The 53,343-nt window shown below is 38.5% G+C and overlaps 1 protein-coding gene across 1 annotated transcript; it reads right to left on the bottom strand.

The window, feature by feature from the left end:
* Positions 1 to 9,825: 9,825 nt before the first annotated feature.
* cntn3b (contactin 3b) lies at positions 9,826 to 48,206 on the bottom strand. Its single transcript, XM_026306926.1, has 22 exons — positions 48,122 to 48,206; positions 44,690 to 44,825; positions 35,383 to 35,558; positions 31,503 to 31,601; positions 29,319 to 29,522; positions 28,399 to 28,501; positions 27,895 to 28,079; positions 27,349 to 27,485; positions 25,439 to 25,568; positions 24,657 to 24,807; positions 22,180 to 22,307; positions 19,749 to 19,924; positions 17,640 to 17,757; positions 16,678 to 16,836; positions 16,434 to 16,583; positions 14,858 to 14,928; positions 14,230 to 14,464; positions 13,701 to 13,810; positions 11,743 to 11,929; positions 10,704 to 10,816; positions 10,441 to 10,606; positions 9,826 to 9,917 (listed from the first exon to the last, which is right to left on the bottom strand). Exons 1-22 carry the CDS (start codon positions 48,204 to 48,206, stop codon positions 9,826 to 9,828), a joined length of 3,111 nt encoding a protein of 1,036 aa, XP_026162711.1.
* Between the last annotated feature and the right edge of the window lie 5,137 nt (positions 48,207 to 53,343).

Genomic DNA, 53,343 nt, shown 5'->3' with positions numbered 1-53,343 from the left:
ACTTGAACTAAATAAAACTCTCATTTTTGTGTTTTGGGTTTTGACTTCAGCTGTATGTGACTGATCTCCCCTTTTTTTTCTTTGTTTGAACCAAAGCTTTTTGCCCTAACCTGATAATATAGTGAACTGCAAAAGCAATTATAAATATATACTGTGTTCTTCTTTTACAGATTATGTAAAATTGGTACAGTTCCCCTTTAAGACAAGAGGATCATGCTGTAAATTTTGTAATTCAAAAGCTGTTCCCATTCTGAGAATGAACTTTCACTCACAAGATCCAACATAATGAAATGGAGTCTACTACTTCTAAAATTAAAATTGAGGTCAAATGTTAATTTGTGCCTTTCCTTCAACTAACTGCACCTTTAAGACTCAGAGAAGAATCTTTCAGAGTCTTTTAGGTCACTGAACTCCCAAGGCCTTGTTTGGTCACATTCTGAGCTTGAAAACCCAAATTTATCTGATCTAGGTCACCCTTTGAAAGTACAGCACTGTTAGCATTCAGAGGCATATGCTAACCATGTTTATCTAATTTGTTATTCCTTGACTTTGTAGTGAGAGATGCCATGCTCCCTATTCACTCAGTTATATTCACAGCTCGGAGCAGCCCAGCAGCCACAGTTCAATGCTTCTGGCCACAGAACAGCACCACAAGGGCAAATGAGGGTTAAGTGAATATATGAAGGGCAGCTCAATAGTAGTCGTTTCCCTGCTCAGATTTTCCCCGCTGCTCTGGGATTTGAAGTGGAACCCTTGTAGTTAGAAACCTGCTTGTCCAACCTGATTCTCACTGCTGGAAAAAAGCAGAGAAAAACCTGTATTGACAACAAGCTGTTCATGTAAATCAGTATTGATTCTTAAACACAGAATATGTTAAAACACTTGTTACACTTTAACAGTAAGTTCTTTCCTGCATTAATAGGTTACTGTACACAGTCATCCTAAATGTCCCTCCTTTGCACCAACGTGACCCTGTAGGCTTCTGTAGGACCTGCCAGCAGTTCACCCACAGAAACCACCAGCGCATAGCCACTGTCTCCTGGCCCTTCACGCCTCACCGGCTGTATCCTGGACGGGGCCCTGGCTTTATCCTCTAAAGCTCAGAGAGGTCTTGGAGCTGGCTGAGGTGGTTTGGCTGGAGCCTCCTGTGATTTAGAGCTCATGTGTGAGGTTCTCTTAACAGAGTGGAAGCACAGACCTCATCCCAGTTTGTGTCCTTTGTACGATTATCTTTTTTTTTAGTTTTAGTTTTTTAATTTTTTCATCTAAGACCTTTCATATTGTGTAGTTACTCTCAAATATCAGATATAGCCACTTCTCAAATTTTAATTGGTATCCAGATTTGAACTCAATTTAACTCAGTTAACATCCATCCATTGTCTACAGCTCAACCTGGAACATCCACTGCCGTGATGCCCATGTTTACTAAAGGCAATTATTACCAAGTTTATCAAATCTGTTTCCACACTCCTCAACAGATTAATCATTCTGGTGCAAACAATATTAATTCCATGGTGTAGTAGTATATTGGTCCACCATTTTCAGTGAGGTGAAACTTTTTTCTCGAAACCAAACAAACCTGCTTGCTTTAGGCAATGTATCACCACGTTTAACATACACGTTTCCCTTCTGTTATCCAGATTGATTTATTTCTCTTAGGGCAAAAGCATGTTCACATTTTCCTTGCATTGCACAGTGACCTTGCCACATACTCTTGCTTTTCTCTAAAGAGGAGTACACACATAAATAATAGCAATTGTTCAACCCTACCTGTTTTAAACGTGCTTAAACAGGTTGGTTACTATTTTGGACCATGTTGTCTGGGGCAGTCACGTTACACGATGGAGGCTGTCATGTCTTCTGTGTCTCAGGAATCAGATGGTCTTCTCTTTGATCAAAATAAAAAAACTTCAGAATACACACAAGGGTTAGTATGCAGTTCAGACACTTCCTCCAGGTTTATTGCGTAAGGCACTTGATTTGGGTCAGATAAAGGAAAAACAACCTTGCGCTCGCTGTGATTACTGGCAGTAGCCTACAGCAAAATTTGTCATGAGGAATAATATTTGAAATGATTCATAATTTATAATTGGAGGACTGAGAATTTCAAGTGGCTACAAACATTTAGGTTGATTTACCTGAAATCAAGGCAAGACAATGATAGTTCAAATCTAACAAAGCCTAAACACTGAATTATATGTAATTTTGTTGGGATGAAACTGGTCATTTTTTTAGCAACATTTTTAGCAATCACATTTTACTCAATGTAAAAATGCACATATGATGTCATATAAAATGTAGTATTCCATTAAAAAAAAAATTGTAACATGTCCCAGCTGTTTTGGTTGTTGGACTATTAAATGGCTAGTGTCTTCTTATGCACAGGAGTTTGCTTCAATAAGGGCAAACTGCATCTACCAGTAGGCCAGAAGGTGCATATCATTAGCACATACTAATAATTAGGCAACTTCAAGTGGTTGTAGTTATAACAGGAGCAACAGCCACCATCAGTAATGTTGCATAACGAAAAGCAAAGCCCATGTAGGGAGGTGGGCAGTGTGGATAGGTGGGCAACAAAACTCAGGGCTTTGTGATAGTTGTTTGTTTCCTGCAACAAACTAAAAGTGACAGATACTGTACCAAGACAAAGCATATATGTTTACTTGTTTGTGCTTTAGTGGTTATGCTTTGAATTTTGTTTGTGTTTTTAGATTTGCAGTGCATTTCTGTAATGTCTGGGATTTTGTATGTGCTTTGTCCCTCGGGGTCAGCATAGGTAGGTATTACTTTATTAAGATATAATGTTAACTCAAACCACCATCTTTCTCTAAACCGAGTAGTTTTTTTGCAAAAATCCTGGCACCCTCCACATTTATTATTGTAACTACGATGATGAAGGGTTAGTGGATGTTAACAGCCTCCTTAGCTGACTAGGCAGTTGAGTAGGGCCCTACTAATGTCCATTGAATGAACAGTCAATTCTGAGGACTGGATTCTAAATATTCTTGTCAGTGGGGGTGAAAAGCACCTGAAAGGTCACAGGATGACATATAAGAGCTCTTTGCACATAAATCCATGTAGGTCCACTCAGAATGAATGCATATAGAAGATCTACCTCTTGAGCAATAGCAAAAAAATTGTATTTAAATGATTAGAGGTTATTTTATGATAATTTCATTTTCTTCAGGTGTGTGCAAATTAAAGATTGCCACTAAAAGCTTTGCTCTGCTGGTGTCTGTGCAGTTTCCAGAGTGATGGATGGAGTTCACCTCTGATCGCTCCTTCTCATATTGTTCTCTGGCCACACAGGGCAGATAGCCCCTCATTAATAAACCTCAGTGATTAATTTCTAAAGCTCCCTTATGTCTACCTCTCCTTGTCATCTGTATAAAAAAAAAAAATAAAAAAGTGCTCTCCCAATTAGTGAACACTGATGGAAGCATCTATAATGCCCAGGGACAAAGCTAAGGAGCAGTGCAGCTGAAAAGAAATCTATGAATACTCATTGAGGCAGAACCCTTCATCAGTACTTCAAGTTTAGTGGATGTTACTGGAAGATACAGTACATGTCATTTTTTCAGAAGTTTAGATTTTTATGGTGTTTTAACTGAACAAAATATTATGTGACATCATTGAATATTATAACAGCGGCTGTATACATGATTATTTCTATAAAGATCTGCATGTTCAAACTTGGCATTATGTGATAAAACAGACATTTCCTTCCTTAAATAATGCACATCGTCACTCACCTGCTTAATATTTGGTGCAGTGAGAGGCTTGTGATAAAAATGGCCCAATCTCAAGACAAAGGTTCAATGCTATTGGGATTGGAATGTGTAAGGATGGTGCCCTTAAATTACTAAATTTTGCAGCAAATTCCATGTAGCACTGCTGTTTTGTAGTCTTGAATGCCTTTTTTTTTAATAATTTAATGTTATAAGTGTGTATTAAATTATGACCTTAAGTGGATTACAGTGACAGGTTATATGTGTATATAATGGGGACCTAGTATGGGGTATTATGAAAGTAGTTCAACATTTAAGACAATAATGTGCTGAATAATAATATGTTTAGTATGTTCTGTTTCTAAGAGTTAGATGAGAAATTGGCATCACTCTCATATCTCTAAATATTAGATGTTTCCCATTTCTAGAGTAGTATGTGAATATGGATTTGTATTATTTAACTCTTTTCAAGCAGTTAAAGATTTTTAGAGGTTGTATCAAAACATGATGACATTGACATTTTTTTTCACTGAGAAATCATTCTATTTCATTGAAATAAAGCAGAGGTTATATGTGACAAAGGTTGGTCTTGGGTTTTCTATGAAAAATGACATATTTCTGGGGAAAATAAACTCGAAAATTACATACAAATGAAAATAGTTGTCTTTGTGTCAGTTAATTGCATTTTTTGTCTAATTTTGTAATCTTTGGCTTCATATTCTGTGCAAAAAGTTCAGAGGAGCTATTCTCCCTCTCTTGATCTATACCTCAACTGTAATAAATGGGTTCTGCACTTTTCATATGTTCTGTACATTATGATTACAGTTTCTATTTAATTTTGTATTCATTTCACTTGAGAGTGTGTAACTTGAAAATTAATTTAAAATATGTAGAGCCCCTACTGTTGTCCTCTCTATGTAAAAAAAAAAAATCCCCAAACTGAAGAAAATATCACTTTGGAAAAGAAGACTAGATCACAAGAGCATGAACTGTGGTGCAGTAAAGAAAAGCTTTTATACATTTCTTACAGCAGGATGTTTAGTGGTGCTTCTCGCATAATAGATTGCATCTTTTCATAGATACTGTCAAAACCAAACAACAAGAAAAGCAAGGCCTGAAAGCGAGTAACATTTTCTGGCACATAAGAATGTGTTCAAATTATACTGCTTTGGTATTAGTTAAGGGCGACCACTGGTCAGACATAAAGCAACAATTTTTCTTCACAGATACTGCGTCTGTGCAGCTAATGATGGGTAAAATGTACAGCATAGAAGGCAGTGCAGAACTGTGCTTTGATGAATCGGGTGATTATATTCTGAAACACTCCTTTGCTCTACAAGCTGCGGTGCTGTAAAATAATCCTGTTTAGATCTTACAGACTAAAAAAAACTACTTGCCGCTGATGTGTGACTCTCACAAGCAGAGGCTTTCTGCAGTTCATAGCTTAAATGATGGAAGGAGGTACCTTTCATTTAGTTCAATGAAGCATTGCCATGATGTTCATATTTATTAATATATTTAGTACATGCATTACCACATCAGAATTCACTTGATATCTGTCAAGTCCAGGCAATTAATGAATTATTAACATCAGAGTTTATAGATTAAGTACTCTAGTATTTTAAAATGTAGTACTTAAAATGGGCCATATAATTGATATTATTAAATTAATTTATAGATTTTACCTGTAGAAAAACCTGCATGTTGTCATGTTGATACTCCAGATTTCTTAATTGATTTCTGTGTATGATGGAATGATTATAAATGCAGATGACTCAAGTACAGACCCAAAAACAGGCAGGTAGGCTGGCAGATAAAGCTTAACTGTTTCTGAAAAATGAGGGAAAAACAAGGCTTCCTTAGTCCAGGCAAACAGGACAAAGTAGAGAAAACCAGAAGCTGAGTCCAACTGACTCATAAACCCAGAGCAATAGACAAGAGGCATGCAAGAGACAGAGTCCAAAACTAGCCGAATTAGTACATAGAAAAATCTAAAACAGGCAAACCCAGGGTAAACATAGGGTAAGGATAGGTTAAGAGAAGTTAATCAGGGAAAGGGAGGCAGGTATGGTGGGTGTGGCAGTCAGGACTGAACAATAAGGAAATGGGAGAGAGTCAAAGGGTATATCCGGACGTACCTGGAGACTGGATTGGGACAGGTAACAGGGCCAGAAAAACAAAGTATTACTGCCCTATGAACTTGTCTGGTCGCTTCAGACTCAGACTTGGGCGAGAGTGGGCAATTCTGGTCCTCGAGGCTCATTGTGGTATTGTGTGTAACATTGTGCTTTCTGTTTTGCTGTTATGTTTAGCAAAATATTGTGCTTTTAATAGTAGTGCCACTAAGTTTAATATTTAAGATTTGTCCTAAGTATTTGAGACCTGTCCAGGGTGTACCCCTGCTTTCACCCAAAGCAAGCTGGGATAAGCTCCAGCAGATTCCCATAATAACAAGGTATAGATAATGGATGGATGGATGGATGGATGGATTTGTCTTAGGTAAGAGCTTAATGTTATTTACTAATGCAGAACTGCAATAAGCAAAATGAACAGACCACTGGTTGGAATAAACATTTTTATTAAGCTATACTTTTAGAAAAAACTCCAACACAAATTCACAAACAATTATTAACATGCACAATTTTAGTATACAAGACAAAACAGTTACTTTTCAATATGAAAATGCCACTCTACATGTCAGTATCTCACAGAGATCATTGATTAATACACCAGTATTAAGGTCAGAGAACACATATATAAAAGGAATAAGGTTGTCTTTGATGGCCATGTTTAAAAAATATAGGCAAGCTATTTACACTGCACAAGTTACACTCCTTTCTAGCAACAATAACAACCAATCAAATCAAACCAACTTTGTGGATTTAAATAGACAGCCTATGTTCTGTGCTCAACCATTTAACAATTCTGGTGATCACTTCCTTCACTTTCATTAGATTGTACTTTTGTAGTATTTATTAAAGCACAAGCCCAGAAACAATAGTCTTGTTTTCTAATGAGCACTAGCAGAGGTAAGAAACATTGGGCTGAACTACAACTATGTAAATAACGGAAAAGCTCTATGAAACTGCCACATAATTAAGCACTGTAAATGAATAATCTATTATTCTGCAATTTGCCAATGAGTTTATCCTATTTGGATATTAAACAAAATATTAACACCACAAGTATTTGCACACAGAAGCTCTTTTCGGGCCTGGTCACACCAGAAGCGGCACATTGAAATTCATCTGCACGTCTTTGCAAAACAGACGTTGCTAGAGGCATGATGGGCTAATTTGTGAACTTCTGTTGAGCTAATAGCTAAATATGCTAGACATCTGCGAACATGCTAGTTCTAGTCACTCACAATAGCTCTCCAAGCTTATTTTCTCTGCACTGTATTTTGCATTTACTGGTATTTTGTTCTCCAGATTCATTCGAGAAAAAAAATAAAAACACTCAAGGTAGCTATCCTGCAAACTGTCAGTTAGAAAATAAATTAGCTTGCTTGATTATGAGTCATTATGTTCACAGTTTATTCAGGAAATGTATTTGTACCAGCAAAAACCGGTCTTATAACATGCCTCTTTTTATACTTCGACAGAGAAAGGTGGTAAGGATAGATGGAGCAACACAGTTAGAAAGGGCCCAACATTTTATATTCGCTGCCTCTCTGTTCTCTCAAGGTAAGACAGGTCATGAAAGCCTGCTATTGGTCAATCTACAATTTGACAGTGAAATTTCATTGTTTTTAACTCTGGTGTGACTGGGCGTTTATGTGGTTGGAAAAAAATGATACAGTGGTTCTACTGCTGGAGCACAGTGGGCCATCAGTGGTCTTGCTCGACATGTAACTCAAAAGACTCAACCAGGCAATCAATTTCAGATCACTGCTCCAATTCAAAGTCACAATCTACCACTACACTACAAAGTACTTATAAAATTTAGAACAAATACATTAAGATTTCTGATAAAACCAAGTCAAAACACAGCAAAAAAGAACACCCTTGCAGGTGTCTAATAGGGTGTGAAGTAGCGAAGGGCATCTAAAACATCATAGACTGTAACACAACAGAATGAGAGCAATAAGAATGCGGCCATCAGTCAATCAAACAGCTGAATTGTGACAGCTGTAATAATTGGGCAGGAAAATCAATACCCCATTGACTGGTTTGCAGCAGTCTAATCAACGAACACAGAGGTTTATGAAACCAGTCAAGGAGCAGATAGGACAGCCTGATTATGTCGGCTGTTCGGACTTTTTATGAGGCCTCTGGGGTCTGCACACCTGTTCAGACAGCTAAGTGAGGACATCCAGTCACCTTGCATCAATTCCTTGTGCTTTCATTTGACTTTGGGGTGGGGGGGTGGGGGGGGGGGATGCAGTGTACAGAGTGCAATATACAGATGATGGCAGCCTCCGACCGTTCACAGCCCCTTGTTCAGCAAAGGCACAGTAATGCGTAGCAGTTCAGTTGACTGTATCCTTCCACATCCACACGAACACTGTCAGGACCCCAGTAATCACACCTCAGCTCCTACTTGGGTGGCTTTTGACAGACTCATCCACATGATAAAAAGGCGTGAAAAGTAGCTCCTTCAGCACAGTTGCAATGTTCTTTTGTTACTGTTCTGTCTAGTATGTGTCCAATAGGCAGTGATGGGGATCGGGATGGGGCTAAAATGACAGCTATGCCTTTTGCTCCATTTCCAGTCAGGGTTCTTCCACTGTGGTACTGACATCAATTATTCTGATGCCTTAATAGCTCATAAATTATGCTGCGGATGAAGTCATACATTTATAACACCACATACTATAAATACTGTGACCAAAATTTCCACCATATATCTCAGTCCATTGTGGCTTTCCTAAAGCTTCCAACCCTATTTGTCCTAGGCGCTTTAGTGTTCATTGGTGTCCCAATGAAAATTTAATCAACATCCCTTTCCAATAATGGGCTCCCTTTACAATTGGAGTCTCCTGTCCTTTGTAACTAATTTCTATAGGAGAAAAGCAAATGATGCCCCTTTTGCAACATGAATCTTTCGCCTAAGCTATTTAAAAAAAAGGAAAAAAGGGAAAAGAAAGAGAAATAAACTCAAAGTGAGCTCGAGTGAAGGCACTGTTATCCTGTAGTCCATTGTGCACTGGGCCAGCTGGTCATCTGGTGGGTAGATGGTGCATGTTCTGTGATATGATATACGTATCTAGAACACAGGTCATCTAAATGTAGAGGAGGAACAGTACACATGGGATCTGCTTGACATAGTAACACCACACAGCTCTATTCTCTGCATTGCCAGCTTTTTTGCTATACCAAGAATGCAGAGTTTGATAGGCATTTATTATTTACAGGAGCATGAGATAGAGAGCAAAATGCCAAGATCTATCAGAGTACTTTAGAGTAGCCCAAAGAAAAGGAGCCAGTGGCTCTCAAATAGACTTGATGTTTTTTCAGTATGTAGAGATAAGTGGTTTCGAGGCACAGTTGATCAATTTGCTATGCATCTTTCCTATATTTGACAAAGCCTGATAAAACTTGGAATGGTTTTTTTTTTTTTTTTTTGGCAAAAGCTACAAAAAATAAAAGAATAAGTGTGACTATTACTTAGGTTATGTTATATAGGTTTGTTTTAACCTATAAAATACATCCAATGAATATAGGATAATAATTTTGCTGAGAAGATAAATTCATGTGAGTACAAAACATTGTTCATATAGGATTAAAGAAACAATAAAGCAAGCACCTACTTTGGTATGGATTGTAAGTGTAAAATGGGCTTAAGGCATTAGTATCTGTAAAGATACTAAGAAGAAGAGTCATGTAGAACTTGAAAATGAAACCTACAGCATCATGGCACTGGAAGAAATACCCAAAGATATCATGCACGCAAATCATCATGTCTCTATCTGATGGTCCTTTAAAAGCATTGGCGTGGTCCCTATAAGTTTGGTGCAATCCAGTCCTTTCCAGTGTTTGTCAGTCCTGCCACTGAAGCCAAAGCTTTGTGTCAGTCCAGTGGAGGGTTAACATAGGAGAGACCAACTGAAGGGACAGAGGGGGAGGGAGGGCGCTCTGTAGGCTCTGATTAGACATCACCAGACGAAGCAGAGCAGTGCACTGATGAGGACTGCAAAAACATACAATGGACTGAGGCGGCTCGCTCCTGAGCCCCGCGCTCCCATGCCTGCAACCAAAACCAGCAGAACAGCTTGTGAACAACTAGAAATACTCTTCTGATCAAAAGAAGAAAACCTGCACTCTGCTACGCTGTCCTCTAAATTTCTGACAAATCATCATAAATCAAAAACCAACTGTGATATTTTTTTACTAGATACATTATTATTGGCTTTCAACAGGACAGTATATTTAAGTACCTTGAGAAGATAAAGTTCATGTCACATCAAAGAAGAGAGAAGAAAACTGAGCAATTTTGCACAGCAACAGGACGGGAGCACAGAACTGCTTTATATGCTGCAGCGCTGTGCACCCAGTCAACAAGGAATAATAACCCAATGGCAGAGATGGATGACACCGCGCACGCATTTCTAAAAAGGTCGCTTTTCTCGCACTCGAAATAAGTCTATTACACATGGTTGGAAAAGGATGTGATGAAGCCAAATTAAATGTTCTCTCTGAATTATTGAATTCACACTAAAGCTGGTCGAAAAGGTAGTGATATGTAGAAGGAAAGAGAACCGTAAACTCACTTAATTGGTGGATGTGGATGGGTTCACTGCCCACACCTTCACCGCCCTCACTCATGGCCTTAATCTGAATGAGATAGTTATCACTGGCTGAGAGGCTGAGCTCCACAGTGGTTTTGTTGGTCAGGATGGTGTTGATGTCATTGTAACGATGTCTCTTCAGCAGCACCTGAGGCAGGAGATGGTGACAGAGAATAATGAGCATGTTGCAAAATTGCTGTTAATTCTAAAGATAAATCAGAGCTTTGCAGTGCACTGGGACCTACCAAATATCCAGTGACCTTTGACTCTGCTTCCATGGCCACAACAGGATCCCAGTGCAAAGTCAGTGTGGAGCCAATCATGGTCCATTGTATATTGAGTGGAGAACGATCTGGAGCTGAAAACACATTCAGGGGTAAATTTATCATATATGATATGCATAACTGTTTCTTACGTCTGAAACTCAACAGTCTGAAATTGTATCAGTCTGAATAACGTATTGAGGCTGCTGCAAAGAACACCCACTAATTATAAGAGAACACACTATAACTTACAAAAACATATGCAAATGAAGAAAACCAATTTAAGCGCATATGTACACCATTTAGAAACAAGCATGGCAAAGTGAGAAACCCACACACCCCCATACAGAAACTATGGTGGCCCTGAGAGCTGCACTGCAACTTAAAAAAAAAAAAAAACACATGCTAATAGACAAAAGACAAGCAAATTAAGAAAAGAAATTCAGAAATTAGATAACACAAGTGCAGCATTTAGGAAAGAAACAGTGATAAAAGAGAAAACAACAATATACAAAAATAGAAATGTGATGCAAAAAATACCACAAACAGCTATGGAAATACAACTATACTTCTAAATGTCCTTCACTTCTTAGCACCCCCTGGAATAATTGCAGACAATTGTCGTGTCTGCAAGCTGGCACGTATTTTGCAGGTATTTGGTTGTGCTTTCTCTGTATTCAGCATTTTTTTCTAAATGCTGCGCCTGTGTTGTCAAATTGATGAAGTTGTTTTTTTTAATCTAAATGCACCTGCGTTGTTAATTTGGTCAAAATGCATGCATCTCAGGACCACCATAGAATTCTTCCAAATAAAACTTGACAGTATATTTCATATACTGATATATCCCTGAATTTCAAGAATCAAGCTTTGTGCAGCACCGTTGTCTAGTTTAGCTTCAACATCACTTGTCCATTTTAAATGTCTAAATTGACACTGCAATCTTGGTTTCACTGAACCAACTGATCAATCTTTTTATTTATTTATTTATTTATTTATTTTTATTTTTTATTTTTTCACTCACGTGGTTTCTTTGTGGTGGTGTTGATGGCTGCTGACTGCGGCCCGGGGCCAGCTGTATTAAAAGCAGCCACAGAGAGGTAGTACACTGTGTTTGCGTTCAGCCCCGTGATGTTAACCAGTGTGTAGTTTCCAGATATGCGCACTTTACCAACAGTGTCAGGCTTGGTGTCATCTTCCCAGTACACAACCTGTCAGAGAGAAAAATAAAATTCATGATCACAGGCACAAACAGCCTGATTCTAGCGGTGCGTTTTGCTGCACTATTGAAATTCATATTCTGTCATGAAATCTAAAATGCTGTTTGTATTACAGAAAGGGAGGGGGGGGGGGGATGTTGATGAATATTAAAATTTTCACCAGTGGAGTCTCAATTACTGTTGCACATTTGGTCAAATAAACAAGTCATAAATGACCCATAAAGAAAAATTCATGATTACTGCCTATTTTGTTCATTAAAACAACTTCAGCTCTTACTATCTAGGAAACTAGATATTAAAAGTAAAGTAATTATGGATACATCTTTCAAATATCAAAGCTTTATTTGTACTACCAAATCACTTTCTACAGCAAAGCACAATTCTGGACTTTGTGAAACAAAATGTGGTGTTTGTTTTCTTTCAGGCTATTAGCCGCCAATAAGGAGAAATGTGAAGAAATACATAATGAAGCAAACAGGCTTTACCACTTCTTCAATATTCATATATCTGCTATTAAGTAACATATGAGTTAAGTCAACAAATAATTCAACTGAAATGTGAAGTCTGCCCTCAAGGATACACCTACTATTTCATCAGCCATAAAGTACTGTTTTTCAAATTTTTATCAATTAAAGTTATGATAAACTCCAGAATTCAGTTTTCAGTAATGCAATCTTTTGAACAGGAATAAGTGATTACATTAACTACAATAAATAATAGGCCAAGCTTCATATAACGATTACAAATGTTGGTACCACTATACATCACTGGAACAATGATATGTTCTTTCTGAAAGGTGTTGAAATTGAAAACTCTTTTATCATGTATGCATGTGGCATTAAATGGTCTGAACAAATGGATCTGTACCCCATAGACGTAGTCACTCTGGACACAAACATAACTTCTCAGTGTTAGAGAACTGTGTCTCAGCCACAGCACCATGGCTCATTCAATAGGACAATGACCAAAAACATCCAAAAGCACCACGAATGGATGAGAAACCATCAGAGTATTCTAAAGTGGTCTGCTAATGAAGTGGTCCTGATTCAGCTGAAACTCACTCAGACCAGTAGCAGGAGCAGTTCATTCAACAAGAGTTAAATAGCTAAAGCATGCGCTTGATTGTAGTAACTTACTTAGAAACAATGTGCTGCAAAATTTTTTTGCCCATTTGTTATGTTTTTTAAAAATATATGTATATAAAAAAGCAACACGTTAGTGATTACTTTTGCCACTTTCAACTTATTTTATTTTGTGTGTGTGTGTGCGTTTTTTTAAAGGGCAGGGCACTAATATTTCTAGCCATGTTGCATGTGCAGTCTACAACTCTGGATCTGTTGGTGGCTTATTGTGATTCAGCCAGTTAAATCCACTTCAGGGCCGCGCTTGGAGAAATGAGCCCTGTTCTGAAAGGACAATGTGGCCAGTGCTATGGCAACTGGGGAGCTTTGTGCCCAGGGCCAGAGGTGACAGATTGAATAGGGCATGAGTGATGAGGGATTTTATTTTTCTCTTGTGGGTTTGCTACTGATGTGCCAAAGTGTTGAGGTCATTTCATGATATTATTACTTTAAAAACAAAAGCTCTGCAGATACATGAGGAAATATGGTAGAATAGAGTTAAAAAGAGAAACAATTATTTAAAGAACAATGAAAGGATAGTTATGATAAACAAGATGATAAACAAGCGACAGAGAAAAGCTCAATTATCATCTTACTTGAAAAAAAAAAAGAAAATAATTTTGCAGTGAGTCAGAACATACCTCATATCCAAGCACTCTTTCAGGGATGGCAGGGAGAGCTTCCCAGATCACTTCAATTTGCACCGCAGACACACTTCTAGCCTTAACCTTCTTAGGAGCCACACTGGGGACTGCAGAAATAGAGCGCTGGTGAGAATCCCAGAGTCTCATCAACCATCACACACCCTAATAGCAATAAGAGCAAAGGCACAGAATAGACTTGTAGTTTGACTGAAAAGCTATTTCCCCTGCTCTCTTTTAATGGGATCTGTGACTGACATAGGGAAAGACTATCTGCCCAGCAAATTCAATTAACATGATACCTCCCTGACAGCACGGTGTGGTAAGTGCCTGCTAGGATTTCCTGTAATCTACCAGCACGATAACTAATATCAAGTTGACATTCCCAGCTTGAGAAGGGAAGGAAATAACAGCCCTGGAAAAAAAACTTATTTCATCATTACTATTCAAGGTCACAGTTGTAAGGAGAGCGATTATAGCTTATTTAAGCATCACTCTCTGCTGCCCGGCTGTGAAATCCACACTGTACCTTCCTCTGCTGAATACACTGAGGCAATAGAGCTGAAGGGCCCCTCCCCTCGATTGTTGTATGCCCCCACTTTCACATCAAAAGGTGAGAAGGGTGGGATGGTGTCGTTGCGGAAGATGTAACGTGCAACGCCCGGTGTGGAGATAACCGCCCGCGTCCATGTGACTGTGCCCACGGGCCTGAAGGCAATGATATAGCCAAAGCCCTCTCCATTCTGCAGTTCTTCAGACACAGGCTGGGAGCGAAACACAAAACTATAGTGATATTAAAACACATACAGACAAAGAAACAGACAGGCCCATCTCTGTGCTGCACTTCCAGTTGGACTTCTGCAATTAATCACAGCCCCTTTTCTTTGCCTTTACTGTCCAGAACACTCTATATTCACCTTTTTACCTCATCTTTTCCTCTTGCATGACTATGTAATTACGACTAAAGTGCAAACCTCTTTTAAGGGAGTGCTCTCTGTACCTGCTTTTGCAGGGAGGAATGGCACTTGGAGGCTAAGCTGGAGGAGAGGTGTCTTGCTCTAATGTGGGTCATAAAATTGCTACATTCAATTCTGCACAATTAAGCAAAACCATTACTTGGCGATGGAGAGAACACTAAAATGTGACAGATGACTTACCTCCCATGTTATCACTAATTCAGACCTTGTGCCGCCTCCACCTCCAACATCAGTGGGAGCTGTATCAGGAACTGAGAGGTAAAGCCCAGAGGGGAGCAATTAGAACACAGTTTACAAAGCTCAATGACAAGCCTCAACTGTACTTGTAGCTTTATGACAAGGCTGCCTGCTGTAGATACTGTCTTCTATTTTACACTCCACAAATCCTTCACTGTGTGCAAAACACAAACATTTCAGAGAATAGTGAATTACTGATATTGCCCAAATGTCAACGCGCATAAACTGCAAGCCAAGACTTGTAACATTTTGCAAATGACATTTGCTGTTTGTATACCGCAGTGTGATGGCAAAGCCGATAGTGTAGGTGGAGGAGTACTCATGCACATCTTTTAAGTATTCTTTAGGAAATGGAGCATCGTATTTAATGTGTCATATCAACTAATGGGTGATGAAGCTTTCATGTCTGCTACCCATGTATGATTGTCTGTTATGGTTGAATGCCAGCAAAGGAGATCCTGCTATTTACTAGGAATCCTCACTGAAAACTGCTCTCATTTCCTTGGAAAAATACCAGCAGGAACACTAGACTTTTAGCAAGTGTGTGTGAAGCTGTGTGTTGGTGCATTGAAGGCTATGTACTAAAACCAAAAGTGCATACTCGCTGATGCTATTATATTACTGTGAGAGCTATACTCTGACCTTGAAATGCCATTATTAGGGTAATATAACTCGTAAATAATATTCTGAATCATGCCGTTGTTTCGGGCTCTGTCTCATGCTGTCATGCTTCCCAAAGAAATATGATGCAGAGTAAGAGTAAGCAACATAGTCCACTCAGATGAAAACTATAGCTGTTCAAGGTATATATAGTTATACATAATCTACATTATATACAATTAGTTATACGCTACGTTCACACAGAATATCTGAATATCAGGCTTTACTCCAAACGTAGCATCAACATAGGCCTATTAGCATTCAAAAAGCCTAAATGTCACAATTTTGTTTCTGCTGTAAAACAAATACAGTATGTGTACATCTTCAAATTGAGAAAGATCCTGTACACATTCTGCACACAAATTGAAAAGCCCTGGTATAGTTGTATTCGTCACATAAATTTAATGACAGTATCTATCTAATGGTGATTTTACTTTTAACCATGTGAATGACAGGTAAAGCCTTCCAAAATGGTTCCAAGTTTATAGACTGAAATGATTTGTAACATAGCAGATGTCCTCAGGATGAGTCATGAGCTCCATCAGGAGGGCTGTCATGGCATTTAAAATCTTCAGCAGAGCAATTCAGTAATTGGCATTCATTTTTTCCACCTCAAAGACAGTGTAAAGAACTGTTGCTCTACTGACACACAAACTAATTATTATAAATGATAAACATCATAAATTACAGTGAACATCATTTTTATAATGAGTTATTATTACAGTTTGGGTAAGATCTAATTCAGTTTAAGCTGAGAGATCCAAGAAAACCTAGGAAGTCATTTTAAAATCACAAAATAATTCCTCCACCTTATTGTCTGTAGATTTGGTGTGTGTAGTGATGTGTTAGTTTCACATACTGGCATCCTCTGTCCTGGTCTTGGACGAGGCTGGGCTAGGTTCTCCCAGGCCCACTGTATTGCGGGCCACCACCCTGAACTCATACTCCACCCAGGCATTTAGACCCACCACTGTGGCTGTCAGCATGTTACCATTGACAACCTCTGGCACTGAAATGTGGAAATTAGACCTTTAGAAAATCAGGCTGCCACACAACAGAATTCAAATTAAATGCTAAATAAGCAGAGGAGTGTTTGAGGCTACCTGTGTCAACAGCCTGCCAGCCCACAGTAAACGGAGTCCGGGCCTGGATGATGTAGCCGGTGATGGGGCTGCCGTTGTCCCTTCCAGGAGTCCAGGAAAGCTGTGCCGTGCTGTCTGTGATCTCCTCTACTGTTACTTTGTCTGGAGGACCTGGTGGACCTAAATCAATCAGACAACAAGAAGAGTGAGCCTGAGGTGAAGATCTATTGCAAGAAACCTCCCCTCATCAAACTCAAAGTCTTCTCAACCTTGTTACATGTCAAACGTATCACACTTCTTTTAATTACAGGCTTGGCGTGTGCATGCAGGTGGAAACGCGATGGGATCATTTATAAAAAAAGGTGTGGGGAGGGGTGAGGGACACCAGTGAGGAGAATAAAAGAAGTCTGCACAGAGAGGAAAAGAAAGCAAAAAGTGTCTGCGACTGTTATATACTCTGGCCTTACCATGTTGCTGCTGTTTGGTCTGCTGCTTCATTATTCAAATGCTTTCCATGATATTTTGCTGATGTGTAAATGAGCCAATTATAGTCATTTTCTGTGATAAACATTGCCTTCTCAAAGCACCTGGGACAGCTATTACAGTTTGTTAAGGGCATGAATACCAATGTAAATCACCAGAGATAAGCCTGCACATTGAGCCAGATACACTGAGCACATATCAACAAAGTTGCCTCAGCGGGCCCAGAGTCACACATGGCAGTGAGTATGTGCAAGTGTGTGCCATTTTTTTAAATTTCAGCAACACATTTATAATGTAAACAGAAGCTGACATAACTGACTTGGCTTTCATTTTAGTTTTTCTGCACCATATACTTACAGAAAGCTTTAGGGATTTTTAAACATTTCTCTCTGTCAGATTTCTTTCTCCTTAGATGCTGTTTTATTTAACAGTAAACACACAAAGGTATTCATACACTGAGGGGGCAAAAACAAACTCTTGAATTCAATTGGTTTTCTTACCTTTAACAACCAGGATGGCAGAGGTGGAAAGGCTCTCCACATCAGTGTCAATAACACAGACATACTTCCCTCCATGGTTGAGCTGAATGTTACGAATCATCAAATCCCCTGATATACTCTAAAAAGGAGAAAATTACTGTTGAAAAAATAAGGCAGGTAAGGGGATGTAGTTGCATTTTACTCAGCTTTCGACTCTGGGACGTTTTAACATTTATAATGCTTTGCACAACTGCATCATCTCCAGACCACTGATTTTTGCATCTCTCTTCAAACACCAACAACAGACATGGCAGATGTACTTTGCAGAGACAATGCTGCTGGCTGTCCTTCAGGCACTACTCAAACAACCCCTCCCCCCCCTACCCCTACATGTACCAGCTACACACAGGACAAACTAAACAAACATTGTACCGTTAATTATTCTGTAATTACATTAGCTCAAGTAAGATATGAGTATAACTCCCAGTGTAAAGAGCAAATATTACACAAGCTGCATGCATGTGTTGGACACTGACATCACAGCAAATATTGTTAACGTTCTCAGCTGTGTAAGGACAGCTCTATTACTTTATTTGAAGGATAGAAATAATTAAATAATAGTACAAAAACAAAAATATAGAATATCATTATCATTAATGACATACAGTAGGTAGGGTAAAAAGTAAATTTTAGTGTTATAACAACACGCTTCGTCCAGGCACTATCACTGTGTTCTTATTTAGCGTGTGCATGGGTATCTGACTCCTGAAAGTCACCTCTTGAAGTGGCCTGTCACAAAGCATGTCAGCCTGTGAAAAGGAGTGTGTCGTTTTAGAAATGAGTCCCCTGGGGGTGAGCCAGGTAAGACCTGCTGCAGTCATACCAGATTTCATCACCCCCAGTTGCCGGACCTCCACTCTGCAGCAGCTGGGCATGAACGCCCCTGCACCTCCACCTTTCTGAAGCACCTGACAAAGCAGAACCGAGCTGAATGGCACTTCTGTGCAGCCACAGGCTAAAGAGACTACCTCCTTATTTTTCTCTTCCCCTTTCTTTCATTTTCTCTCCTTTTGCCTGACAGTTTTTTTTTTTTACAAGCCGTTCACCATGTCTGAGTTTCTCTCCAATGTCAGCTGCCACCTGGCTGACCTGGAAGCATGAGATTGAGAGCAAGGCATCCCGCCTGAGCGGGAAGGAAGTGATGAAGCAGATTTGCTTTAATTATGTTAATTAATTCATCAGAAGCTGTTGAGCAGGGAGCCGGTAATCTCTGTGGACAGGGAAGACTATATCTCATTATATGGCTACAGTTCAATGTCATTAGTAATTGTCATTTGCAGATATAGAGATAAGAATTTTGCATGTCCACAACACAGTGAGGTCAGTCAAACACCAAGAATACCAAACATGTGAATGCCAGTGAGTGCCAACTTTGAATGATAAATGGCATTGCGAATAGTAAAAAGACTGTGTAAATTGTAATTGAGGAGTTGACTTTGCCCTTCATCAAAAGGAACAAATATTCAACAAATAATCACCACTTATTATTTCAAGGCATGAGGATTTCAGCTGAGCATTTACTGGTGCCATGTCTGCCCTTGGTGAATGCCAGCCAGCTCATTACTTAATTTTGGGGCTTGAGATTCATAAATAGGTATGCAAATTCAATTATGGAAGAGGGAGATGATAAAATTTTCCCCTTTGAGGTGTAGGAATTAGAAGTTAAAGGGATGAAGAGTATAGAGACTCTATTAATGAAGACCCTCTGTATGACTGAAATTCCATTTCACCAATATATTTTTAGAAGTGTAACACATGGCAGCCCACACAGCGAAAGTAAACGGTAAGGATCGTGATCATTGACCTGATAGTGCCATTCACTGAAGGTTTTAACAGCACATGAGTGAAAGCATGATTTTAATACATATCTCTCTTTTTGATATTCTGTCCACTACCATAGGGAAACTTTTCAAATGGATGAGACTTGGCATACATTTCTCTGCTTGGGCATTATTGGTGTCTAAAAAGCCCTCAGCAGGGCAATGGAGCATACCCTTGCATATCACACAGTATGTCCCAATAATCCCAGAATAGCCAGAAAGTGAGAGTTTAATGTTTGAGATGACTCACCCCACCCACTCTTTCAAAATGATCACTGTCTCTCTGGAAGTCGATGAGCTGGCCGTTGAATGCCCAAGAGAAAGAGACATCCAGAGCTGGATCGCGGGCAATCTGGCAGGGTAACACAATGCTCTCGCCAACAATAATCTCCATGTTAGTAGGCCTCATGGTGATTCTGGTGGGATCTGGCCAGACAACAGATGACAGTGCATGCATGTTAATATTTCTGCCACAAGAACCTCTAACACCACTGTGACCCCTACAACTGCCATCTCTCTCCGATTCATATCTAAATCAAGTCACAATCATTACATTACCCATGTTACCGTTTGAGCTTTTTCTGATTTTAATTAGCACTTAAATTCCAAGCCTGTCCATTAGCAACATTTAATCACATCTCTGGTTCACACTTTTGTTCTGGGATCAATTTGTAATAAAAAAAGTTTGAAACAGGATTAGAGATGGGAATACATTCCCGTTGGTGACTTGGGTTGAGAAGAGGCCTTCAAGTATGTAGAGCAAAGGTCACAGGAATTAAATTCTATGACATTAAATGGTTCAGCTGTGTATGAGAAGAGCAAAAGCTAATGAGAAAAGTAAGTCAGGTGGCTACACACACAACATATTAAACTGGGGAATCACAAAAATTATGGGTGTCCTTGCAGTAATAAAAGCTGACACCTAAATCAAAGATAATGGACAATACTGATATTTTGTATAACGCATCAGACTTATTGACAAACAATAAACCTGGATTGTTAAAATAAAAGAATCCACACAATATAACTATAACACCCACCAAATTAGGCCATTATCAAGCCTTAAGGCCTTTATACACCACAGGCAAGTAATTATTTCAAGTGTCAATATTAATAACCTGCCAATAGACCATGTCACATCAATGATGGAATTACACTGAGTGAAAAGTGGCATTTGTTAATTTCACCCCCAGGTCAATTTTACAGTGTGACCAATCACAATGCAGAGTGTTGGAATGTCAAATGCATACTGGTGTGCCTGCGAGGTAAATGTATTGATTTATTTATCGAAGTTATGTCCAGATAATATTTTACCTCAGACACACAGCTAGGCTCTGTCTTTCAAATGCGATGTCAGCAGCACCAAAAACTCCTCACATTATCCTAGGGACATCACGAAGTAAGTCAGAAAGCTTCAACTCCTGCACCAAGCGATTAAACTCTCAATTTTTTTTTTTTTTTTTTTTTTTTTTATTCTTTCACTTGACAAAATCAGCACATGGTCGTTGCTGTATGACATTTTTGTAGTACAACTTTTAATAACCTGTGGTCACATATTTGTGACACATTTGATTGGAATATCTGTGGCGCCTTTCATCTGCTCCAAAATCTTCACTTGTCGTTCCTGGTGGATAAAGACTTTTATAGTGTCAAAAAATGATTGACCTTAACTTTTAACGAACTGAAAGTAAATTGAACATTTGCCAATCCTTTTCCTCGCAAACCCCACATGGCTACCTAATGAGCACGACAGTAGTAACCTAGTGTGTAACCACAGTTACTACATCGTTAACCAACCACAAAAACTACTGCATTTTGTGCAGTTACAAGGTATATTACAGAAGGTCTGTTCACGACCTATATGTGCCCCATAGTATGAGGTATACATAGGTCAACCAGTTTGACCCCACAAGAAGTCAGAACCCACTTGAACCCATATGGGTAAATACACGTGTCCATTGTGGAAACCACAGACAAATCCACCTGGGACCCATATTTGCAGCCCAAACGTAACCCTTATGGGGGCCACATGGATGTGCTGGCTGGAAGCTGTTACATAATTCTTGTTGTTACACTTTGTTTTTGTAAGCTACAGCAGGGATGGGTTCTGAGAAATGATTCAATTTTGGATTTTTGTTCCTTGCTGGTAAAATTATTAAACTTCCTGGCTGATCCCTTTATGAATTTGTCATTACTAATGATACCAAAATGTTGTTGTAAACATGGATGACAAATCTCATATTTGCAGAAAGGTACTTATGAAAAGGCGGAAGGACAAATCCTTTTGTTTAAAATTTTATGTAGGCCACCACCCAACCCTCTCTTATGTTTGAAAGGGCCAATGATCAGCTGGTTACTAGTGGTAGTTTCATATATAGTGAACTGACATGAGAGAGGTACAGTAGCAACGTTCTCATGCAACTCTTAGCAAATAAGCAAATAGTATATTTCCAGACATCTTGATCATTTCCTTTAAGACCTTGTGCCATTTCTTTTGTCTGTTTTGGGGGTTTTTTTTGTTGGAAATCGAGGTATTTTGTTTTTAAAACATTACTACCAACCTTGAGAGGCAACTAGACAACCACCCTGACAATGGAAATTTTTTCAGGCATATTAACAAATGGCTAGTTATTGGTGATTTGCTGTTTAGGAAGTTGTTGATGGAGGAGGAGAGGACTCACCAGTGATAAGCAGCTTTCCAGTTGTAGTTGCTGTCCCAAACTGGTTCTTAGCGATGCATGTGTAGCTGCCTGCATCCTGTCTGGTTACATTGGTGATCTTCAATGTTCCATTGGGAAGCAGAGAAATCCTGAAAGAGGCATAATAGATTTTTACTGTCTGGAGAATGTCCAGTTAGACTGACAGCTTTGTACCACTTTGTTTTAGTCATCATCTTGTTATTTTTATTAGATTTCATGTAGTGAGTGTACTGCATGGTGTCTTCGCTAAAATTGTGCTCTCGTCAAAATGAAAAAAGCCCTCTGAAAAAGCTTTTTGACCCTGCTACTTTAACCCTCTCCACTAAAGCCAAGAAAAAAGAATCCTTTGAGGTGGGTTAGCAGCAGGCAGGATGACCCATCACCCTGACTCAGTGGTAATCTAAACTCATGGACACATTGCTAAATGAAGAAATATTTTACAAACAGCACATCACTGAAACACTCAATGAATAAATAAGATATGCTTTACAGGCTTTATGCTGCTAAGGTCAGACAGGAACCCTGATCATACTGTGAGGTCACTAACTAGCTGGATATTTAATAACGGCTATAATAGTGCTTGCAAGTACCCCGGAGAATTCATTAAAAAAAAAATCATCATAAGAAATAAACACATATAAATGGTAAAGGTTAAATATTCCCTTTCATTCTTTTAGCTAAATTAAGTTAAACTGAATAATAAAAAACATGAGAAAATGTATTGTCTTCAAATGTAATAATATTTTACTCATAGCATCTGTTGACAGCAAATTTTGCCAAACTGAGCGAAACAACAAGATTTTTTTTAAAAAAGCAGCCATGCTACTGCAGCTGCAGTACACGCGACACATGCATGGTAATGCTAAATGCTGTTTGAGTTATACATCAGTATCTCTAAGTTTTGCTACTGCAACATTAGCTGACATCGAAAGTTTTTTAATCCTGTTTTATTTGTCAAACAGACACATTAACCTGAGATGGTACCTAGCAATGCAAATATTTTGGATTTTTTTTTCTGCTCGGGTGTTGGTCTTAGATGTCTGCTTCATATTTAATGGAATTAAGTTTTTGTGATACTCAACAAATTGACATGGAAGAATTTTTAATAGCAAAGTGTGTTTCCAGAAACAATGCCTGGCTCACACTCCACACTGTACTGTTTTATTGGAACTATTTTCTAGCAAAAGAAAATAGCCAAGATAAAAACTGCAGACAGTTTGTTCTGTAGCTTATCAAAAATAACAAGGGACAGTGGGATGGAGGTTTATATATCAGATACCGATATCTCTAAATTAGACTAAAGATACATACGCGACTAGACACAAGGGGTAAATGTGAAAAAAATATTTTTCATAATCTGGATCAGGCTAACTTTAAGTGATGGGATATTAAGTGACATTTAGTGTAAACACACAATTCATTTTAAGAGCATGGTCCCAATTTATAGTGTGAGAAAACATTTTCCATCAGGTTCCTACATCCATCCAGTGTTATACGCCTTTAAAGCCTATGTAGACTTGACATACTGTGTGCTAAATGGACTGTGTCAGTCAAATTTGACCAATTTACTGCAGCTATAGCTGCAGCTCCCTATGTGGAGCCAACTAAGGCACCTCGGTGCTTTTTTGACAAGAAGCTTTGCTCATATTGTTATCTTGGCAGTAATTCAATCAGCACAAAGTTAAGCATTTCTTCACTGTGTGAAAGTGCTTGTGTTTGAGCACTCTGTCCTGTTGTATGTGCGCGCATTCCGAGTTTCCGAGTACTGTGTGTGCTCTGACTTTCAGTGAGGTGCAGTCACCGCCGAAGCATTTCTTCTCCTTCCAGTCAGGATGATGACAACATATTGCAGGATTCGGATTGAGCATCTCCACCTTTAATCATTTCTTTGGTATTGTGTGAATCTATTCACTAGCTGGTGTAAGATAATATCAGACAGAAGGACAACAAATTAAGCATCTCTTTATACCACTTGAAGTGCTGCTCAACGTTTGGTCTGTGTGTCTAGTCTAGTTGAGATGTCTCTACTGAAGGCTTTTTTTCTTTGCAGCTTCTTTCACGAATCAAAATCTCTCTATATGCCATTAAAGGGTAGAACATTTTACCTCAAACAATAATTTTCAGGTACAGCAGCTTCAGTTTAACTTATTCCCTCTAAAAGCAGATAGTTTTCCCTTCAGCAGAGACTCCATTTGATAATCTTTTACCTTCTTGAATATTTAATAAATGCAGTAGATACGAGCAACTAGCATTATCATCCCTCAAGCTATTGCACATGAGGGTGCGCGCAGTATATCAGCCATGTGCAATTTTCCTGGTGGGTGACCTGCTCTTATTGTCCTCATTAGCCTTTCCTTCTATGCGCCTGCACAAATGCCAAATGCACTATTCAAACAAGTCAGTTTGCAGTGAATGTGAATGAAAGCTGTTAGGAATATGCACTTGGACTTTTATCCTACCTTTCATTTCTCTGCAGGATTTCATTCCCTTTCTTCCAGAGGCTAATTGCTGGGGGCGAGGCCTCAGGCTTGCATTCAAGAGTGACTTCGCTGCCTGACCGTGCTTTTAGCAAGGCCCTTAACGGACTTTTGGAGAAACTGGGCGGTGAAGCTGTGTGGGGGAGGGGCAAAGAAAGTGTGTGAGATTAAAAAATATAAGCAATGAGATTTTTTGTAGATCAGCCATGCTGTATTGAGATCAACTTTCTTTCAGATTTCTAATGACAGCAGCTTAAGTGAATGCCCCTTGGACTCAGGGCTATGGATCCACCTCCCACTCCACCCTTCAACTACACACAACATCCATGTTTATAATGTCTTCAACCAGCAGCGGTTGCAGCCATTATCTACAACCATTGTCACATTTTATCAGCCATCATTGGGGCCTCCAAGTGTCATCACATGTACTGTATCAAGACAGAATTGAATTTCTCATCAAGTCAGTCAGATGCAAGTCATGAAAGCATTGCAAATAAATCAATATCCATCTACATGAGAAAGCATTCACAATGCCACAAAGCAATACGTTTGTAGTATCCAAATCAATATGATGAAACGCCTGAAAGTAAAATGAGACACTCCATCAGATTCATATTTTTTCTGGCAGAGCCCATAGTGACATCAAATGAGTTTGCAGGTTGATTACTGAGAAGAGCTATAGCAGGCTGCTGATTTTTATCTTAGATGATCAAACGCACAAACAGATAAGCAGGATAAAAGTAGAGGGAGGGAGTCAATCTTACCTAACACCATTAGTTGGGCACTGGAATGAATAATGCCATGTTTGTTTTCAGCCACACACTGATACATCCCAGAATCTGACAGGTTTAACACAGCTATAGAAAGGGCCCCATTTTCGATTTGTACTCGACCCTGTGGAAAGAGAAACAGTTCTGCATATCCATTGCAAGGCCAGTCAATTATGTCCAAAGGCACAGCAGCAATTACTGCTGCACCATGAAGTGAGAACAGCAGGGGGGGGGGGGGACACAAAAAAACAAAACAAAGGTCCTTGTGGCATTCTACATATGTTAAACTTGAAATAGGGGGAAAAGATGAGGAGGCAGTGCTGAAAACTGCTAACATGCATCTCAGAAACACAGAAAAGAAGCAGTGTTGACAGTAGCACCACCAGCATATTAAAAAGTCATTTATTTTCTGTGGTTGTTCATTTGGAAAAATTATATTGGCAGTTTGTATGATGACTTAGAATAATTTTTAACTCAATGAGCTAGTCAGAGATCCTCAATGCTGCAGGGGAATTGGCTTACAGTGCATTCTTTACTCTAATAATGCCAGTTTGGACAGAATATATTAGTGTCGTACAAAGTCACCTTGTGACATAAACATTCCAAACATTTGCAGTGAGTCAAATATTATTTCTAGAGATAATTTTATTTTTGCACTTTCTTGCTTTGGCACTTTACTGATTTTACACAGAGAGAGTCTATTTATTAATAACAAGGAACAAAACAAGTTAAGTTCAGATATTAATCCCCAAATGGAAATATGCTACTAATCGCATTGTGGGAAATGTAGTAACACGCTTTTTGGAGCTTCACCCATTCTAATGACTTAAAGTGTGCTCAAATAGAATGTGAGGTGAGTATTTGTCTTGTGTCATTCACACGAATTTCATGAATGTATAAGACACAAAACATTATGGGTCAAAACTTTTGTCCCATACAGCCACCGTACCTAGCGAGTAAGAAAGCACCAGTTGTGAATACAGGAATGTGCCTGCGTATTTGTGTTTAGCTCAGACTCTGACAGATCTCAGAAAAGCAATAAAACTCTAGTTCCTCCTATTACTCCCACCAAGTTGAAAGGCCACCAAGCTCTGACTCTTCCCGTTAACTCAAGAACCTCTGGCAAAAGGTGCAAATAGAAGCTGACGTTAGGACTTCTTCCCTTGCAAAAAGTGATTCAAAAATTAATACAAGAAGGGAGATGACTAAAATGCAGAAGAATCAAAATTATGTAAACCAGGTGTAAAAGCAAAGGCCTTTGGATTGGATGCTACTGGATGCTACGTTACTGAGATAATATACCCAGATAAAGATACATAACAAGTCAGGATATCTCAGCCTCTTTTTAAAATCTGTCTGCTGTGAATAATAGTTACTGTCAGCAGCAAGTGGAAAATTAGGCTGATTCCAGCAATCAAAAGCCAGTTCTGATGCAGAACATTCATTCATCAAGAACAAGGTTAGTTCATAATTAATCCTTTAAATTGTTTCATTTTTGGAGTCAGATTAGCTAATGTCACCTGAGTGAAACGAGGCACATTAGGGGCAAAGTGAAAGCTGTGAAAAAGAATTGCAAGGTATATTCAACATTTAGCAAAAAAAAAAAAAAAAAAAAGTGCAACTGAGTGAGAAATTAAAGAGCACAGACAATACAGGAGCTTTTCAATGTTTGATTTGGTTCTCGGAAGAGTGGTGTCTAACAAGTCACTTCAGAATGTTTCACAGTTTGAGCTGGCTTGAGGTCTCCTGACTGTGAAAGTCATATAGTAGCATATGATTCACAGCATTTTCATAATCATGAAACCATTTTTAGCCCCCATTCATTATGTTTCAGATTTTTCTTTTAAAGATCACAGTGTGTCACCAGTCTGCATTACAATGAGAAATCCCCCAGATCTCCATACCTCAGCCATTACTTGCTCGCCATTCTTCAGCCAGCTGAAGGACGGTTTAGGTTTTCCACTGGCCTTACATTCCCAGAAGAGGTTTTCCTCAATGGACAGAGCTGTGTCCGTCATTGTCTGGAGCCAGTGAGGTTTAGCTTGAAATAAATGAGAGGATTACGTTTTCAAACATGTTTTAATTATAAAAGCAATGGATTATTGAAGAGTGGTGTAACAAATCATAAAGCCATTACAACAGCCCTGCATTAAATCATCCAAGTTTTAACTTGGATTATAAATATAATAAATATAATGAAAAATACAGGTTGGTAAGTAGATTTGAATATTGACTGAAAGTGAATTTATTCCCTTTATACTTGCCTTCTAATTTCATGGTGACAATATGCCTCACAGATTACAGACAAATAGGTTTTCTGTCAAACAAATAAGATTCAATCTGCTGGTCACCTGCATGTTTCCTGAAAATGTGGTTATCTGTTGCAGACACACATTCATTCTCATATCTCCTTGCATACACTGTCATTCAATTTGGAATGGTTCACTAACCATGGAATGAAATACGACCCCGCACAGCATTTTTGCCTCGTCGATTCTCCGCTATACATTCGTACGTCCCTGCGTCTTCCTGCTGGAAATTAGAGATTTCAAGGACGGCGTTTGAATTTTTCATTTTGACTTTGCTGGGGAAAGGGACACCGCTAGTTCTCCTCCAGCTTATTTCTGGGACAGGGCTACAAAAGAAGAACAAAAAGTTCCCATGATGACAACTGTCAGTTGCTGTGATCAAAGTGTGATTAGGCCCAGAAGAACTGTACTTGAAGCAAAAGCCTTGTAAATTGCTGTTCCCTATATATCAGACTATGATTTCTCAGCGTTCAATTGCTCTTAAAAGAACTTTGATTTCTGCTCTTTTCTTGCTTTTCTATGGACTGATGAAAATGTGAGGATCAGTAATGCTATGCTTGTGCATCTTTAAATCTTCAGTAGCACTAATTCATGCATGAATGATCTTAAAGCTTATATCACACACACACAATAAGACTGACTTACTTTCCCAGAGCAAAGCATTCCAGTTTCACTGCTGATTCCTTTGCAGCTGGAACTGAGTCAGGGAAATGAACTTCTATTTTGGGTTCATATTCGCCCATTACTCCTACAGAAGGGAGACAATAGATGACAAGCTTTTTTCATGAATGATTAACAGTGCACATTGCCCAAACACTGGATCAAAGGCAGAGCAGTAACACAGTGGGATAGCTAACACAAAAGTCTTTATGCATATGGAGCAAAAGTGACCACTGGAGGGCTGGTAAAGACAGAAAAAAATCAGAGATGGCTTATAAAAGATTCAGAGAACACATCAAGGAAAAGTCTTGCTCAGTAGAGATTTATCACCTGTGGCAGTATGACTTCATTTACGACTTTATTTATATTCACATCATGGAATGGGTCAAAGACTTCTCTGCAGATGTACTAGTATGCCCTTTAGTATTACCAATTACAATTTCAATGTCTGGCAGCAAGAGCTGATCTAGGGTCATGTGCATGTTTTCAGATTAAAGGTCACTAAAGACTTTGTAAATCTATAATAACTCTGAGTATCTTATACACAATGTGGAAAACATGCAGAATATTGACTTGCATTTCATTCAGCACATTGATCATCTTAATTTCGGCAATAATTTGTGAAATTTTCATGCATAGAAGTATCTGATTGATATGACACAGCAGCAATTCAAACTATAACTCAGCTCACTGAATTTTGGCATTTATTTTTGTTATTTATTTTATTAATATTCACAAACACAACCCAAAAGTTGTTGTTAAGATTGGATCGTAACTGATGTCTGAGTATATGAAAAACAAAACAGACTACCAGACTAACATTTATTTATATGACCGGTGATTAATGATATAAAGTAAAGTTATTTAAGTGAGAGTCAGAGGACAACATTTTTTAAGGCATTTACCATCATTTCTTAGCACGAGTGGCGTAGGAGAGCTTAGCACTTTCTCCCTTGTGATGGTGTTATTCACCACACAGGTGTAGTTTCCTACATCTGTGGGCTCCACTTTGGCAATGTACAGACTTCCAGTCTCTTGAGAGATGAATCGACGATTGTCTTGTTGGACAAAGTAAGGGTATTCATTGAAGATCCACGTAAATGTCAGCTCTAGAACAGAAAGAGAAAATGAGAATTAATGCAGCTCTAGTTCACTAACTGTCATGCCTCAGTTAGAGCATGACTAGTTGCACACATATCAGATACATCAACCTCTATAACTGGAACGGCTGAACTAAAAAAAATATACCCCACTGTGGCCTAAAAATGTTAGCATGTCATTTTTCTTTCCTTATCTCAGTTTCCTTTGGAAGACATACCAAGACATGGCAAATGTAATAGTTGTCAGTGCAGAAAGAACAGGAAACCTAAGGTAAGGGAGCGAAACAAAATCCATTACAGCGCATCAGTGGCCCTCCCTTGACACATGGCCTCCATTCCCCGGGTCCATGGGTAACTTAGTTCATGGTAGAAATAAATGAATGGACAGATGAAGTGAGGGATGGACTGATGTATGGAGGTAGGAATATGTTGTGATGTCCCTTTGCAAACAGCAGGTCTACCATGAGAAAGTAGAGAACCACTGTGGTGAATTACTGTCGTGTGTCCTGTGCAATTTATACACCCCTTCGAAGGTGAAGAGCTCAGAGTCAAAATGTGTGCTTGAATGGGCTTGAGCGTCCAAGCTGGGCAGCGATGCACATACAAAGCTCCTTCTGATTAGGGAAGCAGGAGCCACATAGTTCAGAGTCAGCATGACCTCCATTTTCACTATGTGGCTGTAATAAGCAGTGATAGAATTTTGCTAAGCACAAGGACATTTATGCAATGCAATAAAACTTACATGGCAGAAAAATAAACAATGAATAAACAATAAATAAACGTCTTCGTCGCTGTACAAAGGTCACACAATAACATTTTTTTTTTTTTTTTTGCCAATATCCTATTGAATTTACATGAGAGTTGTAGTAATAAATATGGTAGTGGAGGAAAAAGGCATTTGGTACTGTATGCCTTATAAATGCTAAAGTTCAGTGGAGTTCAAGGTTATTTAAGTAGAGCATCACTTTTAGAATTCAGGGGTGAAAAAGAAAAAAAAAGGAGAGAAAGAGGAGGCACCAAAGAGGGAGCAACAGGGCGAGAAAGGAAGAAAGGGACAGCAGTCTCACACTGCTTTACTTTCATTCACTTCAAAAAATGGGAGAAAACACAATAGCGGTACGGTCACAGCAGCCAACCGTGCATAAGCCTGTGTCGAAGAGGAAAGCTGTCAGACTGTATTTCACACAGACTACTCGGACCGATTATCCCGTAGACCAGCTGCACAATGCACTGTGCTACAAACTGTTCCCTTGTGAAGAAAATTGGTTGTTCCAATGTGCAAGTTACTGTATCAAGAGTGAGACAAGCTAGGCAGCAGCCATTGTCCATGTTCTCAGTTTTCTCACTTTTCTCCAGAGTAGTGGCACTGAGCAGTCTTCGTCTGTATCTCATATCTGTCGCCTATCATTTACAGAATACATTTAATTGCCTTTTCTGAAAATATGGAAGGAAACTATGCACCAAATAGCCCAGCACATAACCTGCTGCAAAAGTACGCTTATGGCTTTTACATTTCTACATTCCTGTTGGTTAAATAACCAAGATAGTGCATGTTAGAGATCTTTAGAAGTGAAGGTGTGTAGATATCATCACTTATGGATAGAACCAGGCTAGCTGTTTCCCTGTGTTTTCAATAGTAAGTTAACTGGCAGCTGGCAGTTTTTTTGCCAGCAAGGAAGAAAATAAGCATATTTCCCCGAAATAGCTAACGATATTCCTATAAGAGCTATTTAAGAAACACTCGGCTTTAGTTAGAGAAAATGTCAGAATAAGGAAAAACACACCCAAAAAGGGATTAGGGATTAGTAGTTGTCTGTATAAACAACATACAGGGTTGATTATTAAGAGTATGTACATATAAATGGGTGTAAAACAGATTAGGTTAGGAGAATTCTGTTATCAAAGACTGCAGTGTGAAGTGAATGAAAGTAATTACTTTGAGTCATGTTTAAATAAGAAATGACAGAGGCATGGCATTTGGGAACTTACCTCCTGAATGCGCAGGAGGTCCACATAACAGAACCACTCCTTGGCCTTCACGTACGTTGACAGCACTCCTCGCTGTTTGGATTTTGAACTTATCAAGATCTAACAAGTCAAAAGAGATCAAAATAGAATTAGACTGCACTCCACAAAAACAATTTTAATATAGTGGATTGATATATAGGATTGAACTGACTGGCTAAAAGTATGTTTTTAATATAATCTGTATTCTCATAAGTTTTTTTTGAAAAGCATACTTTTGAAAATAGGCGACAAACCTTCCCAAGCTCCCTTCACTGATTCACTGAGGCATGTGTTTGAGGTTACATTTTGAGCAGTAGGAATTTAATAGGGCATCATTGATTGCCCTGGGACACTTCCCTACAGCCTCTAACACTTTCGAATGTATCTGGGATGCTGATGAAATGGCTGGACCTGACTTGGTGACGTTTACATTGCAACATTACACTTTAGCACAAGGAAGAGATTAGGCTGAAATGTAATAAAATGAGCTGGGAAAGGTGGTGGTTGTGGAGGAGCGCACTCCGCACAGACTGAACAAACACGGGGGAGCGTGCATGACAAATGACAGTTTGCAGTGCCAGCAGCAATAAGTAACATCATTATTAAATGTGGTGTAATCTTGCACTTAAAAGCATTAGCTTCCCCATCAATACTCTCAGCACAATCTATCCTGTGCAAATAAATGAGCAGTTCCTGGCAGACAAAACCTAAACCTGGGATGATAAACCACCCCTGGCTTCACGACTGATGGAGGGAAGCTGCTGCAGTCCGCTATGTACTCTGTCTGCACCCCCTGGCTAACAGCCTAGGGTAAACCTTCCAAACACAAACAAAAGAAAGTCAGTGTGACCGATAAGGGAAATTAGGAGAAGGAAGATTATGGAGAGAAGTGGGACAGAGTGTTGGTAAGATTAATGAGCAGCTCTCTGATGACCGCAGTGAAATCAAACAGAGCCAAGTCACGGCAGGACACTGAGGAGGCCAGAGGAGAATGACTTGAAATACAGAGGTGACAACCTTCTCTTCTCGCTAGGTAGCTTTAGTAAATACAGAGTCTATCTCATGAATTCTGAGGAGCAAGATTCACATACTCACCTGATTGAAAAGCCAGGCATAACAGCAGCCGGTTATAACAGCATTACTTATGGAATCAGTGGGAGGTGAATCAGAGAGTTACTAATAATTACTAAGCGGACAAGGAAAGCATGATCCCTTCACCCATTTTGCAGAAAATGGCACAGAGAGGGGTAGACATGTAGCTAGACTCAGCGCTGGAAGGGATACACTTCTTTACGCTGGTCCCTGAGCAGAAGAATAATAGGCTTCACTGTCTGTAGTGAACTGACCACACATTGTAACTCTGAGAACTAGAGGCCAAACTCACTGTAGCTGCAGTGATTCCTTTGTAAGCAGAATCAGTCTCTGCCTTATAAGAATAGCCAGCCTAGAGATTACAAACAGTGACATTCCCTGTTATATATTTGGTCCCTCAGAGTAAAGATACTTGTGCTTGCTCTATTGACATCTTAACACAATAAATGATTGCTATTGAAAACAAAAATTCTGGTTTATTGAAACTTATTTTTGTACCTTTGGTCAGTTTCTATTATTTCTATCACCAAGAAGTTGCTGAGAATTGGAAATAAGTTGTCATAACTGCAAGTGAAACAGGCCAAGTCATGGGTGCAATGATAGTAGTCAGATGACTTTTTGGTTAACTGAGGGATGAGGTGCAAGTAGTAAATATAACATCAATATATTAACATTTTGAAAATGAAGATTGATTAATTCATTTAGAGCTGTGTAACTGGCCATCTAACAAATGTAAGTTGGATTTTTGTACACCTCTGTTTTAGTCTCCAACAATAGAAAATACTTGCTTTTTGGATCCAAAACACTTCACTACATTCACCACAACACCTGCCTGATGCAGCTGGAACTATTGTTGATGAGAGCAGTGAGACTGAACAAAACATTAAAGGTATAGGCTGTAAAACTAAAACTGAAAAACACTAAAATGCTCTATAGAGCCAAAAGGAACTGCAGAGTAGGGTGACTCATAAATTTCTCTTTCACTATACGGAGTCGTTTGACCCATAATGAAAAGAATGATGAGTGCAACTTTAAACCACTTTAACTGGAGACAGAATGGTGTGAGCGCCAGCTCAGTTTTGTTGAACCAGCAAGTCAGTCTATAAACTACGTGAACGTATTAAAAAAGTTGGATACAGACTGACAGCATGGTCTAGTTTTTCTCATTTTCCTATGTGGTACTGCACTATAAAATTGCCCATGGTACAAAAGCATTTTTATCCATAAATTGACATTTTATAAGTCTGAAAAAAATCTATATATATTTATAGGACGGCTCCAGCTGCATACAAATATTAGACCACAAAAGTTTCATATTTAAAAAATCCTTCCATAAAGTAATTTTCATGCATACAATGTCATTCCAGCATCTGGGGGCAGAGTGAACAAAGCCAGGGAAAGAAACATTGGTGTGCATTTGATGTGGGTTAAACATCCCTGAAGCTAACCAGGAAATTAAAAAAACCTTTTTTGGATTATGTGCTGGGTGAGCAATTTTCAATCAGTTGAATGGGGTCCATTTTGGAGCCTATGCAGCATTTTGTTCTAATACAACATCCATAATAAAATTTGATGTTTCCAACTGACAGTTTTGGCATAATTCTGTGTTGGTTTCTTTTCCAGTGCAAACTGTGGTTGAGAGTGAATGCTTTCTCAGAGAACCAGACATCCTGACTGTTTGTCACATACCTTGGTCCATCTGACTTCTGTCACCACATTGTCAGATTTTAGTCGAAATAAGACAGAAATTATAATTATAATAACAATAAAACTGTAAATTTCTTAAAGGCTGTATAGAAAAGGTTAATCTATCATTTACTTAGTATATACAGTAGTGTAAATGAATGTTGTAAAACAACTACACCTACACCTTTACATTTTGCAGTTGTTTTTCCTCCAAATATGAAGCAAAGCAGTAAAGATTGCACAACATTTCTGTCTTAGGGTGGTAGTCTCATTGCACAGAAAAAGACAGAGCATCAGCCATGCTGATCTCTTAGACCTCCCTCACTGTGCATTAGGCAAAACAATAAATGTCAAGCAGCTTTGCTCTTCACCCAGTCCCCACAAGTAAGATTCATTACTGGGCTATAGGGATAATGGCAGCCCATCTCCTGAGAGGAAGTGAAAGGCTCTCTATCCTTGGGACATGATCAATAGTCTGCAGGCTTGATCAAGAGAGGAGAGGTGCCTCTACAGTGCCTGTCTGGAAGGTAGAAAGAACCCCACTCCATCATCACTTTCCAACCCACCTCTACTCTTTTAAGCAGGAGGCTGGCAAAGCAGCAGACAGGCTGTCATTGTCTGATCTACTCACAATCTGCTGTATATATAATACCTAAAGCAGTGGCATGTGATTACAAAGATACAAACACTATTTAAACATTATTTCTGTTCGTCTACTTTAAAGCCTGGATCACAGAGGCTGGCATATCACTTGGCAAAATATGAGTAAATTTGGACTGAGCATAGTTGCTGTCAGAGTTGGAACCACTAATGAGAATCAATGGAGTTCAGAGGCAGTCAGAAGCTGCCTCACCCACTGTGTTTGCTGCATCTGACATTTCATTCGATTACCATTTCCCCCCTCAAAAATCTATTCCCAGGCAATCTAAATGAGGAATTGGAGTGATAAAGGAAAAAGAAGGCCTTCACCACAAGCGTATTACACATCTCAGGCTGGGATACAGCAGATACATGGAGACACCAGAATGTCATAACTGTGTCAGAGCCGTGCCAGAAACATGTTAACATTTGTAGGATCACTTACATGCAAATTGGAGGCTGGCTTGGCGGCTGAGGATGGAACCCCACTTGTTGAAGGCCGTGCACTGGTACACCCCTGTGTCTTGGTCCTTGTCCAGGTTTCTAATGATCAGGCTGCCCCCAGACATGTGACGCCGGTAGTCATTCCCCAGATCAATGAGTGTTCCATTTAGTGACCATCTGGAAAAACGCAAACACAATCAGCAGCTGAGCCCCCTGGAGATGCACGCCCGCAGTGTTTATCACAGATATTGATTTGATTGGTCCACCCACATCTTGCTAAGGAGCAAAAAGGCAAGTATTAAGAGTAGGGCTCTGTATAATTAACAGAGAAATGAGAATGTTGTGAATATCCCTTGCAGCAAGTTAGGAAGAAAGAAAATAATTCTGGAAACTATGGACAGATAGCTCCCACTCAGTCTGACTCCATTTGAGTCTTTTGTTTTGATATTAATTTAGGCAAAATTTCCAAACTGATCGAATCTGATCTGATCTGTGGTATTTATTGATTTTCTCCCACTTGCATGTGAAGTGAATTTTATTTCATCTCAGTTTTAATTAGTTCAACTAAGGAGGGCTTTAGGTTTCCTAGTAGGATATCTGAAAACATGTAAACAGATTTCAGTGACATCTGGTGAAAATATTTGCAAAATAATACATAACAGAGATCATCTGATTTTATGCAGTTAAGAAACTGTACTTAACTGTTGGATGCATTACCATGAAGTTTGGTACAAACATCCATGTCCCCCTGAGGATTAATTGCCCTAACTTATATGATTCTGTAATTTTTCAGTTCAATCTGTCAGTTCTAACACTTTGGTTCTCAAACTACCTGAAAAAAACAAAACAAAAAAACAAAAAAAAAACCTCAAATATATTTTGCTTTTAGTGCTTGATGTGAATACTAGAAGATATAATAATACTATAATTTCAAAATACTCCTACATTCAAAATCTTCACATAAGTGTTTGAAAAACATCTGAAAACACGTTTGTCGGGCTTATTTGTTCAGCTTGTTTTTTTATAATTTGTGTGTGTAACAACTTCGTCAACTCCACCTGTCTTCTTTCATCTGTGTGTGTGAAGCATCAATAAGCCACACCCTCGATAGAGACGGCAGTGTAGATAATTCCACAGAACAATGAAATGCATAAAAGAAGCTCAAGCACCACTAAAATGAAATGTGTGCTCATATAAATTACAATATATAACAGGCACGTTAGCTCACGAAGTACAGCCTCGCAGTGTTTCATCTCCTTTCCATGCTAGAATGAAAAAAAAAGAAAGGAATCCATTGACTGTACCTCTATTGCATGTGCAATGTGATGTGAGTCTTATTCAAATACAGATCAAAAATGTCTACAGATCTTATAACACTAAAATTACACATCTAAAGGATTATTCTGCCTTGGCAGAGTTATGCTGTCTCTGAGTGTTTTCTAATTCATTTATGTTTGCTCTTTTGTGTTTCTGACTTATTGCTTTGACACCTTATTACTGTATTGTCTACAGACCATTTCCTTCAAAGAAAGGTCACAAGATACTCAGATATGCAAGCTGAGTTCAGCAAGTGACAGCTATTAATCACAGCAACCAGCAGAGACAAAACACTGAATCATGGTCCTGCTGAACAATGAAAACACTTCATACTGTACATAATTCTCTGAAATCTATAGTGTGTCACTCTGATGGCTACATATTTGAAAGAGATGCAAGATGAGCGATACCTATAGCAGCAGAGAGGGTAACAGGACTTTATCTCAGAGCATTAACACAGATGAAAAATGACTTTCTCATTCCTTCCAGAATTTGAGAAACAAACGTTATTGGAATGCCAAGCATAAGTCCTCCTCTGCGACAGGGCTGTGAAATGACAATTCCAATGATAAGGAGGGGGAAAAAAAATCAATATTTTTTTTCTCCTCCCAGGCAAACTAACAGGCAGTTAGGATGATGCTTCATGTAGTCTTAAAGGCAGCCATGGCTTTCCCCAGTTTCCTCCATGACAGACTACAAAAGACGAAGCTGTCTTTCATCTTGTTGCCTGCATTATTCATCTAACAGTCTGTGCCAGTCGCTTAATCTGACTGATTTTGTCACTGTTCCAACAGTGATATTACTTTTAAACACCCTATACTTGTCACAAAGCACATTTCTACAAAAATAAGTATGGAATTGAAAATAAGCATTGAATTATATATATATATATATATATATATATATTTTAGAATATATCACACATTCAACACATACATTACTAAAGTGTTTTTGATAAAGTCCTTGTATTTCTACCTTTACATTAACCCCCAGTTGTGCCAAAGGGAGGCTAAATGTACGTGCAAGAGGGAAGAGGTTAAAACAAAAAGAACGGAAAACTAATGGAACTAAATGGCAGATGAAGGTGGTCTGGTCAGACTGCATAGCCCTGTCTCAAATGCCTGATTGGGTGTGATGGTGTCCATGAAATGCTGACACAATGAGTAAACCTATCACCTACCCACTTGAGCGAGAGACACACCTGAGATGCAATCAGATATTAGACGACATGGGTAAGTTGTCATTGCAGCATTCATGCTTGGCTTTTTATATGAAGCAAGGAAAGCTGATTAGGAAAAGATAAGCAGGAGCAAATGGACTGATGTCATTTTGTCATTAGTGGTAAAAGTAAGCGCCTCATACTTAATGTTAATGCTATCTAAACAATTTAAAGGACAATTCTGCATCTGCATGCAATGGCAGCTATGCCATTCTTGGTAGTCAGCACTTACAATTTCTCACATAGTGACAGTGACAGGAAAGTGAAAAAATGTGAAACTTCACACTCTGAAAACATGACATATCAACACAATGTACGCAGCATTTTTATAAACCCTGCTGGGCTGTAATCACTTCATACCTTTTTGCACAAATGTTTAAACTTGACACTTCCACAATGGGTAATTCACCCACTGGAGTTTATGAATAGTTTTGAACTTACTTTGGCAGATTGGAGGAACATCAGTCTTGCAGTAAGTTAAGTGACACTTGATAATGAGGCAAAATTTCATTGGTAAATGAGGATTAACAAAGATCAGGCACTACTCACTGAACAGTATGGCACACTTTATTATGTGTTTAAAAAATTATTTTGGACAGTACTCAAGTCAACCACCCATAATTTCCATCAGATTTTTTTTTCTCTTTTTGCACAGTGTATGCTCATAGATACACTGGAACAGGTTAGGTGCTTTAAATTGTAAACAACTTATAATTTACTATTGGCATAAGCTTATAAATGGTAATTAAAGGTTGGGTTAAAGGGTTCCTTAGTAAGTCAATCATATTTTCATACATACATATTAATAAACAAAAGTCATCTGTAATTATACTGTAAATGTTAATAAGTCATGTTTGCAGTTAGGATATTAATGTGTTATTAATAAAGGGGTATAGATCATCAGGTAGCAGTTTTAAGTGTTTTAAAAGTAATGAAAGATCAAGCGTTTCTCAATTTCTAGTAAGCTGACACAGTTGACAGATCATGTTTTTAAATATGTCATTAATAAAAGGTAATAAGCCATCAGGTAAGCAGTTATAAATGTGAGTAAGTGATTCATTAAGACCTTTTTTGGATAATTTATATAATGTAATTCTGCTGTTATTTGGCCTGTATGTCAGGTGAATTAAAGGGCTTAAAATGGAAGTGTCTAAATGAGGATTTCCCACAACCTGGCAACTGCTTTATAGAGCATGAACAATGATTGAAAGCCTTTAATTAGAATGTATCAGCTGTTTACTTATTAAAAAGTGGTATGAAAAAATTTTCTTTAGCGACTACTGACTGAATATTTCAAAAACTACTATCCACAGAAATGTTCGAGTTACGGTGAATGATTTTGGGCATTGTTAATGATTGAAAGATTCTTCTCTTCTTTAGACACTGAGATGTAAAAATGGTATAATCATTTCTTCTTTTGTAGCTCAGTGTTTCCCAGCCTCAATCAGGGCACATGGGGTGCAAAATTAAACTGGGATAAGAAGCAGAAATTATGTTCAATCTTTCTGATGTTTGTCTCATTTTTACCCTTTTTCTTATAAAATACTAAATACTTTAACTGGATACTTTTAGATTTAGGGGTTCACAAAGTTTGGCCAAACATGATAACTTTATTTGGAAAGAGTAAACAATTGTAACAATAATTGTTATGCAATATTCTACTTTTGTGAAATGACCAAAAGCCACAAGATTTGTGCTAGTTTTAAAGCTATATAAACAGTCCTCCATTTGAATCCTTTCTCAAGCTGCTCAGACTGTATCAGTAAAACAGGAGGGTGAAGGGAGAGCGGAGGTCTTCATGTTAGCACAGCGCAAACCAAATCGTGCTAGATCTAACAACACGTCAAGCCCAAGAGGAGCTTACACTAAGTCCAGGAGAACAGTCCTATTTGCTGCGGTGTGCTGCAGGCGCAGGCTGATCTGAGCATGCTCTGAATGAACTCCCCATGACCTTGAGGTTCACATCAATTTTGCATGAGGTCTTCTCATCAAATAGACTGGGGATTGTACTGTAGCACTGGCTCACCTGGCTTTCCTTGAGGCCAGACTCTGACAGAGACGGCAGTGACCACAGACCACATACTGTGCACACCACGTGCACACACACACACACACACACACACAGAGCTTAGAGCTGATAATGGAAATTCAAACGTTGACCAGGGTACTCTACAATTATGTTTCAGCGGTTATTGCTCCAGCATTTTAATAAATTGATGTTCATTTGGCTTTCAAGGCAAAAGTAACATGATAAATATTCTTCAAACCACCCTGTATCAGTGTGTTTCTGTGTGTTAACAGACAACAGTACGTGCAGACAGACACACACACACACACACACACACACACAGAGTCATAAATATTATCATCTTACAATTTAGTCTTGATATAATGCTTTTATTCTAATTAAAAGCAAAGCAAATAAATAAAAGAATCTTCTTCAAGCACAAGTAGCAAAGTTCATACATCTACCTTGTAGAAATTCAAAAATACAGCCTGCCTTCTTCCAGTTTAGTTTTAGAATGATCTCATCATATTCTCTATGAAATATAAAAAGCAACTAACCATCTAAAAGATAAAAGTCGATTGAATCTGAAACAGTTTCTAGATTCAGTGCTGTTATCTGGTTCTATGCTGTTACTGAATTCATAACAAACAAAATAACATCATTTAATCAAGCTCCAAGTTCTATTTATGTCCCTGTTACCCTTTACCGACCCGTAAACAAAGGTAGAGTCATACATCTGCCTGAAGTCACATTACATGATAGGAGACACTAGCCAGAGCAGTTTTTTATTCCCCCTTTCCAATCACTGCAGTGCCCTTGATCCTGTGTTACAGCAGATTCACAGTAAACACAGTGACAGGTGTATTCATAAAGCACAGCTCTAAGCCCTGGAGTGTGCTCTGGCACTACACTGGACTATTTGTCAACTGAAGAACTGTCAGGCTTCCCGTTTGTATATTCGGCGTGTCACAGAGTGGGCGAGGTGAAGGTGAAGCACAGCATACCAGTGTTGAAAGCAAAATCAGGCAATGTGGAACTAACTAGCAACTTGTGTTATGTTCATAAACACAAATGACAAACCTGTATTCTGATCTAACCATATCTGTTATGTAGAATGTAATATGACAGCGTCACTGTCAAGAGATCATGTCTACATCTCTAATCTTTCATTTTAAGTATGGTAAAGGAGGAATTAAATTCCTCCTAAATTCTTCATTTAGTGGTTTCCTGTCAATCCGTATTGCATTGTGGTCTGCTGGATCATTTTCTGTGATGGACTCCATGTGTGTTGGCTAAGCATCATTGCAAACTGAGTCTGCAAAGCACTCACTATTTGACTGACAGTCAACACTGGCAGGGTTTCTGGTAACGATTTATCCCAATTAAAGATGCTGCTAGTGATACTATACATATATATATATATATATATATATGTATATAAATTGTTCTTACTGTCAATCAGCTTCAAAAACGAAACAGCACTAACGATGACTTGATCCTACTAACAACATTTTGTGTAGTCTATGTGTAGTCCTGTGTGCCATAGGGTTATATTATTGTTCAAATATTATATTTCTTGTTTAAACACATCAGTGATCCACGCAATTGCACTGGGTGACATGTTTACTTTATTTCCTTGAACATAGGAGCTGTTGTTTATTTAGAATTAATCCCATGCCCACCATCCTGCTGCTGTAAATGCTCACTAGAGTGCATTAATGCACAGCTAAAATAGTTCCTAATAAACACTCTGTTTTGATAAAACCTACAGTGCTCAAGTACTTTAGGAAACTGTTTTACCAGTTTTTATAAAATATTTAAGAACTGTTTTTAACAATTTACACTTCTGTGAATAGCAAAAGGCTTAGGCTAAGAGGCACACAAGAAAGGAAAATCAGATTGCATATATCAGGAATAATTCATTGTTGTATTTGGTATTTTAGCACGGTATGCTGAAAGCAAGAACAAATAACACAAGGCTTCTGTATTTTATTTATTTAGTAGTTTTTTGTTGTTGTTTTTTTTTGTTATTAATATATACGGGGTAGTCCTGTAGAGATATACTACAGAATTCACTTAAATACTCTTAAAAATGATCTAAGAACCCATGAACCACTGAGATGAGATCATACATTTTTCTATAATAAAGACAAGAAAAAAAAGAAAAAATACTTTCTGACAAATACTTCTCAGAAACAATTTAAGTTTGATATTCATGGCATTCAATATTACTTCTTTATAAGAAAATGATGATTGTATATCTAAGATACAAATAAACAACAGCCATACAGTATATTATACCTGGTATTATAACATACTATACCATACAATGATGTACTCCATTGCATTTATGGAAATCTATTTATTATGCTGTATATATTTGTCCATTTTACTGGCGTCAGAAAAGATAATGAATCCATGTAATGTAATCTACAGTAAGTCATAACTAATTATTTAAAGGGTGTTATAAGGTGGATTTCAACACAGCAGGACATGCAGAACTGATGAAACACCTGTTTCTAAGTGAACTGACATGCTCAGTGCTAGAAGCTCATTTGTTACTCCACAGCAAGGGTTAACATCACCTTCTCTGACAAATTCAATATTGTGTGGCCCAATTTTGTGTATGGATATTAAACCAAATGGATGATTTTTTTTTCTAATAGCTGGAGTAACTGAGGAAATTAAGTGTGTAGCTCTGAATGTAATACCTTCTCACTTTGCATATCTAATTATACAAATACTGTTCATTTGCAGGTTGTTGTCCTTTGCATAGTTTACAGACTCTGGTGAAAGTCACGTCATTATCACTTCTAAAGGCACTTTTCTCAGGATATTTGAGGTTCTTATTCCAGTGTTAGTGAAATAAATATCCAAGAGTTTATGCATTTTTATTTTATCACCAGGACAAAAACAGTTCTCCCCTTGCCCAAAGGGAAACAAGTCAAGAACAATCTGTGTCAGAAAAACTGATGAAACCTAAATAAAGCTAAAAAAAATACCTCTCTCAAAGTAAAATTAGGGACAAAAATCTCATGTCTTTAGAAACATTACCAGAAATGTCAATCCACAGTGGTGTGAGATTGCTCACTCAAACATCTATTCTTGCTTTTAGACCTGGTTTCACGTTTATTTATTCATTATTGAGGCCAGTGACTTCAAGCAATGGAACTACTGACCTAGATGAATATTGCCAGTCTGAGGCATGTGTGTTGTTTTGATCTACAAACAGACGCTGAGTGTTCCAAAACTCCTGGTTCTCCACAGTGAGAAAGGAAGAAAGGAGTCATACAAGGCTCACTGTAGGACAAAGTTAATAAACAGCTGTACATATCAGAAGATTAGATTGGATAATGTTTACAAAAGTAATTACTGTTATCACTGTCTTTTAAGATGAGGGTGGTGATAGTGTGTTTTAATTACAATTCTACATTAATAAATATTAGGTTATAGTATACAACCCTTTCCTCATTATACGTTCAGCCGCCGAATACATCACTGGTTGGTAACTTTGTCGTTCTGCTGTTTGGTGTTTGGTGGTTGTCAAGTAATATCGGGTCCATTTACTGGAGTTTTACTTCTTAAACCAGTGACTTGGGTTGCTAGACACAGCATTCATAAAAACAATGAGGTTATATACCAAAACAGTGACATTGCAGGATTTGAAACTGAAAGAAGATACTAAAATGCTACATAAACTAAATGCCAACAGCTGAGTACATCTCTTATTGTTTGAGCGCTTTCCTGTCATTTGACACATTGTTTACATAGTGCAGCTTTAATATGAAAATAAAATGACAATAATAGTGATAATCACTGCATAGTATTGCTTGTAATATTAAATCAGAACTGATCTTAGCTACAACATTGTATTAACACCATAAAGAAACCGAAAGAGAAAACCTATTAAACAACACAAGTAGACACCAGAATGCTTAAGCTGTGGGTGAAATAATGCAAGTTATGGTTTCTACTTCATCCTGAGATAGCTCAGGTTGCACAACATGTACAACGATACCCCCCTCCCACTGCTGTGGACCATGTTTTCAGCCCAGACACATTATAGGAAATGTAAGCATTTAACAGAATGTCACTCACAAGGTTATTGCCTCTCTCCCCTGCTTGCTGTGCATCTACATGGTGCTGACCAAGCTCCGAAACACAATCTACCATTAAAAAAAAAGAAACAGTGCCAGCTGCCATTTTCAGGCAGGCTCCCTGTGCCGCCAGGGAATAGCCAGAGATATCAAAGGATCTGTGGTGCAAATGAATCACTGGAATCTCCTTTTTTCTCCTAATGATTTCTTAAGCCATGCACCATATTATAAATCATCAGCTTCATCTATGCTTTGGCTTAAATCTTATCATTAATAAAGTTAACCTCGCTCGTATCTGAGGTTTTGGCATATTCATTAACCGCAGTGGTGGCTCTCTGACTCTGATGCTACATCATAGCTAAGGCTGAAAATAGATAAGCTTTTTCAATTAGAAATGGATGCTCAATTAAGCAGCTGCTCTTTGAGGCCTGTCTTTTTGTTGATGGTGTAATCTCTCTTGAGCATTTATGTCCAGAAAACGTTGTTCTTTAACAAATCAATAGCAATCAACGCTATCGGTGCTCTCTTTGATTTCAGTGGAAGCAGCAATGAGGATTCACAAGCAATTAAGCAGCGATGGATTTTCACCATGTGATGTGGATTTAGAGCCAAAACAGGTACAGAGAGTTGAACTTGTGGGGAATGTAACTTTGATGTGGTAATTTACCTGTACTGTGGAGGAGGATTCCCTTCTGCCTCACACTTGATGGTTGCCTGCTGGTCTGGGGAGTTGATGGGTAAAATGAGGTCACTTGGCTCTGTCTTCCATCTTGGCCCTTGAAATATGACATCCTCTGTACAGGCTGGGGAAAGGGGAGGAAGTCTATAGTAGTACAAGCCAGACAAAATGCCACTTTTGACCTTAACAGAAAACAATGGAAGAATTTAGCAACAGCACAGACACTGAGAGGACAAATAGTTATTCTTACTGAAATACAGCAACTTTCTGACACTCTATGTGTATGAGTTTTTCAATATACTATAGTATTGTCTCCTATTCTTTACACAGACAAACAAAACAAAACAAAAATATGCATTAGATCAATCCCTATCCTATATAGCATCTATTTAGTTCTATGCTACTGTATCTTTCTGATGAGCTTGTCACTTAAAATAGTAGTTACAAAGCATTGACCATGGCAGTTGTGTGTATTTATTTCAGTTTTTGTATTTTCTGTCACTTTATCATCATGAAAAATTATTGATAAATGTCCAATGTGATTATTCTCTCACCTTCAAAGCACCCTTGTAAAATGTATAAACAAATAAAAAATACAGCTTTCTTCTTCTTTTCCTTTCGGCTGCTCCCTTCAGGGGTCGCCACAGCGAGTCTTCTGCCTCCATTTAACCCTATCCTCTGTATCCTCCTCACCCACACCAACTATCCTCATGTCCTCCTTCACTACATCCAAGAACCTCCTCTTTGGTCTTCCTCTAGGCCTCCTTCCTGGCAGCTCTAACCTCAGCATCCTTTTACCAATGTATTCACTGTCCCTCCTCTGAACATGTCCAAACCATCTCAATCTGGCTTCCCTGGCTTTTCTCCAAAACATCTAACATGAGCTGTCCCTCTGATGTACTCATTCCTGATCCTATCCATCCTCATCACTCCCAGAGAGAACCTCAACATCTTCAGCTCTGCTACCTCCAGCTCTGCCTCCTGTCTTTTTCTCAGTGCCACTGTCTCTAAACCAGACAACATTGCTGTTTTACTGCAGCTAACCTTCATTCCTCTCCTTTCTAGAGCAAACCTCCACTTCTCTAGATTTTCCTCCACCTGCTCCCTGCTCTCACTACAGATGACAATGTCACCTGCAAACATCATGGTCCATGGAGATCCCTGTCTAACCTCATCTGTCAGCCACCACAGCAAACAAGAAGGGGCTCAAAGTCGATCCTTGGTGCAGTCCCACCTCCACCTTGAACTCCTCTGTCTCCCTTACAGCACACCTCACCACTGTCTTACAGCTCTCATACATGTCCTGCACCACTCGAACATAGTTTTCTGCCACTCCAGACAAAACCACAGCTCTTCTCTCGGCACCCTGTCATACTCTTTTTCCAAATCTACAAAGACACAATGCAGCTCCTTCTGGCCTTCTCTGTACTTCTCCATCAGCATTCTCAAAGCAAATATTGCATCTGTGGTTCTCTTTCTTGGCATGAAACCGTACTGCTGCTCACAAATGCTCACTTCTGACCTCAGCCTAGCCTCCACTACTCTTTACCCATAACTTCATTGTGTGACTCATCAGCTTTATTCCTCTGTAGTTTCCACAACTCTGCACATCTCCCTTGTTATTAAAGATGGGCACCAGTACACTTCTCCTCCATTCCCCAGGCATCCTCTCCAAGATCTTGTTAAGTAGCCCAGTCAAAAACTCTACTGCCACCTCTCCTAAACACTTCCATACCTCCACATGTATGTCGTCTTTCATTACTGTTTAAATATTTATCAGGCTACAGTGTTTGAGATAATTTAACACATTTGTGCAGAGCTCAAAACAACTGACTGATACACCTAAACAGAGGTGTACAGGGTTAATTACTTGTGAGAAATAATATCATAATGGTAGATAATTATGGTGACTAAAGTTGAGTGCCCAAGTGGACTACTAATGTAGAAAGCCATTTTTCATCTATTTACTCAGTATTTAATGATTCCCTATAGGTGACAGGGTAAATAAATAATGTTGAGTGATCTATTTTCAGAATATCTATTTTATACTACACATGCACCGGTTAATTGAGGCCAGAAGGATGCACTCATCTGCCAGCAGCTTAAAAGGAAGGGATGTGGAACACAATCTGGTACTAAACGAAAGCAGAGTCAACAGACGGTTAGAGTAGGCCTAATTAATATCCTACTGCTAGCAGATTGCAGCATGTGGCTAGCAGTTCTACATGTGGTTTTAATAATATTTAATAATACTGTATGTAATAATATGTCAAGGAACTGACACATATTTCATGATGTTGAGAAATAACATGGAACAGTGAGATGGCTGCTGTTCAGCAATGTGGAGAAATTTGAATTAGGTTTAAACTAAACTGCAAATTCCGAACTGCCAAAATTCAGGACTATTGTGACATGATCTATTACTTAATGAGCAAATAACTGGTATCACATCAAATTCATTCAACTCACAGTTTGGGTTTACAACATCTCCCTGATGTGAACATGAGCGTCTAAGGTCTCTCTCTTTTTTTTTTTAAAGTCCCAGAATAGAGAGCCAGATATGTCACTTCAGATGTCATAATGATTATTACCAGCTGTAGTGATTTTCAAGGATTTACAAGTGCACAATCATAACACTGAATAAGAACAAGATCCTATAGGTAGACACCAAAACCATGAAAAAAAAAAACATAACAAAGAAAAAAAAAAAAAAAAACACTTGTCCGCTAGGAAGGTGAGACTACTTGCTCCCTTGCGTACTGGGTGTGCATTACCCATGAGCCAATTTGAATAACATTCATTGGGATTTACAATGTCATTTGAACAAGGGTTGACATTCTGCTAGAGTGTCTGTGCTTCTTTTGCTTGAATCCCAGGTGGCGTCACAAGGGCAGCATGAGGCGCGGTGGCAAGTAGATTGTGCTAAAATGTGGTGCTGGATTCATTACATGGATCCTGATAATGATCTGGACAGGCCATAAACAGGAATGGGATTGGACTCCCAGTTGTCCCTGACAGTGTACTGTAAATGTGCAGCAGGACACTGCTTCAGGGAATAGTGAAGGACATCCCACTAAAATGTTGCACATGTAATGACTGCAACTTAATCAGTGTAACCTTTTTGGTTGAAAAAAGACCTGTTCTTGGGTTATTTACAACTGTTCTTATTCTGTCTTTTCCTCACTAACAAATGAAACTTACATTGCGTATAAACACTGCTCACTAAGAATGAGATGCTATTTATTACCTATAACCTTAGACATGCATTTACTCAAACACTGTAGACACAAACAAGAATAACAAAAACATTTCTCTGTAATGATTATGTAGTAGAAAACATACATTTATTAGGAGAGATACTGTTGTGACATAAACCATGACAACAAGTGCTGTGAAATGTAATGTATTAAAATATCTTACCTGCAAGGCATCCAGTGATTGATAGGAGAACAATTTGTTTCCATGGTAACATCATCTTTAGTTGCCGAAGGCTAATAAGACTCATCCAATTGCTTGTGAATGGAATTCTCTCCCTTGAATGCAAGAATTTGAATCTGAAGGGAAAGTAATTATGGCGGTGATTAAAATACGACATTTTGATCTAAATACGACAAGAATCCATCAGCACAAAACATGATTATAGCACTGGTGAGTTGCATAATTGGTTCTTATTATTTTGGCGTTACTGTAAGCAAAGAGAAAGTAAATCTTGAGGAAGTGAGAAGCGATGGGGGAGAAACAGGAGCAGACAAAAACCTCAGGATACAAACAGTTTCAGCAGTGCAATTTTCAGGTGGCACAGAAGAAGAAACAGCTGCTAAATGGGTATGTTTTCTTTTACTGTGCATGTGTCTCATCCCGCCTAACAAGCTCAAATCTGCAGCTTTAAAGAGAAGTGGGGAAGGAAATGATTGACCTCAAAAGATACTTCTCTCTCCCTATTTGACTATTAATAGGAGCTGGCAGACTGTGTACTCGCACTACACAAAACGTCACTTCAGACTTTAACAAAGGGTTTGGTGGCCAAGAGAATGTAAGCAAACTGATTGTTTTCCTTTTTATATACATGCATCATTTTCACTGAGAACGTACAAGAAGGCTATATACTAAACCAATAAATACATTAGATTTCATTGTCAGCTATTAATGTTAATATATTGATGTTATTGTTAAGAGGACAAAAATTTGTCAACTTATACTATTTCTGTATTCCAATTGACAGTTTTCTATTTGTGGTACCGCACAGCTCGGCCTCTGAAAACTCTTAGATGTCTTGTGTGGAAATTTGTCGTGTCTGAGACAATTACTGACTGTGCCATTCTTGTCAGCAGGAGAATACAGTGCTGGACAGTAATGCGTTTTTTAGGTTACAGCACTGTGATTGTGCTATTAATGCATAGTGTAAGTGTTTGAACTTTACATTACAAGGCTGTTGTTCTCTAAAGCAAAATGGAAACACCAGCACACTGCTGTAAGGACCATGCCTCTAAACCGTCTGAGACCTAATGTGTGGTAGAATTTTGTATTCAAAGATTAAATTTAAATTTGGATAAAGAAGGTTGTTTGTTAACTGCCTTAGAGTACATTAGCCTGTCACACAAATGACAGCACAGCTTATACGTGTAAATACATGTAACACTAATAACAAACAAATATGTTTATTTCTAATTTGTCGTGAAGTAACTTACTCAAAATCCCTAATGGATGAAAGTCTGTGTTACAAACTATGTAAAGTCAAAAACATGTTTCTGAATGAATTATGGGAATTGATCCCATGGTTTTGGAGCTAAAAGTCATATAATCTTTTTTTTTTTTTTTTTTTTAAATCTGTCCCTTGTGAGTCCTCCAACTTTATTGAAACATGATATTAAATTTCCAGAGTACCCCTTTAATATCTCGGGTTGTATTAGGCCATTGACAATGCTGCAAAGAAATGAGAAAGACTGCTTTATGCTAGTAGTAGACTTTTTTAACTTGCTGGAATAGCAAAAGCAGAAATTCCAACTCTATATAAAATGTTACAGTCTAATTGAAGAGTTTAAGCATATCACACACCCCTTTTACCTATTAGTATCAGAATGAGCTACAGTAATATGCTCCACCGGGCACCCCATCTAACCAGTGATCAATGAACTAAATGGCTATTTAAAACTTTTCTAATGTAGAGGTGGAACTGAGACCTTTTATAAGGGACACGGGAGCAGCTTTGCTCAAGCTCTGACCTACATCACAGTAAGTGGAAAGTGATACGCTTCTCAGGATTAAGAATTCAACCCAGCCCCTCATCCTTACAGCACAACCCTGTTGTGCGGATTAACCCAGGGCTATCTTTGGAATGCTTGAAACTGACTTCAAAAGTAACCACTCACTTGTTTCACCAACTTGTAAGTGTAGGATTGTGACTGTGCCTTGACGCAAAAAGGATGTCTACATAATCTTATGGAGGAGTATGAAGTTAAGCAGTAATCATCTAATTTACATGATAATAACTTTACGGCCAGTGTTGGCTTAGCACGACTGTCTTGGTGCTTTTAATTGTCCCTCATCTGGTGTAATTGCAGGCATACTGAGATTCAGAGTAGATTTCCTGTTGCCTTTCAAAATTTAGGGTGTGTTTTGCTGCTCTAAAGCCTCTATTACATCGGATTACACAGTTTGAGTTTTTACTGCACCAAAAAAAAAAAAAAAAAGAAAAAATTTGCTGCGTTTTTCAGTTGGATTGTTGTATTAACTTCCATCCACTTTCTGACCTTGTCATCCCAACTCATCAGTCCAAAAAGCTTTGAGATTGTGATAAGAAAATCTCCTTGAAAAGGCTTTCTTTGGATGTTCCAGAGTTCATAGCACAGTGTTTCTGCTGTTTGTGACTGAGCGCAGCTTCATTCTGCATACTATATAACCTACAGTGACATTTTGGTTTTTGAGTGCTATCTTTGCATATTTGTTTCTGCATTAACAATTTATTCAAAGACCCATTATATTTCCTTTATATGTCAGTTTCTTACACACGTTGTGTAAGAAGGGTATGTCACACTGCTTTTAAGAAATTCATTTTCAATGGTCAACTATTCAGTGGCTCTCTTTGGAGAACTAAAGAGTCTGCCAATACATCAATAGCCATTTCAGAGCCTTTTATTCAGTTAAAACTCGTAATTCCAGAGAACACAAAGAGCACTTGTATTTTTTTAAAAAGCTGAAATGCTTAGATTGAAGAATGAAATGTACTACTTTTGACCTTTAAAAGTCTGCACCTGTGTCAAACCTCGCAGAGCTGAATATCAACCGAAGCTTTAGCAAATCCAAAAGAAAAAATAACTAAATTAAGTGAAAACAACTCATTCTGGGCTTTGTGGCGATGGCGCTGAGGTGGCATTTTCTTTCTTGGGCTTTCTCAACTGAAATGATGAGCAAAAGATTGCTCTGCCAAATGTAATGAGCCATCACACTTTCACCTCCACAGAAAGTAAACCTAATGGAAGTCATTGGCTAAACGCATTCCAGAGTAAATGAGATGAGTTCTTGGTTAGTGGGTCTGTTGTTTGGCACATAATTGATAGGAGAGGTGGTTAAAGGCATCCATTTCCCCCCTGAGGGCAGCATAATTGCAAAAGAATCTAATATGGGAGGCAGGAAAGGAGAGTGTTTCTATCGTAGGGGTGTGCACTCTCAAGGTCTGTATTCAGATCACATGCAGTACACAGGCAACACAGAGCTCGGAAATCCACATATATTATGTCATGAGAACTTCATTCTGTCAAAATTAAACACTAGTAGCACAATTGATGCCACACTATGATGCATTAATTTCCATTTAGTCATTGTCTTTATCACTGTCTGCTGCCATCTCCATTAAATCATTCAGCAAGAGAATCTGGGAGACAAGGATTCACCACCAGGGACCGGCCTCAATCTGAATACACAGCTGCTCTGTGCTTTTGCCAATGAATGAAGAATCAACTGTGCACTGATGCCTTCTAATTTATTCTGACTCACTAAAGACCTGCAAAAGTACATTTCAAATGAACCAGGTAGGATTTGAAAAAAACTGAAGTGTTTGAGAAATTTGAATTTAATGTCTGTATTTTACTGCTCAGGCTGTTGTGAAATAAGCGAATAAGGAGTAATTGCTCAGAATGGATTGCATCATATCTGTTTATCTAAGGTGAGCTCCCTTCCACACTTCCCAACGGCAAATCAGACATTAAGGTTTCAACTAAAAAGACATCTCATGTAATTGTCCCAACATTATAATCTCAGTAATCTCATGTAAGAATTGAATGAACGCATATTCTCTCCTGAGATGTGTTTTATACTTCATCTTGAGCACATCTTTGAAGGCAGAAAAAAAGTAGCCGCTTTCAAACGTGTGATTGGCATGTCACACTGTTCATGTGTGACTAACACAGCATGATTAGTTCTGTGGCTAAATTCGGGTTTAAATGCATATAGCAACAAATATAAGATTGATGTCCATGCAAATAAATATGCCTGCTTTGGAAATGTCATTAATGAGAAAAGCGGGTAATATATAAATGTTTCTCACTAGATGTATAAAAACGTAATTCCACATTCACTTCTTATAACTTCTGTTTTTTGTTTTTTTTTGGCATAGTGAATATCTTTTAACCATGATATTGCAAACATCTGGATAGGATGCACTGCAGACATTATACAGCTGTGTATTTTCATGCGAAAAATCACTGAATCCCTGGAAGACAGCAGGACGCCCCCAGTGACTCCCTCCAATGTTAACCACGGCTGCATCCCTCAGCTGCTGCCTAACGCAGGGGTAGCAGAGTAAGTGCACTTAAAAAAAGAGGGGAGCAGCGATCCATTTCTCAACCCCATCATCAGCCAGGCACATACACAGATCCTCATCCCAGATACATCCGCAAACACATGGCTGGAGGTCAAGCACGGGGAGCAGGAGACACTCAGATAGGCTCTTTGCATATTTTTATGCCATTCAACCCATTTCACTGCCTTTCTGGGAAAGAAAGTAAGCCGTGCAATGTAATTGCCACTCTGGATGAATCGAAAGGGGTTTTCAAGGCAAATGGTGCTACAATACAAACAGACCAGAGCCATGCTGGATATTGCACGTTATAGGGTATTGAATATCTCTTCCTCATGATAATGTATTTTATAGGATAATTCACTGCATAGCTTCAAAGGCGTGTTTCACCTCTCCTTTGGCTACTGCTTATTAGTCTGAGAATATGTAAATATGTGCAAAGGATCTATAAATAAACATGAATAGAGTGAAGAACAATTACAATCCCTGCTGAATAGCAGGATACTTTGAAGATGGAGAAGGCTGATTTTCTCCCAGTGTTGGGTTTGTCCTTTTGCAGTCTGGGTGGGAAAAAAGGAAGAAAAAAAAAAAAAAGAAAAAGAATACTTGTGTGCAGACCACTGATAGCCAAATATTTGGTTTCCAGGAAAATATGAGTGAAACTGCTCATTCCTTTAATAACAGTCCCCAGTAGGCTGCAACTATCATGATCCCGTGAGAATCTTTTAGAAAAACACTACACAAATATCAGAATATTAAAGGGCATTCAGTTTCAATTAAATGACCATTTAGAGAATCCACATGAGTTCAGGATCTTTTCCTCTGCAGAGACGGAAATAATTGCTTT

This window comes from Mastacembelus armatus, chromosome 5, assembly GCF_900324485.2.
Source record: "Mastacembelus armatus chromosome 5, fMasArm1.2, whole genome shotgun sequence".
NCBI lineage: Eukaryota > Metazoa > Chordata > Actinopteri > Synbranchiformes > Mastacembelidae > Mastacembelus > Mastacembelus armatus.
Note: the sequence above shows the minus strand (reverse complement) of the source record. Positions and strands in the feature narration are given on the sequence as shown.

Excerpts from the sequence above, each read along its gene's own strand:
- cntn3b (XM_026306926.1), bottom strand. The coding sequence starts at position 48,206 with ATGAGTCTTATTAGCCTTCGGCAACTAAAGATGATGTTACCATGGAAA. Across the intron at positions 31,602-35,382 it reads AGCCAGCCTCCAATTTGCAT|ATCTTGATAAGTTCAAAATC; the intron begins GTAAGTGATCCT and ends TTGACTTGTTAG. Across the intron at positions 27,486-27,894 it reads GGGTCGTATTTCATTCCATG|CTAAACCTCACTGGCTCCAG; the intron begins GTTAGTGAACCA and ends ATTTATTTCAAG.